This window comes from Lepus europaeus, chromosome 12, assembly GCF_033115175.1.
Source record: "Lepus europaeus isolate LE1 chromosome 12, mLepTim1.pri, whole genome shotgun sequence".
In the NCBI taxonomy this organism is placed as follows: Eukaryota; Metazoa; Chordata; class Mammalia; order Lagomorpha; family Leporidae; genus Lepus; species Lepus europaeus.
Window position 1 is genome coordinate 21,220,937 of NC_084838.1, and position 69,715 is coordinate 21,290,651.

Genomic DNA, 69,715 nt, shown 5'->3' on the forward strand with positions numbered 1-69,715 from the left:
AAGTGAGTGATCCAATATTAAAGAAAGCAAAAGTTTTTCACCAAGTTCCCCTTCCAGCACAATTTTCTGACATCTAATTGACCAGAAATAAGTTACCTGACCATCCCTAATTTCAAGAGACGCTTGAAAAATGTGAATTTAGCTTCCTTCTATTTTTTTAAAGATGTATTTATTTGAAAGGCAGAGTTACAGAGAGAGGGGGAGAGACAGAGGCAGAGAGAGAGATCGTCCATCCACTGGTTCACTCCCCTAAATGACCACAATGGACAGGGCAGGGCCAGGCTGAAGTCAGGAGCCTGGAGCTTCATCTGGGTCTCCCACATGGGTGCAGGGACCCAAGCACTTGTGCAATCTTCCGCTGCTTTTCCAGGCACAGTAGCAGGGAGCTAGATCGGAAGTAGAACAGCTGGGACTCAAACAGGCACCCATATGGGATGCTGGCATGGCAGGTGGCAGATTAATCTGCTAGGCCACAGTGCCAGGCCTTAATACTGCTATCTTAAATGGGATTTCCAGATTGGGTTCACTCTGTCCTGCTCTCCTGCCATGTGAGGAACTGTGCTTCCCCCTGCAGAGGATGCAGGATCTTGGAAAGGAAGACCAGACTTTTACCAGGCACCCAGACCTGCTGGTGCTTGCTCTTGGAGTTCCTTAACAGATCTCTGCTCCTGTGAATTGCCCAGTCTCAGGCCTTCTGTTACAGTAGCACAAAATGGATTAAGACAGTGACAAGTAGGTTGGCTTGTTGGGAATGGACATGGAAAGATTAAGATGGGGATACTGTAGAGAAGGATTCTGGGCAAGAAGCATATAGCTAGATTTAAGGGCAGTGCACAGACTGCAAGTCTTGTGTTTTAGAAAGAATCCCCTGAGAGTAAGGCACTAAACCACTAGGTTGTCCAAGATGTCTCACCTGGGAAATGCCACTCAGACCCTGTCTTTTGTTACCACAGTGCTTGTGCAATGGACTCATGAGTTAAGAAACCTTGATCGCAGGAATAGAAGTGTTACGTAGACCCAATGGCATGGTCCCCTTCCTAAGGCTGATCTAGCTAATGTTACTATCAGATACTATCAGGTATCTGATCTGTTACTATCAGATACCTAAAGCTACTGCAGCAGAGACCAACCCCGTTCCCCTGTATGCTAACGGCTTGAAGGGGCTCAGAGAGCCACTTAGTGTGAAGTTGACTGGACGGACGCTTTCCATCCTAGAAGAAACTGATTTGTCCTTACCAGAATTGGCAACTACCTTGGATATACGTTGTCTCTACTGTCCATGGTTATTCTAGCTGTATCACTAATTGGGAGCTTCCTCAACGTTTTATTTTCAGATGTGAGAACCTGCAAAACATCAGCTCAGATCAATGTACCCATTGTATGGTGAGGGATGTATGATCGCGAGATCCGCTGCTCCTACCATACGCTGTATCACCCAGAAACTGCCGTTCTAATAGAATCTTTTTTTTTTTAAAGATTTATTTATTTATTTAAAAGAGTTACACAGAGAGAGGAGAGGCAGAGAGTGAGAGAGAGGCCCTCCATTGGATCGTTCACTCCCCAGTGGGCCAGAGCTGCGCCAGTCCGAAGCTAGGAGCCAGGAGCTTCTTCCAGGTCTCCCACGTGGGTGCAGGGGCCCAAGGACTTGGGCCATTTTGTACTGCCTCCTCAGGCCACAACAGAGAGCTGGATCGGAAGTGAAGCAGCCGGGACTAGAATCGGCGCCCATATGGGGGGCCGGCACTGCAGGCCAGGGTGTCAATCCATTGCGCCACAGTGCCGGCCCCCTAATAGAATCTTGAGATTGCTTCTGTATTAGTCAGCTTTTTGTTAATTTTTAACTCAAATACCTGAAAGGAGCTACTTATGAATGAAGAAGGTTTATTTTGGCTCATGGTTTTGGGGGGGTTCACAGTCCAATATTGGGCCTGTTAGCTTGACTTTTGATGCGAAGGAGCATCACATGGTGAGGAAGTATCACAGGAAGCCCAGTGACAAGGAGCACAGTCCCTCCTTATAAAGCCGCCATGATTCAGTCATGCAGCCCCACCCCTCAACCCTATCCCATCCAACCATTGCCCAAAGACCTACTTCTGCCACCATAGTTGGTCCAAGCCTCCACCCTGTAACTATCACCAGTCCTCGACTTCGGGACTTAAACACCTGCATGAACTGGGAAGCCAAATGCTGCTCAAACCTTGACAGCTTAAGGCCGGCGCCGTGGCTCAACAGGCTAATCCTCCGCCTTGCAGCGCCGGCACACCGGGTTCTAGTCCCGGTCGGGGCACTGATCCTGTCCCGGTTGCACCTCTTCCAGGCCAGCTCTCTGCTATGGCCTGGGAAGGCAGTGGAGGATGGCCCAAGTGCTTGGGCCCTGCACCCCATGGGAGACCAGGAGAAGCACCTGGCTCCTGCCATCGGAACAGCGCGGTGCGCCGGCCGCAGCGCGCTACCGCGGCGGCCATTAGAGGGTGAACCAACGGCAAAGGAAGACCTTTCTCTCTGTCTCTCTCTCTCTCACTGTCCACTCTGCCTGTCAAAAAAAAAAAAAAAAACCTTGACAGCTTAAGACTCAGCTAAGGCATCCGGTTAGGAACCACACCCTTCAGGGTTACAGTGCTTAGGGAAAACTTCCCTCAAGTTCTGAAGTATAGAACCGTCAGGGTCTTCCAATTCTGACTGATCTTCCAGTTCTGAAATATTATTTCTACTGACGATGGTAGAAAGCCTTAGGATTCCATCTTAAGATGCTTCTAGAACAATAATCGTTGTGTCTATCTTGAATTATTTTCATTAGATGAATCAATATACTGTATTCATCTTTTTTATTTATTTATTTTTTTGACAGGCAGAGTGGACAGTGAGAGAGAGAGACAGAGAGAAAGGTCTTCCTTCTGTTGGTTCACCCCCCCCAAATGGCCACTACAGCCGCCATGCTGCACTGATCCGAAGCCCACAGCCAGGTGCTTCCTCCTGGTCTCCCATGCGGGTGCAGGGCCCAAGCACTTGGGCCATCCTCCACTGCACTCCCGGGCCACAGCAGAGAGCTTGACTGGAAGAGGGGCCACCGGGACAGAATCCAGCACCCCAACCGGGACTAGAACCCGGTGTGCTGGAGCTGCAAGGTGGAGGATTAGCCAAGTGAGACGCGGCACTGGCCCTACATTTCTTTTTTCTTTAAGATTTATTCATTTATTTGAAAGTCAGAGTTACACAGAGAGAGGAGAGGCAGAGAAAGAGAGAAAGAAAGAGAGAGGTCTTCCATCCACTGATTCACTCCCCAGATGGCCACAATGGCCGGAGCTGCGCCGATCCAAAGCCAGGAGCCAGGAGCTCCTTCCGGGTCTCCCACATGGGTGCAGGGGCCGAAGGACTTGGGCCATCCTCCACTGCACTCCCGGGCCACAGCAGAGAGCTGGACTGGAAGAGGAGCAACCAGGACAGAATCTGGCACCCCAACCGGGACTAGAACCCTGGGTACCAGCGCCGCAGGCGGAGGATTAGCCTAGTGAGCTGCGGCACCGGCTTGTATTCATCTTTGATTCTTGAAAAATTACATGCTTGCTTTTCTTGCATTCTCTGGAATCTCTGGAACATTATTCCGGGTGTTTGGTTTTAGTTCTATCTGAACCAAGGATGATTGCCTTGCTAATTTCCTCTCCGTCATTTTCTTCTTCAGAACCAAGAGATGTTGGTGAAGAAGGGCCAGGCTAGGGGGCTTGGTGTGTTAAGTTAAGGTGCATCGATCTTACTGCTTTTTTCAAGAGAGAAATAGTCCGGGTTGAAAAGATTCCTATTGGTAGAAACCATCACCCTGCGGAGAATGGGCTTTAAAACAAGTGCCCACCCACCGCGAGGGGGCTCCCTGCACTGTGGTGCCCATTCTTGGAAGAAGGACTCCCAGAGCCTGGACTTTGCGGGTGCAGGGCACGAGGCGGCCAGGGAACATGAGCGAGCAAGGGTGACTGCTGGGATCCTGCCTCCTCCACTTATTTTCAGTTTACGTTGCTCTTCTTTCCAAAGCCTTATCCGGTAAAATGCTAGATCACAGATTTTAAACTTTTTTCACATTATAAGTCTTTAAAACTCTAACATGTCCTCTACTCACTGCGTTAGTGCATCCCACACATTTCGATAGAGCGTCTTCCTTGGCATTTCGCTGGCCTGAAAATTTTCTCACTTTTTCGTGATTTCTTCTTTGACCTTCATTCTAGCCGCCCACTCCAGTGGGGATCTGTGCCAAGCCTCAGACAAATCTCACCTTCCCCAAACCTACAGCTGTGTGCTTAATCTCAAAGGCACCCCCTCTCTGCAAAAGCAGGAAGAGTGAGTGCTGCGGTGACACCCGTACGCTCCCGTTCTCCAGAGCCCAGTCCAGGGGCCCTGGGTATTCTGCAGTGGCCTCGCGCTCTCCAGCTCTGCTGGAGGCTGGTTTGTCCTTTGCCTCTCCATTTGCTTGGTCATGGTGGACCCATCACTTAGGTTTTATGGTCTCCATTTCCTTCGTGGCACCAGCAGGCGTTTGCCTGGTCTCTCTGTCCTACTGCCAGGGTTTGGTGAGCTCCTGGTGCAGAGAGAGGGATAGAAAAAGGGTAAACCAGTCGCTGGTCTTGCTGAGGTCCTGTGCGACCTGGATTCAGACGGCACCAGAGGGTGACCACGACCTCACTCCCGTGTGCTTTGGCTCCCCCTAGCGACCATCAACCTGCAACGACAACTTCCCACGCCCCTCTTTTGCGCAATGCCAGTCAGCTGGGGGAAGAGGAGTTTTTCCTCCCCGCCAAATCCCAAGCCTCCTCCCATTGAGAACTCCCATGTCAGTACCTCCAAATAAGCCTGTGCGTCTCAGAACCTGAGCCACACCTCCCAAACTACCTCCCCCCAAGTCTCAGAACCCCGAATTTAAGAGCCCCCAATTCAGATCTCCCCCCAAGTCTGCACCCCCAGGAATGCCATCTGTGTCAGCTCCCCAGACATCCCAACGCTGCTGACTTGACTCAAGAGGTCCCTGAATGTAACCCCCGAGTCTCCAAGGGCACCCTGCGTCTCAGCTGTCCCTGATCTCAACCCGCTCCTTAGACGGCCCTCTAGTTTCCGGTACCCCTAGATGTGGCCTTACAGCAGACCCTAGCACACCAGCAACTTCTCCGACCACTGAAAGAAGCCAGCCCCGCGGTTGGCTGCAGCCCACAGACCCCCTCAGTCTCTTCCACCCGTGACCCCACAGCAGATGTCCCCGTCTGACCCCCACTGCCTCCACAGACTCAGTCCGAAGTCCCCGCAGGACTCCCCCGCCCACATCATCATTCTGCAGGGAGCGCTCCGCTCACACCCCCGCCGCTCAGAGCCCAGGCGCCGCGAGCAGGACCAAGGCGGCGACCTCCGACCTCCGGAGCTGCCGCCTTCGCCCTCTGACTTCTCCCGGAAGGATGGCGGGGAGCGATGTGTCCGGGGAGGGGCAGAGCCCAGAGGAGCGCGGGGTTACGGTCCCAGCCCGAGCCATGCTGCCCTCAGCACGCGCCTGGACTTCATCCGGGGGACTCGAAGAGTGGACGCCCAGACACGTCCCCATTGGAACCACCAGGGCGAGAGTGCATTAACGGGTTTCTACGGATGATTTTCTTTTTTTTTTTTTTAAAAACTTTTATTTAGTAAATATAAATTTCCAAAGTACAGTTTATGGATTACAATGGCTTCCCCCTTCCATGACTTCCCTCCCACTCGCACCCCTCCCATCTCCCGCTCCCTCTCCCATTCCATTCACATCAAGATTCATTTTCAATTATCTTTGTATACAGAAGATCGATTTAGTATATATTAAGTAAAGAGTTCATCAGTTTGCACCCACACAGAAGCACAAAGTGTAAAATACTGTTTCAGTACTAGTTATAGCATTACTTCACATTGGACAACACATTAAGGACAGATCCCACATGAGGAGTAAGTACGCAGTGACTCCTGTTGTTGATTTAACAAATTTAACACTCTTGTTTATGGCATCAGTAATCTCCCTAGGCTCTAGTCATGAGTTGCCAAGGCTATGGAAGCCTTTTGAGTTCGCCGACTTCGATCTTATTCAGACAGGGTCATAGTCAAAGTAGAAGTTCTCTCATACGCTGTTTTCCCAGGTCTTTGATGGGTCATGTTGCTATTCTAGAAAAGTTGGTAAAATACTCCATTGAGAGAAAAGATGTGTGAAACTATAGCCAGCGAGCATCCCGTGTCCTGAGATGATTTATTTGGTCCCTAGTGTAATCTAGGTTACTTACGTATCTCTGAAAATCACAGGGGAAGTGGATCTTGTTTTATTCCCATACTACTGTTGACTGTTCTTAGAAATAATAACAATTAAAAAAAAAGAATTAAAAAAAAACACTTCAGCATGGAACAGCCAAAGCAGGATTCTTGACATGCCACATAGCCAGTGCCCTGCCAGCCCTCAATGCTATTTACCACGTGTTCATTTAGCTGCAGTGCCGGGTACTGTTCTGTTAAAGACACAGCGGGACAAGTGGGCAAATCCCTGTCCTGGGGAGTTTATATTCTATTCAGGGACACAGACAATAAACAAGCAGGTGGTATAATAACATTGCAAGGACTCTGTGCTCTGAAGGAAAATAAAACGGGCCACCTGGTGACTGAGGGGAAGCAGCTTTGCTTTTTTTTTTTTTTTTTTTTTTTTTTTTTTTTTTTTTTTTTTAGGCGTCTACTACATGTTTATTCCACTGGGATGGAGAGCAAGCCCTACTTCCTGGGGCGGGGGAGTCCTGCCGGGTTCCGGGCTGCAGGGAAGTCCCTGGAAGGCTTCCTGGAGGAGGAGGCGGCCAAAGCTGAGCCCCCAGGCCGTGGCCAGAATCAGAAGTACACGGAGCCCTCGCTGTCCACTTGCTCATGGTATTTCTGGATCTGCCCCTTGAGGTGCCTCAGTTTACCCTGGAGATAGCGGCAGCGGGCCTGCTTGTCCAGGAAGCCGGGGTCCGTCCGCTTCTTCTCCAGCTCCCTCCACACGCGGGCAGCGGCCTGGGCCTCCCTCTGGCTCCGCGGAGGGGGCACCGAGGCCAGCAGGGCCTCCAGCTGCCGGAGTCTCGCCTGCGCGCACACCAGCTCCTGCTGTGTAAGTGGCAATCAGGAGATGACAAAGGACATGTTCCGAGAACAGGACAGAGGCAGAGGACTGTGGGAGCAGGCCAGGACCTGAGGCTGGCCTTGGAGAGGGCAACGCAGTGTCCTGGGGCCCTGGAGGTGATGGGCAGACCCTAGGGATTCTGAGCGATGGAGAGAAGGGATCTCACTCATTGTCATTTACATTCGCGTGTTCTGGAAGCTGTGTAGAAAATAAGCCCCCTTTGTGCACAGAAATCCCCAAAATGAAAGAACCAATACCCATTGTTCTGGTTTTCAAATTTGTCAAAATTATCAGGTTTTTCCATTTTTTAAAAGATACCGTGTGTACCAGCTATGTACTCTGCTGAGTCTCTCCGGCTAATAATTGCAAATTACATTTATTTATATGGCTGTAGCAAAGATGATCATTTCATTCTCCGGACCCGGACACCTCCCGGTGCACAGAAGAAAGGAAGCCGGGAGAGCTGACCCTGCCAAACTGCCGCTGTGCCCTTGTTGCCTGGCCAGTAGGGGGCAACCCTGCGCCTCGCAGCGCTCGCCGCCTCCGACCCTCTCAGCCAGGCACAGGATCCACGTCTTCCTCTTTTCAGCGTCCGGAGCTGCTGTTGCAAAAACTTCCCTTCCACCCGCGCATGAGCTGGAACCGATCCAAGCGTGCACAGAGATCTCGGCGAGGCTGCTGCTCTGTCCTCGAGTGGGAACAGGCTAAGGCCGTGCCTCAGCTCCGGGATGCTGGAACAGAAGGGGCCTGTGTTTCACTCCCGATTTGATTGGATTTTTCAGCAGCATGTGGCCCTCGCCTCTCTCCTTCAGTTTTTCGTGTACTAGATGAAAACCTTACTAATAAAATGAATGCTTTTCGAACCCAGCACTTGGACGGGCTACACCACCTGCAGCTGAATGTGACAGTCATTGAACACAGAATGGCTTACAACTTGTTTTTCCTTGTACAAAACTGTTTATATATCTGTTTTATAATAAGCAAAATGTATGATAGTAAGTTTAGAAATAATGTATTTGAACAAGCTGGTATGTTTTTAAAGCATATGTTTCAAATAAATCCATTCTGTGTAGTCTGTTTTAAAACTATTTCAATTTCGTTTGCTTTCTTAATGAAATCTAGCTGCCAATAGCAAAGCTATCACCCTAGCAAACTGACTCTCAAACCCGTTTCAAACCACACCCCTCCTCTGCTTCAAAACTCCCCAATCGCTTCCTACCATTGGAAGGACCCAAATCCTATTTTTTTTTTAAGATTTATTTATTTATTTGAAAGTCAGAGTTACACAGAGAGAGGAGAGGCAGAGAGAGGTCTTCCATCCGCTGGTTTACTCCCCAACTGGCCGCAATGGCCAGAGCTGTGCAGTTCCGAAGCCAGGAGCCAGGAGCTTCTTCCAGGTCTCCCACACAGGTGCAGGGCCCAAGGAATTAGGCCATCTTCCACTGTTTTCCCAGGCCATAGCAGAGAGCTGGATTGGAAGTGGAGCAGCCAGGACTCGAACTGGCGCCCATATGGGATGCTGGCACTGCAGATGGCGGCTTTACCCACTAAGCCACAGCACCGGCCCCTAGGACCCAAATCCTTAACAGGAGCTTCATGGACCTGCATGAACTGGCCTTGTCCCTTCCCATGGCTGAACTGCAGCCTCTCCAAATGTGTGCACTGAAGCCCTAACGCCCAGTACCGGAGAACCTGACTGTGTTTGGAGATAGGGTCTTTGAAGATACAGGTAAGGTAATAGTGAGGTCATTAGGGTGAGCTCTCATCCAGCATGACTGGAATCCTAATAAGAAGGGATTAGGCTGGCACAGAGCAAAGGCCACTTGGAGCCACAGGGAGAAAATGTCCCTTTAAGTCCAAGGTAGGAGACCTCAGGAGAAACCAACCCTGCTGATGCCTGGATCTTGGACTTGAAAGATCCGTGAAAACTTTGGAACTGTGCCAATATTCGCTTCTGCTAATTTAATTTAATTTAATTATGAAATTTAATTTCTCCAGCCCATGGCCCTCTGTTAGGACCACCTTAGCAAACCGGTAACTCCCACAGCTCACTCCGTAACCCCTTTGCCCCCGAGTTCCAGCAGCAGGGCGCTTCCTCCAGTTCCTGACCTTTCTCGATTCCTGATAACTACAAGGCTTCCGCCTCTACACTCCTTCCTCTTCCTGAAAAGCTCTTCGCCTGTTTCCTCTTCCTCTGATTGACTTTTATCTTCCCTTTTGCTCTCGGTTCCCTTCCTCATTCATTCAATCAACTAACATTCACTCAACTAGTATTATTATTATTTTTATTTTGACAGGCAGAGTAGACAGTGAGAGAGAAAGACAGAGAGAAAGGTCTTCCTTTGCCGTTGGTTCACCCCCCATTGGCCACTGCAGCCGGTGCACCGCGCTGATCTGAAGCCAGGAGCCAGGTGCTTCCTCCTGGTCTCCCATGCGGGTGCAGGGCCCAAGCACTTGGGCCATCCTCCACTGCACTCCCAGGCCACAGCAGAGAGCTGGCCTGGAAGAGGAGCAACCGGGACAGAATCTGGTGCCCCGATAGGGACTAGAACCCGGTGTGCCAGCGCCGCAGGCGGAGGATTAGCCTAGTGAGCCACGGCGCCGGCCAACTAGTATTTATTTAACCAGCGCCTGGCAAGGTACTACATCCTGAATGTGTGGCAGTACACAAAGCGTGGTCCCTGCCCTTGCTCGGCTTGCCGTCCTCCCCAATTGAGCCGGGATGCTCTGCGGAAGATCCTTGTATTTCAGTGTTCCTGTGACACTTACGCATTGGTAGTGAATTTTCTCCCCCTATTATCAGCTCTCCCTCCTCCTGGAATCTGCTTCGCTTCCTGCGGCTTCCGCAGCATCAGCACAAACCCAGTGGCTTTAAACAATACACGTTTAATCGCTTACTATTTGGGGGACAGACATCTAAAAATCAGTATCACTGAGCCAAAATCCGGGTGTAGGCAAGGCTACCCTCCCTCTGGAAGAATCAATCCATGCCTTGCCCCCAACTTTGGTGGCTGCCGGCGCTCCTTGGATTGCGCCACACTTCAGTCTTCAAGGCCAGCAGGTACTAAACCCTCTGCTCCATCGTCACGTGTTCGTCCCCTCTGTGCGTGTCCAATCTCCCTCTGCCTTCCTCGTCCAAGGACACAGGTGATTGCCTGCAGGACCACCTGGGTTTCCAGGATGATCACGCCCCTTTAAGGTCCTTAACTCAGTCACACCTGCAGAATCCCCTTTGCCCTAGAAGGGAATGTTCACAGATGCCAGGCAACAGGACGTGGGGATCGTGGGGGAGGGGGTGGGGCGCTTCCATCCTCCTCTATACGCTGAACTCCACAAAGGCAAGGATTATATGCGCTTCTTCATTTTTGCTAAGCAATGGGTGATTCAGGAGCACAGATATTTAGCAAATATCGGTTGCATAAATAAGTCATAATAACTGCATTTAGTATTTCATAGCACCTTACAGCACTTGCCAATTTTATTCCCATTTATGTGTTCATTTACTGTCCATCTTCACTACGTGGGGACAAGAATTCTGGTTTGTTTTATTCTAACCATCTCCACCCAAAGCAGACTCTCTGGCCCAGTGAGTGTTCAGTGACTATTTGAACATTCCTAAGTGAATGAATGAAAGGTGTGGTAACAATTGCAAGGACGGTAAGAGCCCTGGTATCAGGCAGGAAACTGGAGCACCGTCACAGGAACCACGCCATCCAGCAGAAAGCTTGAGGCTGGCAGGGCTGGCGCCAGGCATCCCATAAGCACCAGTCCAAGTCCCGGCTGCCCCCCTTCTGATCCAGCTCCCTGCTAACACACCTGGGACAGCAGTGGAAGATGGCCCAAGTGCTTGGGCCCCTGCACCCACATGGGAGACCTGGAGGAAGCTCCTGGCTCCTGGCTTTGGCCTGACCCAGTCCTGGCTGTTACAGCCATTTGGGGAGTGAACTAGTGAATGCTTGCTCGCTCGCTCGCTCTCTCTCTTTCTCTCCCCCTAACTTTCAAATAAATAAATGAATATTGAATTTAAAAAAGAAAGCTTGAGGCTGTTGTGCAGTGCCCCAGACCTGGGCACTCAACAAAGACCGACAGGCACACTCTGCAGAAAATAGATCTGCTGCGGCCGGCGCTGTGGTTCAGTGGGTTAACACTCTGGCCTGAAGCACCAGCATCCATATGGGCACCAGTTCTAATCCCAGCTGCTCCTCTTCCCATCCAGCTCTCTGTTGTGGCCTGGGAAAGCAGTGGAGGATGGCCCAAATCCTTGGGCCCTGCACCCACGTGGGAGACCTGGAAGAAGCTCCCGGCTCTTGGCTCCTGGCTTTGGATTGGCGCAGCTCTGGCCATTGCGGCCAACTGGGGAGTGAACCAGCGGATGGAAGACCTGTCTCTCTGTCCTACCTCTCTCTGTAACTCTGTCCTTCAAATAAATAAAATAAATCTTAAAAAAAGAGAGAAAATAAAATAGATCTGCTTGCTGTGACTGGTAGAGCAAAAAGAAGAGCTAATCTTCAGACGAGAATGAGCCAACAACATGGGGCTGCATTTCAGGAGGAGAATAACCTGGGGATTGCTAAGATCTTTGGAAATAAAATACACTTTCTTTAACCAAAACGGGACTTTTTGGTGCAGGTGTTTGGCATAGCCTTTAACATGCTGCCTGGGACCCTGCATCCCATGTCACAGTGCCTGGGTCAAGTCCCAGCCTTACTTTTGATTCCAGCTTCCTTGCTAAGACGATCTATGGGAGGCAGCAGTGGTGACCCAAGTGAGCAGGTTCCTGCCATCCCACGGCAGACCCAGAGTGAGCTCCAGACTCCCGGCTTCAGCCTGGCCCAGGCCCAGGTGTTGAAGGCATTTGAGGAATAAGCCAGCAGATGGAAGCTCTCTCTTTGTGTGTATCTTTTACTGTCTCCCTGATTCTCTGTCTTTTAAATAATATTTAAAAATAAATTTTAGACTATTTTAAGAGATCCTTTTAGTGTATTTGTGTATCTGTCATCCATTGAAGAAAATACCAGAGAAGCATCCATTCATCGTCAAATGATGAATTTGGGAAGCCCCAGGGAGAATCACTGATTTTGCTCAGAGGCAGTGTTGCTGCCTTGCTGGAGCCCCCTTGTGGGGGACTAGCCTGTGCCCTGAGGAAGCTCTGTCATCCCTGAACCCCAGATCTCAGCAGTACTCACCAGTTCTGCCTGCCCCACTTTCTTTTCTTTCTTTCTTTCTTTTTTTTTTTTTTTTTTTGACAGGCTGAGTGGACAGTAAGAGAGAGACAAAGGTCTTCCTTCTGTTGGTTCACTCCCCAATGGCCGCTGTGGCCAGTGCGCTGCAGCCGGTGCACCACGCTGATCCAAAGCCAGGAGTCAGATGCTTCTTCTGGTCTCCCATGCGGGTGCAGGACCCAAGCACTTGGGCCATCCTCCACTGCCCTCCTGGGCCACAGCAGAGAGCTGAACTGGAAGAGGGGCAACCGGGACAGAACCGGCGCCCCGACCGGGACTAGAACCCGGTGTGCCGGCGCCGCAGGCAGAGGATTAGCCTATTAAGCCACAGTGCCGGCCTGCCCCACTTTCTAAACCTCTCCTAGGACTATTGCTGTCCATGGTTAAGAAGCACTTACCAAGGGCTGGCATTGTGGTATAGCAGGTAAAGCTGCCACCTGCGACACTGGCATCCCATGTGGGCTCTGGTTCAAGTCCCAGCTGCTCCATTTCTGATCCAGCACCCTGCTAATGTGCCTGGGAGAGCAGTGGAGGATGGCCCAAGTGCTTGAGCTCCTGTACCTGCATGGGAGACTCCGAGGAGCCTCTTGGCTCCTGGCTTCAGTTTGGTGCAGCTCTAACCATTGTGGCCATTTGGGATACTGGCAGTGCAGGCAATGGCTTAACCTACCACAGAATCAGCCCCAAAGTAAAAAAAAAAAAAAGTATTTATTTATTTGAAAGTCAGAGTTCGGGGGGGGTAGACAAAGAGAGAGCTTCCATCTACTGGTTCACTTCCCAGATGGCTGCCACAGCTGAGCCTGGGTCAGGCTCAGGAGCCAGGAGATTCTTCCGGGTCTCCCATGTGGGTGCAGGGCCCAATCACCTGGGCCGTCTTCTGCTGCTTTCCCCAGGCCGTTAACAAGGAGCTGGATCGAGAGTGAAGCAGCCAGGACCTGAAATGTCGCCCATATAGGATGCCGCCATGCAGGCAGCAGCTTTACTTGCTATGCCACAATGTCGGCCCCAGGGTTAATATCTTGCAGTTCTATGCTCTTATGGGCCCATGTTGCAGAATTACAGAGTGATTAACACAATTTCCTGTTCATTATGGGGTGTGGGAAGGCTGCGGTGATTGAGTTCCGTGAGTAAGGAAAAGAAATGAGGACGCGCTGGATTTGAAGACGTTATGTCGCTCAGTGCTCGGTGGTGGGCACTTTGGTTCTGACAGTTTGCTGGGCTTGGAGACTGTGCAAATTCCGTAACTCACCCAATTCCACTCCCCAGATGAGCTGGGGGAACAGATTCCCCACACCCTCCAATTCCCAGTTGCACCGCGCTCCTTGTCCACACCATGAGCTTTCTGATTCCAAGCCAGACCCACAGTTAAATCTGGTTCCCCATGGCAGCACTGCCAGCCATCCACTCTTTTTCCTGAGACTGGTTTTAGAATTGAAGGTCACTAAATACATAGTAAAGGGAGGGGATTGCCAAGTTTCAAAAGGGCAGGAACAATCCTTGGCCTCCCACCAGAGACTGAAAGGCCATTGCCTGGAGGGGAGGAGGGGAGCTGGAGTCCCATAGACAAATAACCTGGCCACAGGGTATAAACTCAGGGGAGCTGGGGAGAGAGGCCACTGCCAGGCAAAGACTCCTTCCTGACAGCCGCGGAAGATCCTGTGCCACCCCCCGGCCAAGATGAAGCTGCTGTGGCTGTGTCTGGCGCTGATTCTGATCTGTGCCCAAAAGCGAGGAGATGCGCACAGCCACTCGGAGGTGTCCCAGGTAGAGTGGGCGAGGATGGCGACTCTTGCCTGTGGGGGCTGCTTCAAAGATTCTTCTTTTTCTTCTTCATCTTCTTCTTTTTTTTTTCCCCTTATTTATTTAAGAGACAGACAGGCTGGCTCCGCGGCTCACTTGGCTAATCCTCCACCTGCGGTGCCAGTACCCCGGGTTCTAGTCCCGGTTGAGGCGCCGGATTCTGTCCTGGTTGCTCCTCTTCCAGTCCAGCTCTCTGCTGTGGCCTGGGAGTGCAGTGGAGGATGGCCCAAATGCTTGGGCCCTGCACCCCATGGGAGACCAGGAGGAAGCACCTGGCTCTTGGCTTCAGATCAGCGCAGTGCACCGGCCACAGCAGCCATTGGGGGGTGAACCAATGGAAAAAGGAAGACCTCTCTCTCTCTCTCTCTCTCTCACTGTCCAGCTCTGCTTGTCAAAAAAAAAAAGAGAGAGAGAGAAAGACAGAGGACTCTCACCTGCTGGTTCACTTCCCAAATGCTCACAATGCCTATGCCTGGAGCCCAGAACCCAATTCAGGTTTTCCACATGGGTGACAGGGACCTACCTTCAGGATCCATTTCCTGTGGCCTCCCAGGGTGTACATTAGAAGAAAGCTAGGATTGGGAGCGGGGTGTGGGCATCCCAGCCAGGATCTTAACTGTTGCGCCAAACACCCACTCCTGGTTTGGAGAATTCCAAAGCCAGGTAGATTCTACTGGAGGGCAAGGAGTCCTTAACCTGTTAAACTAAAGGCATGGTTTCAGACCTTGGACTAGGAGTAATTGTGCCATACTAAATGATGACAGTGCCTGGGGACCTCCCTTCTCACTGGATGCAGTTCTAATCCCACCTTTCCATCATCACTATGAGCCCTGGCTCAGGGTTCAAGGACAGAAGTGTCCATGTGGCATCTCCTCTCCTGTTCTCTTACCCAGTCATTTCACTTCTTTGCAGATTGCAGGAGAGTGGTATTCTGTTCTGTTGGCCTCTGACCACAGGGAAAAAATAGAAGAAAACGGTAGCATGAGGGTTTTTGTGGAATACATTCATGTCTGGAAGAACTCTTCTCTATCCTTTAAGTTCCATACACTGTAAGTGTGGCCTTCTTGAATTGGGAAGGGAAAAATGGAAGCCTGGGTATTACTCACGCACAAGCATGTGTATGTACATACATGTGAACATAGGTACACGTATGTGCACGTGTAACCACACATATACTGAGCCTGGGTCCAAAATCAGAGTCCCTCATTGGGCATTGATCCAGGACTCAATGGGCTCCAGGATTTGGAAAAGATTCAGAGGCAGGAGCTGGTGACAGGAATAAATGTATTGAGAGTGGGACAAGCAGCAGGCAGAGGGATGTCGAAGTCATCAATAGCATGCTGGTAGCACCAACACATGGAATCAACGGCCTCCGCTTGAATCATCTCCTGCTAGCCATGTGAGCAAGAATATTCGGGCCTTCCATTTCCATTTCCCCGTGGGGAAAAGGAGATGGTGACGGCTGGCGCCGTGGCTTAACAGGTTAATCCTCCACCTTGCGGCGCCGGCACACCGGGTTCTAGTCCCGGTTGCCCCTCTTCCAGGCAGCTCTCTGCTATGGCCCGGGAAGGCAGTGGAGGATGGCCCAGGTGCTTGGGCCCTGCACCCCATGGGAGACCAGGAGAAGCACCTGGCTCCTAGCTTTGGATCAGCGCGATGTGCAGGCCGCAGCGGCCATTGGAGGGTGAACCGATGGCAAAAAGGAAGACCTTTCTCTCTGTCTCTCTCTCTCACTATCCACTCTGCCTGTCAAAAAAAAAAAAAAAAAAAAAAAAAAAAAAAAAAAAGGAGATGGTGACAATTCTCCCTCTGGGTTTTTGTGAGGACTAAGTCTGGGAATATTTGTAAAGCACTCATTTGAGTCAGCAATCCAGGCAACAGGATATGTTACAGGAATAGCGATAAGTGGAGACTATTAGGATGATCAACTAGTTGTGTAAGTTCTTCAAATGTCAGACCAAGTGAAGTAATATCAATCTGAGCTCTTTGATATTTGTGCCAAAAATGTTCAGAAACAGAATAAGAAAGTCGAGTGAGAATAGAAGGTGAGGGAACCAGCCTCATTAAAACCTCTTGAGGAATCCATTTATTCTGTTTTCCAGTGTAAATGGAAAATGTACTGAAAATTTTTTAACATGTGACCCAACAGAAGACGACCGTGTATATACTGTTGAGTGTAAGTATACCCCCCCAAAATTCCTTCCTAAATCCTACTTTCATCTACAAGGAATTTACTTTATCTCTATATATTCAAGATCTTTATCAAGTTCAGATAAATGCTTATTTAGGTCATATAATGCAGGGCACCTATGAGCCAGCATCCCTGGTGTGTTCAGTATGGAAGAAACTTGCCTATACAAGGCAATGCCCAGCACATAAAACCATCAGATGATAAAGAAGGCGATTTGGTCCTATCTACCACCTACCATGCAAGGGAATTCTCAGGAAAAAACAGCCAATTCCCATCCCCTGTGTCTTTGTGGTGGTCACTGCCATGGCTAAGTTCTCAGGATGCCGCCCTGGGTATGTGATGCCAGCAGGACTTAGAGGGAGGTCAGAGACACATCGCTGAGAAAGCTGCTGAGGGTCTCATGGAAGACAAGGGTGAGCTGATGCTGTGGTTAAATTTGTCTACCATTGGAGGTCTAGCTAACAGGATCCTTTTTCATAGAAGTCACCTCGTGTAGCCTAGGAGATGCACAGAGGAGGCATTAGCCATCCTCCCTCTCTGTCCTTTCCGGAACACGCACTTGAACTTGTTTTTGGGAAAGAACAGGTAAAAGATTTCAATTGCTTCCCATGGACCAAAGAAGTTCTGAACTGTGTTCTTCCCTCCACAGATGATGGACACAATGTCTTTAGAATCCTTGACGTGGTCCCTGATGACTATATTATTTTCCATCTCATAAATCACAACAATGGGGAAAGTTTCCAGCTGATGAAGCTCTACGGTAGAGTTTTTTCATGCTGCCACTCATCTTGGGGTGGGGATTGAGGAAGGAAGAAACCCTGAATTCAGAGTGGTCTTATCATGGATTCCCCCCCCACCCCCAGAAAGACAAGTGCTCGCTTTTGGTAAGCCTGTAGGCTTGGTGTTGGGAAGACCATGGAACCTGGCATTGAGCCAAAAATGTATCCCAACGATGTCAAGTGCAGCATAATGTTAATGTCCCACCCCCGAGCCCCCTGCCTGAGCCCCACTTGGTGCCCTTCGTTTCCCCTTCCATCTGAAGCCCCATCTCCTCATCCACCTCTGGGACTCACACACAAGACACAGCACTACTGTCACTCATCCCACAGGCCGAGAACCGGATGTGAGATCGGAAATCAGGGAAAAGTTTGTGCAGTTGTCTCAAGAACGTGGAATTGTTGAGGAAAACATACTGGACCTAACCAAAGTCGGTAAGTTCAGCTGTCTGGCTGTATCGTTCTGAATTCCCATGGGACCAAAGGAGCCATACAAGGGAAGGTAACACCCACATTCCGTCCCCTTGTTCTCCTGCTATGGACTCACCTGGGTCCTTCCTGGGGAACCCACCGGGGTTGGTGCCTGAACATGCTCTGTTCCACTTCCACAGATCGCTGCCTCTACGCCAGAGACGGCGGAGCTGCCTAAGCCTTCAGGTTGGTGATCTCGGAGCCCAGCGGAAGGGGGTGGGCCAGCGCCTTGCAGAGCATTACGGGTTTGGGCTCAGATTACTGTGAAGATAATTGGAAAGGAAGCTGGCGGTGGCAAGGGGGAGAAGTGTGTAGTTTGACATTTGGAGCTAGGGGATTTGGGCTCAGGACCCCATCTTTTCATGAGCTTTTGAGCTAAATGCCAAGGGTGGGGACCTTCTGGCCCGAGGGCCATCTAAGGCCCAGGAGCTCGTCTGGTCTGGTCCTGCCGAGGCAACCACAGGCACAACTCAAAACTCAATCAATCTACAGCAGGCTGATTTTTAAGCGGACAATTTTGTGTGGTTGGTGAATGATGCTATAAGCATCCAGCCGGTCCTGGACAGAGCGAAGGTTCCCCAGCCCTGGAAGCAGTGGAAGAGAACACAGTGAGATCTGCCTTACAAGCATACTGTAGGGCGGCAGGCTGGTGAGGAGGGCTCAGGAACTGGTACTGGGCCACATGGAACCAAGGCTGCAGGCCCAAAATGCAAAACGTAGGAGGGTGTGAGTATGAAACGCCCATCCGTCTCTGGGTTGGGGATCCGTGTTCCCAAAGCCAGGTTGCCATCCCATTCTCCAGTGTAGAACACAAAAGTCTTCCCTGAGGCTGGGCACACCCTCAGGTCAAATCCCAGCACAGCCCTGTCTGCCCTCCCCACTGGCCTTCAACCTGGGAAACAGACTCTGAGCTTCCTCGTCTGTCTCCTACCCCGGATTTATCGTAGGGCTTCATTCAGATGAAATACGCGGACATCTTAGCCACTTGCATGAAGGAAGCAGTTACCCAAGATAGCCAGGCTTCTGTCAGTATCCCTCAACCCATCAGAAACTCTTCCAAACTCCTAAGGCTGAAGATGGCAGAAACCAGCCCGGGATTCCTTTCTCTCTTATAGATTCAGTTGGGGCTGAGGTTAAAATGGAATCAGCAATAGGAAAAACAAAAAAATTATTTCCTTGGCGCCCTTCCTCCCCCTCTTGTGGAAAATAGGCTAAGCTAGCGTGCAGGGGTAGAGCCAGTCCGTCAGCCCCTCTGGAATAGAATGTTGTTCACCCTTGGTTCAATCCGAGAGTGGCTCAGCAGGCATCTGAGTTCTCTTTCCCCTTTGCTGTTTAGCACCAAGTGCATGCGTCCCCGCCTGGGGCTCCAGCTTCCCTCTCCAGCCCCCAAGGCCTCCTGTGTCAAGTGCTGAGGCCTGATTCCCATCACTAGGCATGCACGCTGCAGCTGCAGGAGCGTCCCTGGTTGCCGTCAATCCACCAGCAATCAAAGATTGTCTCGGGATTTCTGACTCTGCCACACCCAGGGGAAGCCTGCATGCACAAACTCTCCCTCTGCACACTCAATAAATGAGCCGCCTTGCATCGAGTGCTTTGTCTCTGTGTCTGGGAGATGTGGGGCTCACAGACCCGAGGGAGGGACTCCCTTGGCCGTGCATTCGCATCCCCTTCTCACTTCTCCAAATCTCCTCTGAGTCCCAGGGTGTTCGCTTCTCTGCCGCGATTATCCAACCATCACCCCAGGTCCCTGGGAGTGTGGCTTGTCCTTCGACTTGCCCATTTCTTATGGCCTGATAAACCCAGGATTCACACACACCGTAAGAATAGAAGGCCTGCATGGCTGGTGTTGTGCACAGTAGGTTAAGCAGCCACCTGTGATGCCAGCATCCTGTATGAGCGCCGGTTGGAGTCCCGGCTGCTGCTCCACTTCTGATCCAGCTCACCACTAATGCTCTTGGGAAAGCAGCAGAAGATGGCCCAAGTCCTTGGGACCCTGCCATCCCTGTGGGAGATCCGGATGGAGTTCCAGGCTCCTGGCTTTGGCCTGGCCCAGCCTTGGCCATTGTGGGCATTTGAGTAGTGAATCAGCAGATGGAAAAATCTCTCTCTCTCTCTCTGCCCTTCAAATAAATAAATACATCTTTTAAAAATATATATAATGGGGCTGGCATTGTGGCATAGTAGATTAACCCACCACCTGTGATGCCAGCATCCCTTATGGGCACCAGATCAAGTCCTGGCTTCTCCACCTCTGATCCAGCTCCTTGCTAATGGCCTGGGAAAAGCAACAAATGATGGCCAAGTGATGGGGTCCCTGCATCCACATGGGAGACCTGTAAAGCTCTTGGCGGCCGGTGCTGTGGCTTAACAGGCTAATCCTCCACCTTGCGGCGCCGGCACACCAGGTTCTAGTCCCGGTTGGGGCGCCGGATTCTATCCCAGTTGCCGGGACTAGAACCCTGGGTACCAGCGCCGCAGGCGGAGGATTAGCCTAGTGAGCTGCGGCACCGGCTTGTATTCATCTTTGATTCTTGAAAAATTACATGCTTGCTTTTCTTGCATTCTCTGGAATCTCTGGAACATTATTCCGGGTGTTTGGTTTTAGTTCTATCTGAACCAAGGATGATTGCCTTGCTAATTTCCTCTCCGTCATTTTCTTCTTCAGAACCAAGAGATGTTGGTGAAGAAGGGCCAGGCTAGGGGGCTTGGTGTGTTAAGTTAAGGTGCATCGATCTTACTGCTTTTTTCAAGAGAGAAATAGTCCGGGTTGAAAAGATTCCTATTGGTAGAAACCATCACCCTGCGGAGAATGGGCTTTAAAACAAGTGCCCACCCACCGCGAGGGGGCTCCCTGCACTGTGGTGCCCATTCTTGGAAGAAGGACTCCCAGAGCCTGGACTTTGCGGGTGCAGGGCACGAGGCGGCCAGGGAACATGAGCGAGCAAGGGTGACTGCTGGGATCCTGCCTCCTCCACTTATTTTCAGTTTACGTTGCTCTTCTTTCCAAAGCCTTATCCGGTAAAATGCTAGATCACAGATTTTAAACTTTTTTCACATTATAAGTCTTTAAAACTCTAACATGTCCTCTACTCACTGCGTTAGTGCATCCCACACATTTCGATAGAGCGTCTTCCTTGGCATTTCGCTGGCCTGAAAATTTTCTCACTTTTTCGTGATTTCTTCTTTGACCTTCATTCTAGCCGCCCACTCCAGTGGGGATCTGTGCCAAGCCTCAGACAAATCTCACCTTCCCCAAACCTACAGCTGTGTGCTTAATCTCAAAGGCACCCCCTCTCTGCAAAAGCAGGAAGAGTGAGTGCTGCGGTGACACCCGTACGCTCCCGTTCTCCAGAGCCCAGTCCAGGGGCCCTGGGTATTCTGCAGTGGCCTCGCGCTCTCCAGCTCTGCTGGAGGCTGGTTTGTCCTTTGCCTCTCCATTTGCTTGGTCATGGTGGACCCATCACTTAGGTTTTATGGTCTCCATTTCCTTCGTGGCACCAGCAGGCGTTTGCCTGGTCTCTCTGTCCTACTGCCAGGGTTTGGTGAGCTCCTGGTGCAGAGAGAGGGATAGAAAAAGGGTAAACCAGTCGCTGGTCTTGCTGAGGTCCTGTGCGACCTGGATTCAGACGGCACCAGAGGGTGACCACGACCTCACGCCCGTGTGCTTTGGCTCCCCCTAGCGACCATCAACCTGCAACGACAACTTCCCACGCCCCTCTTTTGCGCAATGCCAGTCAGCTGGGGGAAGAGGAGTTTTTCCTCCCCGCCAAATCCCAAGCCTCCTCCCATTGAGAACTCCCATGTCAGTACCTCCAAATAAGCCTGTGCGTCTCAGAACCTGAGCCACACCTCCCAAACTACCTCCCCCCAAGTCTCAGAACCCCGAATTTAAGAGCCCCCAATTCAGATCTCCCCCCAAGTCTGCACCCCCAGGAATGCCATCTGTGTCAGCTCCCCAGACATCCCAACGCTGCTGACTTGACTCAAGAGGTCCCTGAATGTAACCCCCGAGTCTCCAAGGGCACCCTGCGTCTCAGCTGTCCCTGATCTCAACCCGCTCCTCAGACGGCCCTCTAGTTTCCGGTACCCCTAGATGTGGCCTTACAGCAGACCCTAGCACACCAGCAACTTCTCCGACCACTGAAAGAACCCAGCCCTGCGGTTGGCTGCAGCCCACAGACCCCCTCAGTCTCTTCCACCCGTGACCCCACAGCAGATGTCCCCGTCTGACCCCCACTGCCTCCACAGACTCAGTCCGAAGTCCCCGCAGGACTCCCCCGCCCACATCATCATTCTGCAGGGAGCGCTCCGCTCACACCCCCGCCGCTCAGAGCCCAGGCGCCGCGAGCAGGACCAAGGCGGCGACCTCCGACCTCCGGAGCTGCCGCCTTCGCCCTCTGACTTCTCCCGGAAGGATGGCGGGGAGCGATGTGTCCGGGGAGGGGCAGAGCCCAGAGGAGCGCGGGGTTACGGTCCCAGCCCGAGCCATGCTGCCCTCAGCACGCGCCTGGACTTCATCCGGGGGACTCGAAGAGTGGACGCCCAGACACGTCCCCATTGGAACCACCAGGGCGAGAGTGCATTAACGGGTTTCTACGGATGATTTTCTTTTTTTTTTTTTTTAAAAACTTTTATTTAGTAAATATAAATTTCCAAAGTACAGTTTATGGATTACAATGGCTTCCCCCTTCCATGACTTCCCTCCCACTCGCACCCCTCCCATCTCCCGCTCCCTCTCCCATTCCATTCACATCAAGATTCATTTTCAATTATCTTTGTATACAGAAGATCGATTTAGTATATATTAAGTAAAGAGTTCATCAGTTTGCACCCACACAGAAGCACAAAGTGTAAAATACTGTTTCAGTACTAGTTATAGCATTACTTCACATTGGACAACACATTAAGGACAGATCCCACATGAGGAGTAAGTACGCAGTGACTCCTGTTGTTGATTTAACAAATTTAACACTCTTGTTTATGGCATCAGTAATCTCCCTAGGCTCTAGTCATGAGTTGCCAAGGCTATGGAAGCCTTTTGAGTTCGCCGACTTCGATCTTATTCAGACAGGGTCATAGTCAAAGTAGAAGTTCTCTCATACGCTGTTTTCCCAGGTCTTTGATGGGTCATGTTGCTATTCTAGAAAAGTTGGTAAAATACTCCATTGAGAGAAAAGATGTGTGAAACTATAGCCAGCGAGCATCCCGTGTCCTGAGATGATTTATTTGGTCCCTAGTGTAATCTAGGTTACTTACGTATCTCTGAAAATCACAGGGGAAGTGGATCTTGTTTTATTCCCATACTACTGTTGACTGTTCTTAGAAATAATAACAATTAAAAAAAAAGAATTAAAAAAAAACACTTCAGCATGGAACAGCCAAAGCAGGATTCTTGACATGCCACATAGCCAGTGCCCTGCCAGCCCTCAATGCTATTTACCACGTGTTCATTTAGCTGCAGTGCCGGGTACTGTTCTGTTAAAGACACAGCGGGACAAGTGGGCAAATCCCTGTCCTGGGGAGTTTATATTCTATTCAGGGACACAGACAATAAACAAGCAGGTGGTATAATAACATTGCAAGGACTCTGTGCTCTGAAGGAAAATAAAACGGGCCACCTGGTGACTGAGGGGAAGCAGCTTTGCTTTTTTTTTTTTTTTTTTTTTTTTTTTTTTTTTTTTTTTTTTAGGCGTCTACTACATGTTTATTCCACTGGGATGGAGAGCAAGCCCTACTTCCTGGGGCGGGGGAGTCCTGCCGGGTTCCGGGCTGCAGGGAAGTCCCTGGAAGGCTTCCTGGAGGAGGAGGCGGCCAAAGCTGAGCCCCCAGGCCGTGGCCAGAATCAGAAGTACACGGAGCCCTCGCTGTCCACTTGCTCATGGTATTTCTGGATCTGCCCCTTGAGGTGCCTCAGTTTACCCTGGAGATAGCGGCAGCGGGCCTGCTTGTCCAGGAAGCCGGGGTCCGTCCGCTTCTTCTCCAGCTCCCTCCACACGCGGGCAGCGGCCTGGGCCTCCCTCTGGCTCCGCGGAGGGGGCACCGAGGCCAGCAGGGCCTCCAGCTGCCGGAGTCTCGCCTGCGCGCACACCAGCTCCTGCTGTGTAAGTGGCAATCAGGAGATGACAAAGGACATGTTCCGAGAACAGGACAGAGGCAGAGGACTGTGGGAGCAGGCCAGGACCTGAGGCTGGCCTTGGAGAGGGCAACGCAGTGTCCTGGGGCCCTGGAGGTGATGGGCAGACCCTAGGGATTCTGAGCGATGGAGAGAAGGGATCTCACTCATTGTCATTTACATTCGCGTGTTCTGGAAGCTGTGTAGAAAATAAGCCCCCTTTGTGCACAGAAATCCCCAAAATGAAAGAACCAATACCCATTGTTCTGGTTTTCAAATTTGTCAAAATTATCAGGTTTTTCCATTTTTTAAAAGATACCGTGTGTACCAGCTATGTACTCTGCTGAGTCTCTCCGGCTAATAATTGCAAATTACATTTATTTATATGGCTGTAGCAAAGATGATCATTTCATTCTCCGGACCCGGACACCTCCCGGTGCACAGAAGAAAGGAAGCCGGGAGAGCTGACCCTGCCAAACTGCCGCTGTGCCCTTGTTGCCTGGCCAGTAGGGGGCAACCCTGCGCCTCGCAGCGCTCGCCGCCTCCGACCCTCTCAGCCAGGCACAGGATCCACGTCTTCCTCTTTTCAGCGTCCGGAGCTGCTGTTGCAAAAACTTCCCTTCCACCCGCGCATGAGCTGGAACCGATCCAAGCGTGCACAGAGATCTCGGCGAGGCTGCTGCTCTGTCCTCGAGTGGGAACAGGCTAAGGCCGTGCCTCAGCTCCGGGATGCTGGAACAGAAGGGGCCTGTGTTTCACTCCCGATTTGATTGGATTTTTCAGCAGCATGTGGCCCTCGCCTCTCTCCTTCAGTTTTTCGTGTACTAGATGAAAACCTTACTAATAAAATGAATGCTTTTCGAACCCAGCACTTGGACGGGCTACACCACCTGCAGCTGAATGTGACAGTCATTGAACACAGAATGGCTTACAACTTGTTTTTCCTTGTACAAAACTGTTTATATATCTGTTTTATAATAAGCAAAATGTATGATAGTAAGTTTAGAAATAATGTATTTGAACAAGCTGGTATGTTTTTAAAGCATATGTTTCAAATAAATCCATTCTGTGTAGTCTGTTTTAAAACTATTTCAATTTCGTTTGCTTTCTTAATGAAATCTAGCTGCCAATAGCAAAGCTATCACCCTAGCAAACTGACTCTCAAACCCGTTTCAAACCACACCCCTCCTCTGCTTCAAAACTCCCCAATCGCTTCCTACCATTGGAAGGACCCAAATCCTATTTTTTTTTTAAGATTTATTTATTTATTTGAAAGTCAGAGTTACACAGAGAGAGGAGAGGCAGAGAGAGGTCTTCCATCCGCTGGTTTACTCCCCAACTGGCCGCAATGGCCAGAGCTGTGCAGTTCCGAAGCCAGGAGCCAGGAGCTTCTTCCAGGTCTCCCACACAGGTGCAGGGCCCAAGGAATTAGGCCATCTTCCACTGTTTTCCCAGGCCATAGCAGAGAGCTGGATTGGAAGTGGAGCAGCCAGGACTCGAACTGGCGCCCATATGGGATGCTGGCACTGCAGATGGCGGCTTTACCCACTAAGCCACAGCACCGGCCCCTAGGACCCAAATCCTTAACAGGAGCTTCATGGACCTGCATGAACTGGCCTTGTCCCTTCCCATGGCTGAACTGCAGCCTCTCCAAATGTGTGCACTGAAGCCCTAACGCCCAGTACCGGAGAACCTGACTGTGTTTGGAGATAGGGTCTTTGAAGATACAGGTAAGGTAATAGTGAGGTCATTAGGGTGAGCTCTCATCCAGCATGACTGGAATCCTAATAAGAAGGGATTAGGCTGGCACAGAGCAAAGGCCACTTGGAGCCACAGGGAGAAAATGTCCCTTTAAGTCCAAGGTAGGAGACCTCAGGAGAAACCAACCCTGCTGATGCCTGGATCTTGGACTTGAAAGATCCGTGAAAACTTTGGAACTGTGCCAATATTCGCTTCTGCTAATTTAATTTAATTTAATTATGAAATTTAATTTCTCCAGCCCATGGCCCTCTGTTAGGACCACCTTAGCAAACCGGTAACTCCCACAGCTCACTCCGTAACCCCTTTGCCCCCGAGTTCCAGCAGCAGGGCGCTTCCTCCAGTTCCTGACCTTTCTCGATTCCTGATAACTACAAGGCCTTCGCATCTACACTCCTTCCTCTTCCTGAAAAGCTCTTCGCCTCTTTCCTCTTCCTCTTATTGACTTTTATCTTCCCTTTTGCTCTCGGTTCCCTTCCTCATTCATTCAATCAACTAACATTCACTCAACTAGTATTATTATTATTTTTATTTTGACAGGCAGAGTAGACAGTGAAAGAGAAAGACAGAGAGAAAGGTCTTCCTTTGCCGTTGGTTCACCCCCCATTGGCCACTGCAGCCGGTGCACCGCGCTGATCTGAAGCCAGGAGCCAGGTGCTTCCTCCTGGTCTCCCATGCGGGTGCAGGGCCCAAGCACTTGGGCCATCCTCCACTGCACTCCCAGGCCACAGCAGAGAGCTGGCCTGGAAGAGGAGCAACCGGGACAGAATCTGGTGCCCCGATAGGGACTAGAACCCGGTGTGCCAGCGCCGCAGGCGGAGGATTAGCCTAGTGAGCCACGGCGCCGGCCAACTAGTATTTATTTAACCAGCGCCTGGCAAGGTACTACATCCTGAATGTGTGGCAGTACACAAAGCGTGGTCCCTGCCCTTGCTCGGCTTGCCGTCCTCCCCAATTGAGCCGGGATGCTCTGAGGAAGATCCTTGTATTTCAGTGTTCCTGTGACACTTACGCATTGGTAGTGAATTTTCTCCCCCTATTATCAGCTCTCCCTCCTCCTGGAATCTGCTTCGCTTCCTGCGGCTTCCGCAGCATCAGCACAAACCCAGTGGCTTTAAACAATACACGTTTAATCGCTTACTATTTGAGGGACAGACATCTAAAAATCAGTATCACTGAGCCAAAATCCGGGTGTAGGCAAGGCTACCCTCCCTCTGGAAGAATCAATCCATGCCTTGCCCCCAACTTTGGTGGCTGCCGGCGCTCCTTGGATTGCGCCACACTTCAGGCTTCAAGGCCAGCAGGTACTAAACCCTCTGCTCCATCATCATGTGTTCGTCCCCTCTGTGCGTGTCCAATCTCCCTCTGCCTTCCTCGTCCAAGGACACAGGTGATTGCCTGCAGGACCACCTGGGTTTCCAGGATGATCACGCCCCTTTAAGGTCCTTAACTCATTCACACCTGCAGAATCCCCTTTGCCCTAGAAGGGAATGTTCACAGATGCCAGGCAACAGGACGTGGGGATCGTGGGGGAGGGGGTGGGGCGCTTCCATCCTCCTCTATACGCTGAACTCCACAAAGGCAAGGATTATATGCGCTTCTTCATTTTTGCTAAGCAATGGGTGATTCAGGAGCACAGATATTTAGCAAATATCGGTTGCATAAATAAGTCATAATAACTGCATTTAGTATTTCATAGCACCTTACAGCACTTGCCAATTTTATTCCCATTTATGTGTTCATTTACTGTCCATCTTCACTACGTGGGGACAAGAATTCTGGTTTGTTTTATTCTAACCATCTCCACCCAAAGCAGACTCTCTGGCCCAGTGAGTGTTCAGTGACTATTTGAACATTCCTAAGTGAATGAATGAAAGGTGTGGTAACAATTGCAAGGACGGTAAGAGCCCTGGTATCAGGCAGGAAACTGGAGCACCGTCACAGGGAACCACGCCATCCAGCAGAAAGCTTGAGGCTGGCAGGGCTGGCGCCAGGCATCCCATAAGCACCAGTCCAAGTCCCGGCTGCCCCCCTTCTGATCCAGCTCCCTGCTAACACACCTGGGACAGCAGTGGAAGATGGCCCAAGTGCTTGGGCCCCTGCACCCACATGGGAGACCTGGAGGAAGCTCCTGGCTCCTGGCTTTGGCCTGACCCAGTCCTGGCTGTTACAGCCATTTGGGGAGTGAACTAGTGAATGCTCGCTCGCTCGCTCGCTCGCTCTCTCTCTTTCTCTCCCCCTAACTTTCAAATAAATAAATGAATATTGAATTTAAAAAAGAAAGCTTGAGGCTGTTGTGCAGTGCCCCAGACCTGGGCACTCAACAAAGACCGACAGGCACACTCTGCAGAAAATAGATCTGCTGCGGCCGGCGCTGTGGTTCAGTGGGTTAACACTCTGGCCTGAAGCACCAGCATCCATATGGGCACCAGTTCTAATCCCAGCTGCTCCTCTTCCCATCCAGCTCTCTGTTGTGGCCTGGGAAAGCACCAGTCCAAGTCCCGGCTGCCCCACTTCTGATCCAGCTCCCTGCTAACACACCTGGGACAGCAGTGGAAGATGGCCCAAATCCTTGGGCCCTGCACCCACGTGGGAGACCTGGAAGAAGCTCCTGGCTCTTGGCTCCTGGCTTTGGATTGGCGCAGCTCTGGCCATTGCGGCCAACTGGGGAGTGAACCAGCGGATGGAAGACCTGTCTCTCTGTCTCTACCTCTCTCTGTAACTCTGTCCTTCAAATAAATAAAATAAATCTTAAAAAAAGAGAGAAAATAAAATAGATCTGCTTGCTGTGACTGGTAGAGCAAAAAGAAGAGCTAATCTTCAGACGAGAATGAGCCAACAACATGGGGCTGCATTTCAGGAGGAGAATAACCTGGGGATTGCTAAGATCTTTGGAAATAAAATACACTTTCTTTAACCAAAACGGGACTTTTTGGTGCAGGTGTTTGGCGTAGCCGTTAACATGCTGCCTGGGACCCTGCATCCCACATCACAGTGCCTGGGTCAAGTCCCAGCCTTACTTTTGATTCCAGCTTCCTTGCTAAGACGATCTATGGGAGGCAGCAGTGGTGACCCAAGTGAGCAGGTTCCTGCCATCCCACGGCAGACCCAGAGTGAGCTCCAGACTCCCGGCTTCAGCCTGGCCCAGGCCCAGGTGTTGAAGGCATTTGAGGAATAAGCCAGCAGATGGAAGCTCTCTCTTTGTGTGTATCTTTTACTGTCTCCCTGATTCTCTGTCTTTTAAATAATATTTAAAAATAAATTTTAGACTATTTTAAGAGATCCTTTTAGTGTATTTGTGTATCTGTCATCCATTGAAGAAAATACCAGAGAAGCATCCATTCATCGTCAAATGATGAATTTGGGAAGCCCCAGGGAGAATCACTGATTTGGCTCAGAGGCAGTGTTGCTGCCTTGCTGGAGCCCCCTTGTGGGGGACTAGCCTGTGCCCTGAGGAAGCTCTGTCATCCCTGAACCCCAGATCTCAGCAGTACTCACCAGTTCTGCCTGCCCCACTTTCTTTTCTTTCTTTCTTTCTTTTTTTTTTTGACAGGCTGAGTGGACAGTAAGAGAGAGACAAAGGTCTTCCTTCTGTTGGTTCACTCCCCAGTGGCCGCTGTGGCCAGTGCGCTGCAGCCGGTGCACCACGCTGATCCAAAGCCAGGAGTCAGATGCTTCTCCTGGTCTCCCATGCGGGTGCAGGACCCAAGCACTTGGGCCATTCTCCACTGCCCTCCTGGGCCACAGCAGAGAGCTGGACAGGAAGAGGGGCAACCGGGACAGAACCGGCGCCCCGACCGGGACTAGAACCCGGTGTGCCGGCGCCGCAGGCAGAGGATTAGCCTATTAAGCCACAGTGCCGGCCTGCCCCACTTTCTAAACCTCTCCTAGGACTATTGCTGTCCATGGTTAAGAAGCACTTACCAAGGGCTGGCATTGTGGTATAGCAGGTAAAGCTGCCACCTGCGACACTGGCATCCCATGTGGGCTCTGGTTCAAGTCCCAGCTGCTCCATTTCTGATCCAGCACCCTGCTAATGTGTCTGGGAGAGCAGTGGAGGATGGCCCAAGTGCTTGAGCTCCTGTACCTGCATGGGAGACTCCGAGGAGCCTCTTGGCTCCTGGCTTCAGTTTGGTGCAGCTCTAACCATTGTGGCCATCTGGGATACTAGCAGTGCAGGCAATGGCTTAACCTACCACAGAATCAGCCCCAAAGTAAAAAAAAAAAAAAAGGTATTTATTTATTTGAAAGTCAGAGTTCGGGGCGGGGGGGGGGGGTAGACAAAGAGAGAGCTTCCATCTACTGGTTCACTCCCCAGATGGCTGCCACAGCTGAGCCTGGGTCAGGCTCAGGAGCCAGGAGTTTCTTCCGGGTCTCCCATGTGGGTGCAGGACCCAATCACCTGGACCGTCTTCTGCTGCTTTCCCCAGGCCGTTAACAAGGAGCTGGATCAGGAGTGAAGCAGCCGGGACCTGAAGTGTCGCCCATATAGGATGCCGCCATGCAGGCAGCAGCTTTACTTGCTATGCCACAATGTCGGCCCCAGGGTTAATATCTTGCAGTTCTATGCTCTTATGGGCCCATGTTGCAGAATTACAGAGTGATTAACACAATTTCCTGTTCATTATGGGGTCAGGGAAGGCTGCGGTGATTGAGTTCCGTGAGTAAGGAAAAGAAATGAGGACGCGCTGGATTTGAAGACGTTATGTCGCTCAGTGCTCGGTGGTGGGCACTTTGGTTCTGACAGTTTGCTGGGCTTGGAGACTGTGCAAATTCCGTAACTCACCCAATTCCACTCCCCAGATGAGCTGGGGGAACAGATTCCCCACACCCTCCAATTCCCAGTTGCACCGCGCTCCTTGTCCACACCATGAGCTTTCTGATTCCAAGCCAGACCCACAGTTAAATCTGGTTCCCCATGGCAGCACTGCCAGCCATCCACTCTTTTTCCTGAGACTGGTTTTAGAATTGAAGGTCACTAAATACATATTAAAGGGAGGGGATTGCCAAGTTTCAAAAGGGCAGGAACAATCCTTGGCCTCCCACCAGAGACTGAAAGGCCATTGCCTGGAGGGGAGGAGGGGAGCTGGAGTCCCATAGACAAATAACCTGGCCACAGGGTATAAACTCAGGGGAGCTGGGGAGAGAGGCCACTGCCAGGCAAAGACTCCTTCCTGACAGCCGCGGAAGATCCTGTGCCACCCCCCGGCCAAGATGAAGCTGCTGTGGCTGTGTCTGGCGCTGATTCTGATCTGTGCCCAAAAGCGAGGAGATGCGCACAGCCACTCGGAGGTGTCCCAGGTAGAGTGGGCGAGGATGGCGACTCTTGCCTGTGGGGGCTGCTTCAAAGATTCTTCTTTTTCTTCTTCATCTTCTTTTTTTTTTTCCCCTTATTTACTTAAGAGACAGACAGGCCGGCTCCGCGGCTCACTTGGCTAATCCTCCACCTGCGGTGCCAGTACCCCAGGTTCTAGTCCCGGTTGAGGCGCCGGATTCTGTCCTGGTTGCCCCTCTTCCAGTCCAGCTCTCTGCTGTGGCCTGGGAGTGCAGTGGAGGATGGCCCAAATGCTTGGGCCCTGCACCCCATGGGAGACCAGGAGGAAGCACCTGGCTCTTGGCTTCAGATCAGCGCAGTGCACCGGCCACAGCAGCCATTGGAGGGTGAACCAATGGAAAAAGGAAGACCTCTCTCTCTCTCTCTCTCTCACTGTCCAGCTCTGCTTGTCAAAAAAAAAAAAAAAAAAAGAGAGAGAGAGAGAGAGAAAGACAGAGGACTCTCACCTGCTGGTTCACTTCCCAAATGCTCACAATGCCTGATGCCTGGAGCCCAGAACCCAATTCAGGTTTTCCACATGGGTGACAGGGACCTACCTTCAGGATCCATTTCCTGTGGCCTCCCAGGGCGTACATTAGAAGAAAGCTAGGATTGGGAGCGGGGTGTGGGCGTCCCAGCCAGGATCTTAACTGTTGCGCCAAACACCCACTCCTGGTTTGGAGAATTCCAAAGCCAGGTAGATTCTACTGGAGGGCAAGGAGTCCTTAACCTGTTAAACTAAAGGCATGGTTTCAGACCTTGGACTAGGAGTAATTGTGCCATACTAAATGATGTCAGTGCCTGGGGACCTCCCTTCTCACTGGATGCAGTTCTAATCCCACCTTTCCATCATCACTATGAGCCCTGGCTCAGGGTTCAAGGACAGACGTGTCCATGTGGCATCTCCTCTCCTGTTCTCTTACCCAGTCATTTCACTTCTTTGCAGATTGCAGGAGAGTGGTATTCTGTTCTGTTGGCCTCTGACCACAGGGAAAAAATAGAAGAAAACGGTAGCATGAGGGTTTTTGTGGAATACATTCATGTCTGGAAGAACTCTTCTCTATCCTTTAAGTTCCATACACTGTAAGTGTGGCCTTCTTGAATTGGGAAGGGAAAAATGGAAGCCTGGGTATTACTCACGCACAAGCATGTGTATGTACATACATGTGAACATAGGTACACGTATGTGCACGTGTAACCACACATATACTGAGCCTGGGTCCAAAATCAGAGTCCCTCATTGGGCATTGATCCAGGACTCAATGGGCTCCAGGCTTTGGAAAAGATTCAGAGGCAGGAGCTGGTGACAGGAATAAATGTATTGAGAGTGGGACAAGCAGCAGGCAGAGGGATGTCGAAGTCATCAATAGCATGCTGGTAGCACCAACACATGGAATCAACGGCCTCTGCTTGAATCATCTCCTGCTAGCCATGTGAGCAAGAATATTCGGGCCTTCCATTTCCATTTCCCCGTGGGGAAAAGGAGATGGTGACGGCTGGCGCCGTGGCTTAACAGGTTAATCCTCCACCTTGCGGCGCCAGCACACCAGGTTCTAGTCCCGGTTGCCCCTCTTCCAGGCAGCTCTCTGCTATGGCCCGGGAAGGCAGTGGAGGATGGCCCAGGTGCTTGGGCCCTGCACCCCATGGGAGACCAGGAGAAGCACCTGGCTCCTAGCTTTGGATCAGCGCGATGTGCAGGCCGCAGCGGCCATTGGAGGGTGAACCAATGGCAAAAAGGAAGACCTTTCTCTCTGTCTCTCTCTCTCACTATCCACTCTGCATGTCAAAAAAAAAAAAAAAAAAAAAAGGAGATGGTGACAATTCTCCCTCTGGGTTTTTATGAGGACCAAGTCTGGGAATATTTGTAAAGCACTCATTTGAGTCAGCAATCCAGGCAACAGGATATGTTACAGGAATAGCGATAAGTGGAGACTATTAGGATGATCAACTAGTTGTGTAAGTTCTTCAAATGTCAGACCAAGTGAAGTAATATCAATCTGAGCTCTTTGATATTTGTGCCAAAAATGTTCAGAAACAGAATAAGAAAGTCGAGTGAGAACAGAAGGTGAGGGAACCAGCCTCATTAAAACCTCTTGAGGAATCCATTTATTCTGTTTTCCAGTGTAAATGGAAAATGTACTGAAAATTTTTTAACATGTGACCCAACAGAAGACGACCGTACATATACTGTTGAGTGTAAGTATACCCCCCCAAAATTCCTTCCTAAATCCTACTTTCATCTACAAGGAATTTACTTTATCTCTATATCTTCAAGATCTTTATCAAGTTCAGATAAATGCTTATTTAGGTCATATAATGCAGGGCACCTATGAGCCAGCATCCCTGGTGTGTTCAGTATGGAAGAAACTTGCCTATACAAGGCAATGCCCAGCACATAAAACCATCAGATGATAAAGAAGGCGATTTGGTCCTATCTACCACCTACCATGCAAGGGAATTCTCAGGAAAAAGCAGCCAATTCCCATCCCCTGTGTCTTTGTGGTGGTCACTGCCATGGCTAAGTTCTCAGGATGCCGCCCTGGGTATGTGATGCCAGCAGGACTTAGAGGGAGGTCAGAGACACATCGCTGAGAAAGCTGCTGAGGGTCTCATGGAAGACAAGGGTGAGCTGATGCTGTGGTTAAATTTGTCTACCATTGGAGGTCTAGCTAACAGGATCCTTTTTCATAGAAGTCACCTCGTGTAGCCTAGGAGATGCACAGAGGAGGCATTAGCCATCCTCCCTCTCTGTCCTTTCCGGAACACGCACTTGAACTTGTTTTTGGGAAAGAACAGGTAAAAGATTTCAATTGCTTCCCACGGACCAAAGAAGTTCTGAACTGTGTTCTTCCCTCCACAGATGATGGACACAATGTCTTTAGAATCCTTGACGTGGTCCCTGATGACTATATTATTTTCCATCTCATAAATCACAACAATGGGGAAAGTTTCCAGCTGATGAAGCTCTACGGTAGAGTTTTTTCATGCTGCCACTCATCTTGGGGTGGGGATTGAGGAAGGAAGAAACCCTGAATTCAGAGTGGTCTTATCATGGATCCCCCCCCCCCCCCCCCCAGAAAGACAAGTGCTCGCTTTTGGTAAGCCTGTAGGCTTGGTGTTGGGAAGACCATGGAACCTGGCATTGAGCCAAAAATGTATCCCAACGATGTCAAGTGCAGCATAATGTTAATGTCCCACCCCCGAGCCCCCTGCCTGAGCCCCACTTGGTGCCCTTCGTTTCCCCTTCCATCTGAAGCCCCATCTCCCCATCCACCTCTGGGACTCACACACAAGACACAGCACTACTGTCACTCATCCCACAGGCCGAGAACCGGATGTGAGATCGGAAATCAGGGAAAAGTTTGTGCAGTTGTCTCAAGAACGTGGAATTGTTGAGGAAAACATACTGGACCTAACCAAAGTCGGTAAGTTCAGCTGTCTGGCTGTATCGTTCTGAATTCCCATGGGACCAAAGGAGCCATACAAGGGAAGGTAACACCCACATTCCGTCCCCTTGTTCTCCTGCTATGGACTCACCTGGGTCCTTCCTGGGGAACCCACCGGGGTTGGTGCCTGAACATGCTCTGTTCCACCTCCACAGATCGCTGCCTCTACGCCAGAGACGGCGGAGCTGCCTAAGCCTTCAGGTTGGTGAATCTCGGAGCCCAGCGGAAGGGGGTGGGCCAGCGCCTTGCAGAGCATTATGGGTTTGGGCTCAGATTACTGTGAAGATAATTGGAAAGGAAGCTGGCAGTGGCAAGGGGGAGAAGTGTGTAGTTTGACATTTGGAGCTAGGGGATTTGGGCTCAGGACCCCATCTTTTCATGAGCTTTTGAGCTAAATGCCAAGGGTGGGGACCTTCTGGCCCGAGGGCCATCTAAGGCCCAGGAGCTCGTCTGGTCTGGTCCTGCCGAGGCAACCACAGGCACAACTCAAAACTCAATCAATCTACAGCAGGCTGATTTTTAAGCGGACAATTTTGTGTGGTTGGTGAATGATGCTATAAGCATCCAGCCGGTCCTGGACGGAGCGAAGGTTCCCCAGCCCTGGAAGCAGTGGAAGAGAACACAGTGAGATCTGCCTTACAAGCATACTGTAGGGCGGCAGGCTGGTGAGGAGGGCTCAGGAACTGGTACTGGGCCACATGGAACCAAGGCTGCAGGCCCAAAATGCAAAACGTAGGAGGGTGTGAGTATGAAACGCCCATCCGTCTCTGGGTTGGGGATCCAGGTTCCCAAAGCCAGGTTGCCATCCCATTCTCCAGTGTAGAACACAAAAGTCTTCCCTGAGGCTGGGCACACCCTCGGATCAAATCCCAGCACAGCCCTGTCTGCCCTCCCCACTGGCCTTCAACCTGGGAAACAGACTCTGAGCTTCCTCGTCTGTCTCCTACCCCGGATTTATCGTAGGGCTTCATTCAGATGAAATACGCGGACATCTTAGCCACTTGCATGAAGGAAGCAGTTACCCAAGATAGCCAGGCTTCTGTCAGTATCCCTCAACCCATCAGAAACTCTTCCAAACTCCTAAGGCTGAAGATGGCAGAAACCAGCCCGGGATTCCTTTCTCTCTTATAGATTCAGTTGGGGCTGAGGTTAAAATGGAATCAGCAATAGGAAAAACAAAAAAATTATTTCCTTGGCGCCCTTTCTCCCCCTCTTGTGGAAAATAGGCTAAGCTAGCGTGCAGGGGTAGAGCCAGTCCGTCAGCACCTCTGGAATAGAATGTTGTTCACCCTTGGTTCAATCCGAGAGTGGCTCAGCAGGCATCTGAGTTCTCTTTCCCCTTTGCTGTTTAGCACCAAGTGCATGCGTCCCCGCCTGGGGCTCCAGCTTCCCTCTCCAGCCCCCAAGGCCTCCTGTGTCAAGTGCTGAGGCCTGATTCCCATCACTAGGCATGCGCGCTGCAGCTGCAGGAGCGTCCCTGGTTGCCGTCAATCCACCAGCAATCAAAGATTGTCTCGGGATTTCTGACTCTGCCACACCCAGGGGAAGCCTGCATGCACAAACTCTCCCTCTGCACACTCAATAAATGAGCCGCCTTGCATCGAGTGCTTTGTCTCTGTGTCTGGGAGATGTGGGGCTCACAGACCCGAGGGAGGGACTCCCTTGGCCGTGCATTCGCATCCCCTTCTCACTTCTCCAAATCTCCTCTGAGTCCCAGGGTGTTCGCTTCTCTGCCGCGATTATCCAACCATCACCCCAGGTCCCTGGGAGTGTGGCTTGTCCTTCGTCTTGCCCATTTCTTATGGCCTGATAAACCCAGGATTCACACACACCGTAAGAATAGAAGGCCTGCATGGCTGGTGTTATGCACAGTAGGTTAAGCAGCCACCTGTGATGCCAGCATCCTGTATGAGCGCCGGTTGGAGTCCCGGTTGCTGCTCCACTTCTGATCCAGCTCACCACTAATGCTCTTGGGAGAGCAGCTGAAGATGGCCCAAGTCCTTGGGACCCTGCCATCCCTGTGGGAGATCCGGATGGAGTTCCAGGCTCCTGGCTTTGGCCTGGCCCAGCCTTGGCCATTGTGGGCATTTGAGTAGTGAATCAGCAGATGGAAAAATCTCTCTCTCTCTCTCTCTCTCTCTCTGACCTTCAAATAAATAAATACATCTTTTAAAAATATATATAATGGGGCTGGCATTGTGGCATAGTAGATTAACCCACCACCTGTGATGCCAGCATCCCTTATGGGCACCAGATCAAGTCCTGGCTTCTCCACCTCTGATCCAGCTCCTTGCTAATGGCCTGGGAAAAGCAACAAATGATGGCCAAGTGATGGGATCCCTGCATCCACATGGGAGACCTGTAAGAAGCTCTTGGCGGCCGGTGCTGTGGCTTAACAGGCTAATCCTCCACCTTGCGGCGCCGGCACACCAGGTTCTAGTCCCGGTTGGGGCGCCGGATTCTATCCCAGTTGCCCCTCTTTCAGGCCAGCTCTCTGCTATGGCCCGGGAGTGCAGTGGAGGATGGCCCAAGTGCTTGGGCCCTGCACCCCATGGGAGACCAGGAGAAGCACCTGGCTCCTGGCTTCGGATCAGCGAGATGCGCTGGCCGCAGCGGCCATTGGAGGGTGAACCAATGGCAAAAAGGAAGACCTTTCTCTCTGTCTCTCTCTCTCACTATCCACTTTACCTGTCAAAAAAAAAAAAAAAAAAAAAAAAAAGAAGAAGCTCTTGGCTTCTAATTTCAGTCTGGCCCATTGCGACCATTTGGGGAGTAAACCAGTGGGTGAAAGACGTATCTATCTCTCTTTCTCTGTCTCTCCCTCCCTCTATCCCTCTGTAACTCTGCCTTTCAAACAGATAAAACAATTAAAAAAAAAAAAGACTGTGAGACTAACTTCAATCATTTCTCCACCCTGGAATTCCCATTTTCAGTGGAGGCAATGAGAGGGGTGAGGAGGTGCTGCCGATGCTGATGCCAACTCACAGCGGTTAAGGACGTGTGTCCATATCCCAGCTCCCCACATCGTCCATCTCAGGACATGGGCTCTGTGTCCTTTCACACACCTGAAAGACCTTGCCTCAACTGTGAGCATGCTGAGTGGGGCACCACCAAATGGGAGCAATTCCTGTCTTCAGCCACCTGTACTTGGTGCTGTTAGGAGACACCGAGGGGGCTGAATGTTATCAACCTCTTCTCTTGGCTGGGGACAAGGAATAAAAGGCTTTGGTAAGAGGGGAATGAAAGATGTTTCCCTGTTTATGATCCTTTCCCAACACCAGTAGATAAAAACAGTGTATCAGTTACAGGAAGGTGTTGGGCCAGAGCAAGATGTAGGTGGGGACTGCTGTGCACAAAGGCTGTCCCAGGGGTGGAGGTTTGGTGCAGTGGTCTCGCTTGGGACACCCGCATCCCATCTCAGAGTGCCTGGTTCGAGTCTCAGCAACTGCACGTCGAGTCCTGCTTCCTGCTCAGACACATCCTGGGAGGTAAGCAGGTGATGGCTCAAGTTCTTGTGTCCTTGCCATCAGTGAATGAAAGCTTTCTAAGTCTTTGAAGCGCCCTAAGTACAGATCTTCCTCTATATCAGAAGACTGAATTCAGTTCGAGGTTGTTATTCCCAGATCCAGTACTTGATCTGGTTTGCTGAAATGTGGGCGGAACTATGGAAGAGCCCAACCAATCACGCTGGGAGGATGCCCTGAAGTACATGGACCAGCGTGTCCTCAAGGACACTTAGAAAATTGTCACACACAAGGGCACAGGCTGGACTGTGCCATGCATCAGGAAGCGACAGCCTAGCAGGAGGCACACGAGACTCTCAGCCAGATCAGGATGGCAACCTGAACTCACAGTAAAACCCATCCCTGCAGCTGCAGACAAGGGCAGGGAATAGTAAGAACACTCAGAGGCAGGATGGAAATGTCTGTAGATCAGAACCGAGCAGTGCCTTTCTACAGAGAAGGCAAATGGTTAAAAAAAAAGAAAGAAAAAAAGGAAGGAAGGAAGGAAGGAAGGAAGGAAGGAAGGAAGGAAGGAAGGAAGGGAGAGAGAGAGAGAGAGAGAGAGAGAGAGAGAAAGAGAGAGAGAAAGAGAGAGAGAAAGAAAGAAAGAAAGAAAGAAAGAAAGAAAGAAAGAAAGAAAGAAAGAAAGAAAGAAAGAAAGAAAGAAAGAAAGAAAAGGAAGAAAGACCAGATGGGAGCCTTGAAGACAAATGGACCAGAGCAGCACCACCCCCTGGGATCTGAGGACAGATCTGAGCCTCCCGTGCATGTTTCGGGGCAACCATCACAAGGGCCAAGCAGGAGCACAGGCCGAAGATGTACAGAGTAGAGGCTGAATAAATTTGAGGACAGCTCTTCTCCCCCTCCTAGAGTCACAGAAACAAGCTGGCAGCAAAGCAGTCACCAATAACTGTTTGAGAAAGAACAAAAGCAGTCCCTGAGACCCTGGAGCCAGCCTGACCCACATCTGGGCTCTGAGTTATCACAAGCTGGCCTGATGCTCATGGCTAGGCTAGGCTGTTCCATTGGACATAAATAGTCTCATAAAGCATCAGCATTAGACGGGGTCATGCTGAGATCCTAATTACAAGATTATTGTGCAGTCAACAAATATGTCTGTCTCTTGGCTAAAGTGAGTGACAGCTACTTCCGTTCCAATTGCAGATTTACCTTCGTGTTTTTCTCCACCCTCTATAGATAAGATTGATCGAGACATCCAACCATAGTTTCCCCTGCTCGCTGGCAGCACCCAATCTAAAGTCTCATTAGAATCACCCCAAACCCTTGGGCCGGCACTGTGGCATAGCATGTAAAGCCACTGCCTGAAGTGCCGGCATCCCATGTGAGTGCAGGCTCGAGACCTGGCTGCTCCAATTCCGATCCAGTTTTCTGCTATGACCTGGGAAACAGGTGGAAGATGGCCCAAGTGCTTGGGACCATGCACCCATGTGGGAGACCTGGAAGAAGCTCCTGGCTCCTGGCTTCTGATCAACCCAGCTCTGGCCGTTGCGACCATCTGGGGAGTGAACCAGTGAATGGAAGACCTCTCTCTGCTTCTGCCTCTCTGTAACTCTGCTTTCCAAATAAATAAATAAATCTTTAAAAAAAGAATCCCCCAAACCCTACAGTGGGTTCTTCACTGTCTCACTGAGCTGCTCTCGGGTCCCCGTGGTCAGTGCTCTTCCTAGCTGCAATGGTAAACTCAGCTTCGTTATTGGCAGCTGTGCTGGTAGTGGTCTTTGGCTGGAGGGTATTAACATTGTTGGACAAGAACCAGGGTCCACGCTATGCAGGTGCAGCCTGGAATTCTGGGAAACACCAAGCTAGGCCTGGTTTGATGTTGTATACCTGTGCGGGGCTGGAACAAGAAATTGGAAGGGTAGAAGTACCGTTTGCTTCAGTCTGATGGAAGAGCAGTGGGGAAAGATAAATGTCTCCCTTCTTCCAGTAAATTGCTCCCATATTATTAAGTTCTGTCAATTGCTTCAACTTCTAAGTCTCCACCATAGCTCATATTCTTCGAGCTACACCTGGCTAATAAAACTCATGATAAAGTCGGACACTGCACTGTCTGGGGAAGACCTACTTGAACAGAGGGCCTCTTAAATATGGAATAATTCATGTCTCACAAAAAGCAAAGCCTGGACATGTTTACTGGCGAGTTCCCTTAACAATGTGAAGACTTCGGACCTCAAGCCAAGTTGGGCTGACTATTCCTCCTCGTTCACCACCTCTGCCCTGTTCGTGTGAGCGTTCCTTGCTCCTTTAGTTTGCTTTGGACATTTCCATTGCCATGGAGACTCCTGGACTTACAAACCCCCTATTTTTTCCTAAGTATGTAACAACGGGTGTCATAGCCATCAGCAATAATTGCTTTTCTTTAGGAAATATACACTCTCTGTGACTGTGATGCCGCTAGGAAATCAGTGGATGCTGAACTCCACAAAGGCAAGGATTATATGCGCTTCTTCATTTTTGCTAAGCAATGGGTGATTCAGGAGCACAGATATTTAGCAAATATCGGTTGCATAAATAAGTCATAATAACTGCATTTAGTATTTCATAGCACCTTACAGCACTTGCCAATTTTATTCCCATTTATGTGTTCATTTACTGTCCATCTTCACTACGTGGGGACAAGAATTCTGGTTTGTTTTATTCTAACCATCTCCACCCAAAGCAGACTCTCTGGCCCAGTGAGTGTTCAGTGACTATTTGAACATTCCTAAGTGAATGAATGAAAGGTGTGGTAACAATTGCAAGGACGGTAAGAGCCCTGGTATCAGGCAGGAAACTGGAGCACCGTCACAGGGAACCACGCCATCCAGCAGAAAGCTTGAGGCTGGCAGGGCTGGCGCCAGGCATCCCATAAGCACCAGTCCAAGTCCCGGCTGCCCCCCTTCTGATCCAGCTCCCTGCTAACACACCTGGGACAGCAGTGGAAGATGGCCCAAGTGCTTGGGCCCCTGCACCCACATGGGAGACCTGGAGGAAGCTCCTGGCTCCTGGCTTTGGCCTGACCCAGTCCTGGCTGTTACAGCCATTTGGGGAGTGAACTAGTGAATGCTCGCTCACTCGCTCTCTCTCTTTCTCTCCCCCTAACTTTCAAATAAATAAATAAATATTGAATTTAAAAAAGAAAGCTTGAGGCTGTTGTGCAGTGCCCCAGACCTGGGCACTCAACAAAGACCGACAGGCACACTCTGCAGAAAATAGATCTGCTGCGGCCGGCACTGTGGTTCAGTGGGTTAACACTCTGGCCTGAAGCACCAGCATCCATATGGGCACCAGTTCTAATCCCAGCTGCTCCTCTTCCCATCCAGCTCTCTGTTGTGGCCTGGGAAAGCAGTGGAGGATGGCCCAAATCCTTGGGCCCTGCACCCACGTGGGAGACCTGGAAGAAGCTCCTGGCTCTTGGCTCCTGGCTTTGGATTGGCGCAGCTCTGGCCATTGCGGCCAACTGGGGAGTGAACCAGCGGATGGAAGACCTGTCTCTCTGTCTCTACCTCTCTCTGTAACTCTGTCCTTCAAATAAATAAAATAAATCTTAAAAAAAGAGAGAAAATAAAATAGATCTGCTTGCTGTGACTGGTAGAGCAAAAAGAAGAGCTAATCTTCAGACGAGAATGAGCCAACAACATGGGGCTGCATTTCAGGAGGAGAATAACCTGGGGATTGCTAAGATCTTTGGAAATAAAATACACTTTCTTTAACCAAAACGGGACTTTTTGGTGCAGGCGTTTGGCGTAGCCGTTAACATGCTGCCTGGGACCCTGCATCCCACGTCACAGTGCCTGGGTCAAGTCCCAGCCTTACTTTTGATTCCAGCTTCCTTGCTAAGACGATCTATGGGAGGCAGCAGTGGTGACCCAAGTGAGCAGGTTCCTGCCATCCCACGGCAGACCCAGAGTGAGCTCCAGACTCCCAGCTTCAGCCTGGCCCAGGCCCAGGTGTTGAAGGCATTTGAGGAATAAGCCAGCAGATGGAAGCTCTCTCTTTGTGTGTATCTTTTACTGTCTCCCTGATTCTCTGTCTTTTAAATAATATTTAAAAATAAATTTTAGACTATTTTAAGAGATCCTTTTAGTGTATTTGTGTATCTGTCATCCATTGAAGACAATACCAGAGAAGCATCCATTTGTCGTCAAATGATGAATTTGGGAAGCCCCAGGGAGAATCACTGATTTGGCTCAGAGGCAGTGTTGCTGCCTTGCTGGAGCCCCCTTGTGGGGGACTAGCCTGTGCCCTGAGGAAGCTCTGTCATCCCTGAACCCCAGATCTCAGCAGTACTCACCAGTTCTGCCTGCCCCACTTTCTTTTCTTTCTTTCTTTCTTTTTTTTTTTTTTTTTTTTTTGACAGGCTGAGTGGACAGTAAGAGAGAGACAAAGGTCTTCCTTCTGTTGGTTCACTCCCCAGTGGCCGCTGTGGCCAGTGCGCTGCAGCCGGTGCACCACGCTGATCCAAAGCCAGGAGTCAGATGCTTCTTCTGGTCTCCCATGCGGGTGCAGGACCCAAGCACTTGGGCCATTCTCCACTGCACTCCCGGGCCATAGCAGAGAGCTGGAATGGAAGAGGGGCAACCGGGACAGAACCGGCGCCCCGACCGGGACTAGAACCCGGTGTGCTGGCGCCGCAGGCAGAGGATTAGCCTATTAAGCCACAGTGCCGGCCTGCCCCACTTTCTAAACCTCTCCTAGGACTATTGCTGTCCATGGTTAAGAAGCACTTACCAAGGGCTGGCATTGTGGTATAGCAGGTAAAGCTGCCACCTGCGACACTGGCATCCCATGTGGGCTCTGGTTCAAGTCCCAGCTGCTCCATTTCTGATCCAGCACCCTGCTAATGTGTCTGGGAGAGCAGTGGAGGATGGCCCAAGTGCTTGAGCTCCTGTACCTGCATGGGAGACTTCGAGGAGCCTCTTGGCTCCTGGCTTCAGATTGGTGCAGCTCTAACCATTGTGGCCATTTGGGGAGTGAACCAGCAAATGAAAGACCTTTCTGACTCTCCCTCTCTCTGTAACTCTACCTCTCAAATAAATAAGTAAAATTCTTAATAAAAAAATTTTACAATGTACCAGTTTAAAAAAAAAAAATGCCTTGCAGTCCCTCTAGCCAGGACCTGTGGCAGAAGAGAAAGAGCACCTTCCAGTTGTTAGTCTGGCTTGTAAAGCAGGGGGTGGCGCCTCTCCAGGCATGAAGACACCTGGGAAATACATGGCACTTCCACAAGCTCCACGTGGAGCACCACAGCCATGTTCTCATCAAGTCCCCTAGGTCCTGGATGAAGTAGATGCATCCAGGAAGAGGGCATTTTCCTTGACAAGGGGGGAGGGTAGAATTGCATGGCTGGGAATGGCTTGCAGGTACTTCCAGCTCAACAATTCTAAACTAACTTCCTGCCAATTTATCCCGCATCAATTTCTCTGTGCAATCAAGAAGATAACTATACACATTATAGATTTATTGCCCTGTAGGACATTAACCATGTTGTATCTAACTTATCAGTTTTATTCCAGAATGTTTTTCTCTTACCAATTTCCATCTGTTTCTTATGCCTTCCTTTGGATTCTTTGATTCTTTCAATAATGAATTAAATCTTTGCACATTCTCACCATACATATAGTTGTATAAGAGTTATGTTTTCACTCTCAGAATTATATTTTGATAAACTCACCGTGCTACAGGGACTGTTGAATGAAAAACTTCACATAAGTTTGATTCAGCAGAGTTTAAATGGGCAAAGGACAATTTATGAACTGGGCGGTCCTCTGAGCAGGAGTTTCATCGAGCTCCGTCCCACAAGGTAGATGGGCAGCATCTATGTATGGAAAGCAGAAGCGAAGTATGAGGATAATTTCCTTATTATCATTTGCCTTATTTGAACGTGGTCTGATCAGTTGGCTGCCAGTGATGGATCAAAGCCCATCTACTATGATTGGCTGAGACTCAGCTGTTGCCAAAGTGTACCCCTAACTCAAGCTTCTAGTTCATCTACACCTTGCGTTAAGTTGCCCTTCATCAGGGACTCACAGTATAGCAGCAGCCTCAGGCCAACCTTAGTTTAATAGAATAGGTCATTCAAAGGATGACTTAGCTTTCTAAGTGCTGGGAGACTCAATGAGGAATTCTTGAGCTGAGCACTTGTATTCTCAGTACTTAACACAGTACACGTACAATTGCTCCTTGCTTAGTGAGTAAGTTGATCAAAATGAAAGAATTTAATTAGTTTTCATGAGCTGAATACTTACTGTGTGCCAGACACCGTGGCAAACTCTCCACAAATCCCCACACTGCTGGTATGAGGTCAGTCTTCTGGCACATGTGTCAACTTGTGTGTCTTCCCATTCTTCCTGGCACTGAATACGCCTTGGTACTATGTAATGTGATCTGGATGTTCCCACTGGTTCCCTCAGTGAGTGATTTGATTTGTTCGATCAGGTGAAAGTGTAGTTGAGGACAAGGTCACCAAGTTCATTTCCAATCAATGAGTAAGCTTTGGTCCAGTTACCTGGTTATAAATGGGTTTCATAACCCTCTCACCCACACAACAGACATTAACTTGGACTGTTTGTCAACCACCTGGCTGACTGGCCCTTCCCTATATTTGGTGTAGAGTAAGGTTAGTTTTTGGAGCCCAGGTACTTAGCTTGAAGCCATGAACAGAAAGGAATAACTCTTGCTTTTTGCTATGGAGTTATCTTCTAATTCCTTACTAGAAAAGCAATAATCGCTGCTATGGTCTGAACAGGATTTGGCTTCCCAACTCCTGCAGATAGATGTCTAAGTCCTAAAGTCATGGATTGATGGTGCTAACAGGAAGGAGTCTTGATCCAATTATGATGGATGGGGCCTTTGGGAAGTGCTTGGATTAGGCTAGGTTGCTGGCCAGAGCCCAGTGGTCTGATTACAATGGCTTTGTTGGGAGAGACGCATGTCCACGGGGGGGGGGGGGGGGGGGGGTGAGTGTGTGGTCTGTCTCTCTGCTCTCTGATTGCCATGTGGCCCTTCCTCTGCAGATACTCTGCCACCCACCACTTTCACTGGGTGCCAGCCAGTACAGTGAAGGCTGCTCAGCCTTGGACCATGAACTTCCAAAACCAGGAGTGCAAATCGACCTTTGCCTTGAGAGAGTAGCTGCTCTCAGCTTTTTCCGCTGTCCTGATGGAAAGCTGGCTAACACAATCCCCAATCCGCTGTGTGACCATCCATCCATCGAGCAAAACAGAGCTGTCGCTCACCCTTTGCTTGGTCAGCTCTTGCAGCTTCACGCATAGTGCTGCACTTTAAGAAATCTTCATGGGCCGGCGCCGTGGCTCAACAGGCTAATCCTCCGCCTTGCGGCGCCGGCACACCGGGTTCTAGTCCCGGTCGGGGCACCGATCCTGTCCCGGTTGCCCCTCTTCCAGGCCAGCTCTCTGCTGTGGCCAGGGAGTGCAGTGGAGGATGGCCCAAGTGTTTGGGCTCTGCACCCCATGGGAGACCAGGATAAGCACCTGGCTCCTGCCATCAGAACAGCGCGGTGCGCCGGCCGCAGCGCGCTACCGCGGCGGCCATTGGAGGGTGAACCAACGGCAAAAGGAAGACCTTTCTCTCTGTCTCTCTCTCACTGTCCACTCTGCCTGTCAAAAATTAAAAAAAAAAAAAAAAAAAAAAAGAAATCTTCATGCAAATTCTTTAGCAGTAACTACCATGAGGCCACTTTTGTGAATCTACTGCATTACTTAAGTCTATTTTTTTTCTTCAACCACCTGCCCCTGATGCTAGAAATATCAAGCCCTGAGCTATGTAATTGGGTCAACAAGTAGGCCTCTGGAGTCAGACAATCCTGGGTTCAAAAATGAGTCCTCCCACTTACTGGCTGTGTGATCTTGGTAAGATTATTTAACCTTTCTGAATCTCAGTTCATAACCCCGTAAAACAGGATAACGGTACCACTATGAGGAACTTTTATGAGGATTAAATGAAGCAATATTTGTGAAGCACTAATCAAATACTCACTGCATTATTAATTTCCAGCATCAAAATGTTATTTTTATCAATCTGGCTCCAGGATAGATGAAGTGTGTACTGATGAAAAATATGCTCTCATTATGTCTCGGTAAATAGACTTTGGCACAATTCTATGCTTGGCTCTCCTTGAATAAACAGGACCGTAAACAAGGCTGTCTGTCTTTGATGAACAGGTTGTTCCTAAGTTATTGATGGCTAAAGACTTCAAGTAGAAAACTAGTGGATGCGATTTGCTGATTAATACAGCAGCTTAGATCCAGATATCAATGTGATATTCTTGATATTTTGGTGGATTTGGGGGCCGTGGGCAGCTCTGCCTTGAAATGACTTTCTCTTTTGTAATTTGTAAGTTGACAAGTAACAATTGTGTATATTGAGATGTACGACATGATGTTTTGCTGTATGTGAACATCGTGGAATTCAGTCCGGGAATGACTCTTGACAAGAGTCAGCCATACTCACTGGGTCCCACAAAACAGGTCTGACAGCCGGCTGTCTAGGGTGGTGACAGATGACAGGTGGACCCAGACTTTGCCTGTTACTATTGTACCTACTGAGCCTCACTCACCACAGGGCTGGTTCTCCCCACAGGAAAGGGAACCACGTCCCTGGACCCATGGGCTGGCAGATCGAGTCAACTCACCTCCTGCTTCCTGCCAGAGGACAGACTTTCCTCCTGGAAGACCCCCATTGCCCTTCCCCGGGCCAGGAGAGGACCAGAGGCCATTAGAGCGTGCTTCTGTCTGCTGTCACCCTGTGAATTTGCATTCCTTAGGAAAAACTTCTTCCAGCTCCATACCCGGAACTAGGTGGTCAAAGTACATGTTCTTCTTTCTCCTTTGAGTCCTCTTCTTTGCTACTATAAACTCCTCTGTTTTACTATACAATTCTTTTTTTTTTTTTTTTACTTTCTAGTTTATTTCCCCCAACCCTGGCCAGGAATTTACTGAGGGCACAGTCACCATATTATTTATTTCTGCAGCCTAGAAAATGCCTACTATAAGCCAAGTGTAGAATAAGCATATCACAACTATACTTGAACTAAGCCAAATCATTGTTTTTTAAGTCTATGTAGTAGACCTAAAGCAAATTGCTGTACCACAGACTAAATTACTCTACAGTCAAATGTTGTGGATACCTGTGTAGCTTGCCTTATACATCAGGTGTATTCCCTGTAAATAATTGGCTAAGTGAACTTTCATAAATTGAGTGTTGGGTCCAAGATGTTAACATCAGAGACTTTTTTTTTTTCCTTCCCTATCTCCCATCTCCCATCTCTCCAACTCTTCCAATTCCTCCCCAGTACAAAAGTCAATAGCTGGGGCCAGTGCTGTGGCACAGTAGGCTAAGCCTCACCAGTTCGAGTCCCAGCTGCTCCACTTCCGATCTGGTTGTTTATCGCCTGGAAAAGCAGTGGGAGATGGCCTAAATGCTTGGGCCCCTGCACCTGCATGGGAGACCCAGAGGAAGCTTTTGGCTTTGGATCAGCCCAGCTCCAGCCATTGCCACCATACTTGGGGAGTGAACTAGTGGATGAAGGACCTTTCTCTTGTTTCTCTCTATCTCTCTCTCTCTCTCTAAAAATGGACACGAATATTCAGAATGGAGAGCAGTCAAGTCAGTTCATAGAAGATAGGAACATCCAAACACAGGCTTCTGATCATAGACTTCAGGCCTATGCTGTCTCTCTACTCCTCTGGCCTACTAATATAAATGAAGAGATCACTATTCAAATGCAATACTCCTATTTATGAAAGGGTTTTCTAAAAGGTTCCTTCTAAGAATCCCTGCTGCTTTTAAGATAGAAAACTTCCCCATAGGAAACAAAAGCAGAAGTAAAGGTTATACAATATGCCGCCTGATGAATGTGGAGTTGGGGCTGGCAGTGGGATGGGACAAGTGGCAGCTGACTCTCCGCTCAGCCTCACCACCTAGGAAGAGTGGGCTTCACTGGGTGGTTCGCAGGCTGCCCTCTGTTCTTGAGAGAGGCAGTGGAGGAAATATGCAGTGTGTACAGCCTCAGGCACCATTTGCCAAGCGTGGTTCTTCCATCTCAGGGCCAGCCAAACCCACATCTGCCTATGAGGCTGAAGTTACATGGGCTTCGAACCACCAGTGACCGGATGTCAATTGAGCCTGACCTGGGGATGACCACACAGGAGCTGGAGTGACTACGTAAGCAGGCCACAGACACAATGCCACAGCTCCTAGGCTCATTGCCTTATACTCAGCTCCTCCCACAACATCAGCCTCTTTCTGTCTTGGGGTGGGAGATGCCACGAGGCGCGAGTGACCTCAACTTTGAACATTCCAGCAGGCAGCACAAGATCCTGTCTCTCCATTTTCTTTTCCCCTGGAGCGTCCTTCGCACATAGTTGCCACACCGCTGTATCCTCCTTCATCTCCAGACACACCCCAAGTCCTACCTTCTCCAGGAAGCGTCTGTGGCCCCAGCAGTTCCATGCATGCTAGATGCCACGCTGAGAGTTTTACGCTCACCATTTCATTGAATCCCTACTACATCCTACTAGGCAGGAATAATTATTTCCTGCAAGCAGAAATGGAAATGAAGTCTCCCTGGGGGTTAAAATATGTTCTCATGGCTTCAAAACTTGCGGAGATAGGATTGGAGCAGGCCTTCACGACTCCCAAGTCTATGCTCTTAAGCACTTTCTGCACGATGCCCCTCCCCAAAGAACACCCTTTACTACGGAAGGTTCTTTGAAGGAAATGATACAATCTTTTTCTTTTTTTAAGAAATGTTTTATTTATTTGAAAGACAGAGTTCCACAGATAGAGGGAGAGGCAGAGAGGCAGAGAGATCTTCCTTCTGCTGTTTCACACCTCAAATGGCCACCACAACTGGAGCTGGGCCAGTCTGAAGCCAGGAGCCAGGAGCTTCTTCTAGGTCTCCCGTGTGGATGCTGGGGCCCAAGCACTTGGGCCATCCTCCACTGCTTTCCCAGGTGCATTATCAGGGAGCTGGACTGGAAGTGGAGCAGCCAGGACTCAAACTGGTGCCCATATGGGATGCTGGCAGTGCAGGCAGTGGCTTAACCTACCACAGAATCAGCCCCAAAGTAAAAAAAAAAAAAAAGTATTTATTTATTTGAAAGTCAGAGTTTGGGGGGGGGGTAGACAAAGAGAGAGCTTCCATCTACTGGTTCACTCCCCAGATGGCTGCCACAGCTGAGCCTGGGTCAGGCTCAGGAGCCAGGAGTTTCTTCCGGGTCTCCCATGTGGGTGCAGGGCCCAATCACCTGGACCGTCTTCTGCTGCTTTCCCCAGGCCGTTAACAAGGAGCTGGATCGAGAGTGAAGCAGCCGGGACCTGAAGTGTCGCCCATATAGGATGCCGCCATGCAGGCAGCAGCTTTACTTGCTATGCCACAATGTCGGCCCCAGGGTTAATATCTTGCAGTTCTATGCTCTTATGGGCCCATGTTGCAGAATTACACAGAGTGATTGATACAATTTCCCGTTCATTATGGGGTCAGGGAAGGCTGCGGTGATTGAGTTCCGTGAGTAAGGAAAAGAAATGAGGACGCGCTGAACAGCAGGCACCTGGATTTGAAGACGTTATGTCGCTCAGTGCTCGGTGGTGGGCACTTTGGTTCTGACAGTTTGCTGGGCTTGGAGACTGTGCAAATTCCGTAACTCACCCAATTCCACTCCCCAGATGAGCTGGGGGAACAGATTCCCCACACCCTCCAATTCCCAGTTGCACCGCGCTCCTTGTCCACACCATGAGCTATCTGATTCCAAGCCAGACCCACAGTTAAATCTGGTTCCCCATGGCAGCACTGCCAGCCATCCACTCTTTTTCCTGAGACTGGTTTTAGAATTGAAGGTCACTAAATACATATTAAAGGGAGGGGATTGCCAAGTTTCAAAAGGGCAGGAACAATCCTTGGCCTCCCACCAGAGACTGAAAGGCCATTTCCTGGAGGGGAGGAGGGGAGCTGGAGTCCCATAGACAAATAACCTGGCCACAGGGTATAAACTCAGGGGAGCTGGGGAGAGAGGCCACTGCCAGGCAAAGACTCCTTCCTGACAGCCGCGGAAGATCCTGTGCCACCCCCCGGCCAAGATGAAGCTGCTGTGGCTGTGTCTGGCGCTGATTCTGATCTGTGCCCAAAAGCGAGGAGATGCGCACAGCCACTCGGAGGTGTCCCAGGTAGAGTGGGCGAGGATGGCGACTCTTGCCTATGGGGGCTGCTTCAAAGATTCTTCTTTTTCTTCTTCATCTTCTTTTTTTTTTTTTTTTTTTTCCTTATTTAAGAGACAGACAGGCCGGCTCCGCGGCTCACTTGGCTAATCATCCACCTGCGGTGCCAGTACCCCGGGTTCTAGTCCCGGTTGGGGCGCCGGATTCTGTCCTGGTTGCTCCTCTTCCAGTCCAGCTCTCTGCTGTGGCCTGGGAGTGCAGTGGAGGATGGCCCAAGTGCTTGGGCCCTGCACCCCATGGGAGACCAGGAGAAGCACCTGGCTCTTGGCTTCAGATCAGCGCAGTGCACCGGCCACAGCAGCCATTGGGGGGTGAACCAATGGAAAAAGGAAGACCTCTCTCTCTCTCTCTCTCTCTCTCTCACTGTCCAGCTCTGCTTGTCAAAAAAAAAAAAGAGAGAGAGAGAGAGAGAGAGAGAGAGAGAGAGAGAGAGAGAGACAGAGGACTCTCACCTGCTGGTTCACTTCCCAAATGCTCACAATGCCTGATGCCTGGAGCCCAGAACCCAATTCAGGTTTTCCACATGGGTGACAGGGACCTACCTTCAGGATCCATTTCCTGTGGCCTCCCAGGGTGTACATTAGAAGAAAGCTAGGACTGGGAGCGGGGTGTGGGCGTCCCAGCCAGGATCTTAACTGTTGCGCCAAACACCCACTCCTGGTTTGGAGAATTCCAAAGCCAGGTAGATTCTACTGGAGGGCAAGGAGTCCTTAACCTGTTAAACTAAAGGCATGGTTTCAGACCTTGGACTAGGAGTAATTGTGCCATACTAAATGATGTCAGTGCCTGGGGACCTCCCTTCTCACTGGATGCAGTTCTAATCCCACCTTTCCATCATCACTATGAGCCCTGGCTCAGGGTTCAAGGACAGAAGTGTCCATGTGGTATCTCCTCTCCTGTTCTCTTACCCAGTCATTTCACTTCTTTGCAGATTGCAGGAGAGTGGTATTCTGTTCTGTTGGCCTCTGACCACAGGGAAAAAATAGAAGAAAACGGTAGCATGAGGATTTTTGTGGAATACATTCATGTCTCGAAGAACTCTTCTCTATCCTTTAAGTTCCATACACCGTAAGTGTGGCCTTCTTGAGTTGGGAAGGGAAAAATGGAAGCCTGGGTATTACTCACGCACAAGCATGTGTATGTACATACATGTGAACATAGGTACACGTATGTGCACGTGTAACCACACATATACTGAGCCTGGGTCCAAAATCAGAGTCCTTCATTGGGCATTGATCCAGGACTCAATGGGCTCCAGGCTTTTGAAAAGATTCAGAGGCAGGAGCTGGTGACAGGAATAAATGTATTGAGAGTGGGACAAGCAGCAGGCAGAGGGATGTCGAAGTCATCAATAGCATGCTGGTAGCACCAACACATGGAATCAACGGCCTCCGCTTGAATCATCTCCTGCTAGCCATGTGAGCAAGAATATTCGGGCCTTCCATTTCCATTTCCCCGTGGGGAAAAGGAGATGGTGACGGCCGGCGCCGTGGCTTAACAGGCTAATCCTCCGCCTTGCGGCGCCAGCACACCAGGTTCTAGTCCCGGTTGCCCCTCTTCCAGGCAGCTCTCTGCTATGGCCCGGGAAGGCAGTGGAGGATGGCCCAAGTGCTTGGGCCCTGCACCCGCATGGGAGACCAGGAGAAGCACCTGGCTCCTAGCTTTGGATCAGCGCGATGTGCAGGCCGCAGCGGCCATTGGAGGGTGAACCAATGGCAAAAAGGAAGACCTTTCTCTCTGTCTCTCTCTCTCACTATCCACTCTGCCTGTTTAAAAAAACAAAAAAAAAAAAAAAAAGGAGATGGTGTCAATTCTCCCTCTGGGTTTTTATGAGGACCAAGTCTGGGAATATTTGTAAAGCACTCATTTGAGTCAGCAATCCAGGCAACAGGATATGTTACAGGAATAGCGATAAGTGGAGACTATTAGGATGATCAACTAGTTGTGTAAGCTCTTCAAATGTCAGACCAAGTGAAGTAATATCAATCTGAGCTCTTTGATATTTGTGCCAAAAATGTTCAGAAACAGAATAAGAAAGTCGAGTGAGAATAGGAGGTGAGGGAACCAGCCTCATTAAAACCTCTTGAGGAATCCATTTATTCTGTTTTCCAGTGTAAATGGAAAATGTACTGAAATTTTTTTAACATGTGACCCAACAGAAGACGACCGTGTATATACTGTTGAGTGTAAGTATACCCCCCCAAAATTCCTTCCTAAATCCTACTTTCATCTACAAGGAATTTACTTTGTCTCTATATCTTCAAGATCTTTATCAAGTTCAGATAAATGCTTATTTAGGTCGTATAATGCAGGGCACCTATGAGCCAGCATCCCTGGTGTGTTCAGTATGGAAGAAACTTGCCCTTACAAGGCAATGCCCAGCACATAAAACCATCAGATGATAAAGAAGGCGATTTGGTCCTATCTACCACCTACCATGCAAGGGAATTCTCAGGAAAAAGCAGCCAATTCCCATTCCCTGTGTCTTTGTGGTGGTCACTGCCATGGCTAAGTTCTCAGGATGCCCCCCTGGGTATGTGATGCCAGCAGGACTTAGAGGGAGGTCAGAGACACATCGCTGAGAAAGCTGCTGAGGGTCTCACGGAAGACAAGGGTGAGCTGATGCTGTGGTTAAATTTGTCTACCATTGGAGGTCTAGCTAACAGGATCCTTTTTCATAGAAGTCACCTCGTGTAGCCTAGGAGATGCACAGAGGAGGCATTAGCCATCCTCCCTCTCTGTCCTTTCCGGAACACGCACTTGAACTTGTTTTTGGGAAAGAACAGGTAAAAGAGTTCAATTGCTTCCCACAGACCAAAGAAGTTCTGAACTGTGTTCTTCCCTCCACAGATGATGGACACAATGTCTTTAGCATCCTTGATGTGGTCCCTGATGACTATATTATTTTCCATCTCATAAATCACAACAATGGGGAAAGTTTCCAGCTGATGGAGCTCTACGGTAGAGTTTTTTCATGCTGCCACTCATCTTGGGGTGGGGATTGAGGAAGGAAGAAACCCTGAATTCAGAGTGGTCTCATCATGGATGCCCCCCCCCCAGAAAGACAAGTGCTCGCTTTTGGTAAGCCTGTAGGCTTGGTGTTGGGAAGACCATGGAACCTGGCATTGAGCCAAAAATGTATCCCAACGATGTCAAATGCAGCATAATGTTAATGTCCCACCCCCGAGCCCCCTGCCTGAGCCCTACTTGGTGCCCTTCGTTTCCCCTCCCGTCTGAAGCCCCATCTCCCCATCCACCTCTGGGACTCACACACAAGACACAGCACTACTGTCACTCATCCCACAGGCCGAGAACCGGATGTGAGATCGGAAATCAGGGAAAAGTTTGTGCAGTTGTCTCAAGAACGTGGAATTGTTGAGGAAAACATACTGGACCTAACCAAAGTCGGTAAGTTCAGCTGTCTGGCTGTATCGTTCTGAATTCCCATGGGACCAAAGGAGCCATACAAGGGAAGGTAACACCCACATTCCGTCCCCTTGTTCTCCTGCTATGGACTCACCTGGGTCCTTCCTGGGGAACCCACCGGGGTTGGTGCCTGAACATGCTCTGTTCCACCTCCACAGATCGCTGCCTCTACGCCAGAGACGGCGGAGCTGCCTAAGCCTTCAGGTTGGTGATCTCGGAGCCCAGCGGAAGGGGGTGGGCCAGCGCCTTGCAGAGCATTACGGGTTTGGGCTCAGATTACTGTGAAGATAATTGGAAAGGAAGCTGGCAGTGGCAAGGGGGAGAAGTGTGTAGTTTGACATTTGGAGCTAGGGGATTTGGGCTCAGGACCCCATCTTTTCATGAGCTTTTGAGCTAAATGCCAAGGGTGGGGACCTTCTGGCCCGAGGGCCATCTAAGGCCCAGGAGCTCGTCTGGTCTGGTCCTGCCGAGGCAACCACAGGCACAACTCAAAACTCAATCAATCTACAGCAGGCTGATTTTTAAGCGGACAATTTTGTGTGGTTGGTGAATGATGCTATAAGCATCCAGCCGGTCCTGGACGGAGCGAAGGTTCCCCAGCCCTGGAAGCAGTGGAAGAGAACACAGTGAGATCTGCCTTACAAGCATACCGTAGGGCGGCAGGCTGGTGAGGAGGGCTCAGGAACTGGTACTGGGCCACATGGAACCAAGGCTGCAGGCCCAAAATGCAAAACGTAGGAGGGTGTGAGTATGAAACGCCCATCTGTCTCTGGGTTGGGGATCCATGTTCCCAAAGCCAGGTTGCCATCCCATTCTCCAGTGTAGAACACAAAAGTCTTCCCTGAGGCTGGGCACACCCTCGGGTCAAATCCCAGCACAGCCCTGTCTGCCCTCCCCACTGGCCTTCAACCTGGGAAACAGACTCTGAGCTTCCTCGTCTGTCTCCTACCCCGGATTTATCGTAGGGCTTCATTCAGATGAAATACGCGGACATCTTAGCCACTTGCATGAAGGAAGCAGTTACCCAAGACAGCCAGGCTTCTGTCAGTATCCCTCAACCCATCAGAAACTCTTCCAAACTCCTAAGGCTGAAGATGGCAGAAACCAGCCCGGGATTCCTTTCTCTCTTATAGATTCAGTTGGTGCTGAGGTTAAAATGGAATCAGCAATAGGAAAAACAAAAAAATTATTTCCTTGGCGCCCTTTCTCCCCCTCTTGTGGAAAATAGGCTAAGCTAGCGTGCAGGGGTAGAGCCAGTCCGTCAGCACCTCTGGAATAGAATGTTGTTCACCCTTGGTTCAATCCGAGAGTGGCTCAGCAGGCATCTGAGTTCTCTTTCCCCTTTGCTGTTTAGCACCAAGTGCATGCGTCCCCGCCTGGGGCTCCAGCTTCTTCCCTCTCCAGCCCCCAAGGCCTCCTGTGTCAAGTGCTGAGGCCTGATTCCCATCACTAGGCATGCGCGCTGCAGCTGCAGGAGCGTCCCTGGTTGCCGTCAATCCACCAGCAATCAAAGATTGTCTCGGGATTTCTGACTCTGCCACACCCAGGGGAAGCCTGCATGCACAAACTCTCCCTCTGCACACTCAATAAATGAGCCGCCTTGCATCGAGTGCTTTGTCTCTGTGTCTGGGAGATGTGGGGCTCACAGACCCGAGGGAGGGACTCCCTTGGCCGTGCATTCGCATCCCCTTCTCACTTCTCCAAATCTCCTCTGAGTCCCAGGGTGTTCGCTTCTCTGCTGCGATTATCCAACCATCACCCCAGGTCCCTGGGAGTGTGGCTTGTCCTTCGACTTGCCCATTTCTTATGGCCTGATAAACCCAGGATTCACACACACCGTAAGAATAGAAGGCCTGCATGGCTGGTGTTATGCACAGTAGGTTAAGCAGCCACCTGTGATGCCAGCATCCTGTATGAGCGCCGGTTGGAGTCCCAGCTGCTGCTCCACTTCTGATCCAGCTCACCACTAATGCTCTTGGGAAAGCAGCAGAAGATGGCCCAAGTCCTTGGGACCCTGCCATCCCTGTGGGAGATTCGGATGGAGTTTCAGGCTCCTCCTGGCTTTGGCCTGGCCCAGCCTTGGCCATTGTGGGCATTTGAGTAGTGAATCAGCAGGTGGGAAAAATCACTCTCTCTCTCTCTCTCTCTTTCTCTCTGCCTTTCAAATAAATAAATACATCTTTTTTAAAAAAAGAATATAATGGGGCCGGCATTGTGGCATAGAAGATTAACCCACCACCTGTGATGCCAGCATCCCTTACAGGCACCAGTTCAAGTCCTGGCTGCTCCACCTCTGATCCAGCTCCTTGCTAATGGCCTGGGAAAAGCAACAAATGATGGCCAAGTGATGGGGTCCCTGCATCGACATGGGAGACCTGTAAGAAGCTCTTGGCTTCTAATTTCAGTCTGGCCCATTGCGACAATTTTGGGAGTGAACCAGTGGGTGAAAGACCCCTCCCTCTGTATCTCTATCTCTCTTTCTCTGTCTCTCCCTCCCTCTATCCATCTGTAACTCTGCCTTTCAAACAGATAATAAAAAAAAAAAAAAAAAAAAAAGACTGTGAGACTAACTTCAATCATTTCTCCACCCTGGAATTCCCATTTTCAGTAGAGGCAATGAGAGGGGTGAGGAGGTGCTGCCGATGCTGATGCCAACTCACAGTGGTTAAGGACGTGTGTCCATATCCCAGCTCCCCACATCGTCCATCTCAGGACATGGGCTCTGTGTCCTTTCACACACCTGAAAGACCTTGCCTCAACTGTGAGCATGCTGAGTGGGGCACCACCAAATGGGAGCAATTCCTGTCTTCAGCCACCTGTACTTGGTGCTGTTAGGAGACACCGAGGGGGCTGAATGTTATCAACCTCTTCTCTTGGCTGGGGGCAAGGAATAAAAGGCTTTGGTAAGAGGGGAATGAAAGATGTTTCCCTGTTTATGATCCTTTCCCAACACCAGTAGATAAAAACAGTGTACCAGTTACAGGGAGGTGTTGGGCCAGAGCAAGATGTAGGTGGGGACTGCTGTGCACAAAGGCTGTCCCAGGGGTGGGGGTTTGGTGCAGTGGTCTCGCTTGGGACACCCGCATCCCATCTCAGAGTGCCTGGTTCGAGTCTCAGCAACTGCACGTCGAGTCCTGCTTCCTGCTCAGACACATCCTGGGAGGTAAGCAGGTGATGGCTCAAGTTCTTGTGTCCTTGCCATCAGTGAATGAAAGCTTTCTAAGTCTTTGAAGCGCCCTAAGTACAGATCTTCCTCTATATCAGAAGACTGAATTCAGTTCGAGGTTGTTATTCCCAGATCCAGTACTTGATCTGGTTTGCTGAAATGTGGGCGGAACTATGGAAGAGGCCAACCAATCACACTGGGAGGATGCCCTGAAGTACATGGACCAGTGTGTCCTCAAGGACACTTAGAAAATTGTCACACACAAGGGCACAGGCTGGACTGCGCCATGCATCAGGAAGCGACAGCCTAGCAGGAGGCACACGAGACTCTCAGCCAGATCAGGATGGCAACCTGAACTCACAGTAAAACCCATCCCTGCAGCTGCAGACAAGGGCAGGGAATAGTAAGAACACTCAGAGGCAGGAAGGAGATGTCTGTAGATCAGAACCGAGCAGTGCCTTTCTACAGAGAAGGCAAATGGTTAAAAAAAAAAAAAAAGAAAAAAAGGAAGGAAGGAAGGAAGGAAGGAAGGAAGGAAGGAAGAAAGGAAGAAAGGAAGAAAGGAAGAAAGGAAGAAAGGAAGAAAGAAAGAAAGGAAGAAAGGAAGAAAGGAAGAAAGAAAGAAAGAAAGAAAGAAAGAAAGAAAGAAAGAAAGAAAGAAAGAAAGAAAGAAAGAAAGAAAGAAAGAAAGAAAGACCAGATGGGAGCCTTGAAGACAAACGGACCAGAGCAGCACCACCCCCTGGGATCTGAGGACAGATCTGAGCCTCCCGTGCATGTTTTGGGGCAACCATCACAAGGGCCAAGCAGGAGCACAGGCCGAAGATGTACAGAGTAGAGGCTGAATAAGTTTGAGGACAGCTCTTCTCCCCCTCCTAGAGTCACAGAAACAAGCTGGCAGCAAAGCAGTCACCAATAACTGTTTGAGAAAGAACAAAAGCAGTCCCTGAGACCCTGGAGCCAGCCTGACCCACATCTGGGCTCTGAGTTATCACAAGCTGGCCTGATGCTCATGGCTAGGCTAGGCTGTTCCATTGGACATAAGTAGTCTCATAAAGCATCAGCATTAGACGGGGTCATGCTGAGATCCTAATTACAAGATTATTGTGCAATCAACAAATATGTCTGCCTCTTGGCTAAAGTGAGTGACAGCTACTTCCGTTCCAATTGCAGATTTACCTTCGTGTTTTTCTCCACCCTCTATAGATAAGATTGATCGAGACATCCAATCATAGTTTCCCCTGCTCGCTGGCAGCACCCAATCTAAAGTCTCATTAGAATCACCCCAAACCCTTGGGCCGGCACTGTGGCATAGCATGTAAAGCCACTGCCTGAAGTGCCAGCATCCCATGTGAGTGCAGGCTCGAGACCTGGCTGCTCCAATTCCGATCCAGTTTTCTGCTATGACCTGGGAAACAGGTGGAAGATGGCCCAAGTGCTTGGGACCATGCACCCATGTGGGAGACCTGGAAGAAGCTCCTGGCTCCTGGCTTCTGATCAACCCAACTCTGGCCGTTGCGACCATTTGGGGAGTGAACCAGTGAATGGAAGACCTCTCTCTGCTTCTGCCTCTCTGTAACTCTGCTTTCCAAATAAATAAATAAATCTTTAAAAAAAGAATCCCTCAAACCCTACAGTGGGTTCTTTCTTCACTGTCTCACTGAGCTGCTCTCGGGTCCCCGTGGTCAGTGCTCTTCCTAGCTGCAATGGTAAACTCAGCTTCGTTATTGGCAGCTGTGCTGGTAGTGGTCTTTGGCTGGAGGGTATTAACATTGTTGGACAAGAACCGGGGTCCACGCTATGCAGGTGCAGCCTGGAATTCTGGGAAACACCAAGCTAGGCCTGGTTTGATGTTGTATACCTGTGCGGGGCTGGAACAAGAAATTGGAAGGGTAGAAGTACCGTTTGCTTCAGTCTGATGGAAGAGCAGTGGGGAAAGATAAATGTCTTCCTTCTTCCAGTAAATTGCTCCCATATTATTAAGTTCTGTCAATTGCTTCAACTTCTAAGTCTCCACCACAGCTCATATTCTTCGAGCTACACCTGGCTAATAAAACTCATGATAAAGTCGGACACTGCACTGTCTGGGGAAGACCTATTTGAACAGAGGGCCTCTTAAATATGGAATAATTCATGTCTCACAAAAAGCAAAGCCTGGGCATGTTTACTGGCGAGTTCCCTTAACAATGTGAAGACTTCGGACCTCAAGCCAAGTTGGGCTGACTATTCCTCCTCGTTCGCCACCTCTGCCCTGTTCGTGTGAGCGTTCCTTGCTCCTTTAGTTTGCTTTGGACATTTCCATTGCCATGGAGACTCCTGGACTTACAAACCCCCTATTTTTTCCTAAGTATGTAACAACAGGTGTCATAGCCATCAGCAATAATTGCTTTTCTTTAGGAAATATACACTCTCTGTGACTGTGATGCCTCTAGGAAATCAGTGAATGCTTATTTATTTATTTATTTATTTATTTTGTTTAGGTAGTGACTAGTAAGTGTCTCTGGCCATCTCCAGTTACACCTGTTTGAAATAAATCAGTAGTACTAACATATTGATGTAACAACAGTTTTTTTTTTTAATCAACAACATAAATGTGGATTTTCTTCAAAAGGTTATTAGGGAATGTACTAGTGGTTTTAGTATTGTTAGATTAGTATTAATGCTAGTACTTTTAGATCTCAGAAGCCTATTATTGAACAAAAGAATGTTGTTCAATGACACGTACAGTGTGTGACAGCACATATATATATATATGTTAAGTAACACACAGAAGAATGCAGTACATGTTTTATGAGTACCTACACACATGACAATGCAGTGCTTCTCATAGCATGCAGCGTGTCTGGAGATCTTGTTAAACTGGGCTCAGAGTCAGTAGGCATGGGGCGGGGCCTGAAATTCTGCTTTCTATCAAGCCCCCATGTGGTGCCAACGGGGCTACTCTGCGGTCCACACCTAAAGAGCAAGGCATTAAATTATTAAAGTGGACTCAGGGGACATCTCCTAGTTCGCGCTCCAGTTAGCACCTGAGAAGTGAGAGAAGGAAATGAGACAAGGAGTGGTACTCAGAGGGGACTCTGTCTACATCTGTGATTTGTATTCCTGGCAGTTGTTTAAAACAGAATTTGCATTGATGAAAAGACCGGGAAAACAGGACAAAATCTTAGGAGTTGGTGCTTCTAGGTGGTAGAGATATGGGTGTTATTTTCTGCTTCCTAGTTTCCATTTATTTACTTGACAGGTAGAGTTACAGACAATGAGAGAGAGAGACAGAGAGAAAGGTCTTCCTTCCATTGGTTCACCCCCCAAATGGCTGCTATGGCCGGCACGCTGCGCCGATCCGAAGCCAGGAGCCAGGTGCTTCCTCCTGGTATCCATGCGGGTACAGGGCCCAAGCACTCAGGCCATCCTCCAGTGCCTTCCCAGGCCACAGCAGAGAGCTGGACTGGAAGAGGAGCAACCGGAACTAGAACCCGGTGCCCATATGGGATGCCAGCACCACAGGTAGAGGATTAACCTAGCCGGCCCTCAAAACCCAGTCTTGGCGTCCCATGAAAGTGGGAGGGATCCAGGTCCTTGGGGCATCACCGCTGCCTCCTGGGGTGTACATTAGCAGGAAGTGGGACTCCAAAGCAGAGCTGGGACTCGAGGCCAGACACTCTGATATGGGACACAGGTGTCCCAGCTGGTGTCTAACCTCTGTGTCAAATGCCCGCCTTTGTCCAGCCCTGGAGAGAAGCTGATTTCTTTTCTATGCTTCAGGCTTTACCCCTAACTCTGTTTACTGTGACTGTGCTGTGTTTCCCCCAAATAAACAAATCCATCACAGCAAGCCTCTTAGAGTGCTTTGAATAAAATAGACATTAAACTAATATGACTGTGTGATTAAGAAGTTACTTTTTTTAAGGATTTATTTATTTGAAAGGCAGAGTTACAGAAAGAGAGGGAGAGACAGAAAGAGAGAGAGAGAGAGTCTTCCATCTGCTGGTTCACTCCCCAAATGGCCACAAATGGCTGGGGCTGGGGAAGGCTGAAACCAGGGGCCAGGAGCTTCTGGGTCTCCCATGTGGATGCAGGGGGCCCAAGTACTTGGGCCATCTTGCATTGCTTTCCCAGGTGCATTAGCAGGGAGCTGGATAGGAAGTGGAGCAGCCAGGACTTGAACCGGTGCCCATATGGGATGCAGGCATTGCAGGCAGCGGCTTTACCTGTTACGCCACAGTACCCGCCCCAAGAAATTACTTTTGAACAGTTTTGTTGTTGTTCTCCTTTAAATATCATGGGCAACTTAAGACTGGATAGAAGACAATTAGATAAATGTCAATAAACAGCAAACCAGGACACTCTGAGGCGCTATCCTGGCTTAGAGGACTTGTCACTTGAGGTTCTTACCCAGGACAAAACTTCAATTCAAATTCTGTGTTCCTGGAGACAGGTCCATCCAGAGCCCAACTGTTGTGCTTACAAATTAGCATTTCAGAAACGCTGCTCCACTGGTTTCTAAAAACCTTTGTGATGGATCTGGTTTGGGTTTGGAGATCATAGACAACTACAGGATCACCCGAAGGAGAGGGAAGCGGAGGGCGAGGGCCGGGCTGGTAACCAGAGCCAGCAGCGCCCACGGTCATTCCCTAGCTGCCAGCTTCCACAGCTGACCCTCCAGCCTCAAGTGCCCTTGTTTCTGTGAGACCTGAGCTGGTCACGCCCCCAGCTGTCCTCCTGCCTCCAGGCCCTTGGCCTTGCTGTTCCCTGTGGCTGAAATGCCTGTGGCCAGAGATCTGCGAGTCCTCTCACACAGCCCCTCTGTGCCCACCCTTTCCGTGTATCTCTTGCTGATACCCAGCCTCTCTCCAAGGTAAGAGCAGCGAGGCCAAGGGCATCAGAGGTCTCTAACCAGGTCCAAGTGGCAGAGCAGAATCTCAGGGCTCAGAAAAACTGGGACTGGGTGTACTGGGAGCTCAGGGGGAGCCATCACGCAGGCTTTCTCGCTCCCTTTCCCCCAAGCAGCTCCTCAATTTAGAGACTCCCGCAGCAGGCGGACCTGAGACCCCGGTGCAGGCAAACCAAGGGATGACAATGACACCCAAGTGCTGAGCCACTTCCCCATGCTGACAGCTATGCCAGCTACTTCACATTCGGCTGGGGGCAGGAAAAGATGGGCAGAAAACTGCCCCCACCCCCACCCCGCCGGCTTGCTGCGTCCCACACCCCTCCCCTGTGGCTTTTCATCTCAGCTCTATAGCAAGTGTCGGAGTTGGAGTTGGGGTCTTCCGTACTCTGGCTGCTTGCTTGCCTGCTATGCTCCCCTGGAATTTATGACCTCTTGCTCCCCACCAGCTCCCCTGGGATTTATGGCCCGATGCTCCCCGCCAGTGCCTCCCCGTGCCATCTCCTTCCCGCCACATAACGTATGTAGTCTTTATGTTTAAATGAACCAATGAACATGTTAGGTCCCCATACCTTGCCATATAGAGAATAGGAAGGTAACCTACGTAGGAGATGACCTGCACCCTTGTAAGGGTGAAGCTATAAAAACGTCTCTTACGCAAACGAGAGGGCCTTTTGCCTGTGCCTGCTGAAGGGCTGTGTGAGGGTAGGGGGTCCCAGCCTGCTGGTAACAAATAAACCTCTGCTTTTGCATCCGCGACTGTGCCTTGTGCACTGACTGGGAAATTCGGACACAACACAAGGAGCCCTGCAATGACTCATATGTTTCCTTTGTAAATATTTTTTTAATTTACTTTTTGTTATTTATTTGAGAGGTAGAGATGTTACAGAAACCTGGGGTGGGAAAACTCCCTCCATTCAAACAGGCATCAGAGACAGTGCAGGATCAAGCAGTTTATTAGGCCAGTGGGCTCAGCTGGAATCATTCCCGAGAACTGAGCGACAATCCCAAGTTTCTTACAATATTTATAGGTTTATCAGTATCAGACCTTAGCTGGTACAGCACTGGTGGGTTTACATTGCAGCCTACGTGACGTAGGACCACACTGCCAATGGTCGGTGCGTCCGGTATGTTTGTAAAAGAGATACCAGGGGCAGATTTATTAGGCCAAATTTATGACTAGAGTTTACACAAGCAGAACTTAGGACTGCTTCCCTCTGTAGACAAGATCACGGGGGCAGCTGCTTCCCTAGTTAATTGCAAGCAGCCACTTTTCAAGGTCTGTGCTGGGAGGAGGGGTCTGCTTTTCCTAATCTCTGGTTGAGGCTGTATTTCCTCTACAGAGAGACAGATAGAGACTGTCCACCTGCTGGCTCACGCCCCCCCAAATACCCACAAGAGCCTGGGTATGCCAGGACACAGCCAGGAGTCCAGAACTCACTCCAGGTCTCCCACAAGGGTAACAAGGACCCAAGTATTTGAGTCATCACGTACTGGGGTGCTCATTAGCAGGAAGCTGGCCTTGGGAGCGGAGCCAGGACTCGGAGCCAGGCACCCTGATACCAGCAGTGTGTTCTAACCACTACGCCTAGTGCCTGCCCAGGATCCATGTATGTCTTCCCCATCTACAAAATGACAATAATGAGAATACCTAACCCATGGACTGTTGCGAAGACTGAATCAGTTGATATCGCAGCATACTTAGAACTCGGCCTGGCACACAGCAATCACTGAAGTATTTTCTATTATTCTTGCCATGTACTTCCGGAATCCATTTGCTAATAACCTAACTGTGATTTTTACATCTGTCTTCATAATTTAGATTCACCATAGCATGCCCTTCTCGGGTAATTCTTGTTGTATTTTTATTTTAAGGGCAATGCTAACCTCATACATACATAAAGGAGCTCTCTACCTGCAAATACTGGGATGTTCCATACTTCGGAGACTTCAACTCGAATTACAGAGAATTTATCCACACACCACCCCCCCACCAGAGACTTCTCCCAGTGCACTGGGAGAATCTCTTGCATTGTGACCTGTGTGTCGTCCACCGAAGACCCTCTGAGGCCGGCGGAAGCTGGACCTGACCCCGTGACTCGCACTCGGGGCAGGAGGATTTCCGAAAGCTCCCAAGGGATTCACAGCGGGGCAGCCTGGGGGAGCAGCACCGCCTCGTGGCTCCATGCTGGACGCTAGGCCAGGCTTAGGGCCGTGACCTTACTTTTAGCCACTGGGGGAGGCGTCTCCCCGAGTCCTGTGGCTCGACTTCTCACCTTCCCTGCCCTCTTCCTTCCCCTTGTCCTCTCTTCCCTCCCCCGACCCCATTCTTTTCCTCAATTCCCCCTTCTTTTCTTCCCTTCCTGGGAGCTTGCCAGTGTGAGTGGGCGGCAGGTGGGATGGGGGGACGGGGAGTACCGGAGTCCAGCTCCAGCAGGTTCAGGGATTCCTGAAGGTATGTGGCGCAGGAAGAAATGAGAGACACCCTCACAGCAAGGCTGACGGCATGGCTCTGATGAGAGAGCACCCGACTTTATTTTTATATCCTAAGTTACATCCGCTGTTCATTTTACACATTCTCTACTGTTCTCATAAATTCTGCAAATGCCCATTCATTAATGATCCTTACAGAGTTAATGATTCTTCCTTACAATAACAAAGCCTATTTTCCATCCACTTTAAACCATTGACCTTGTACTATGTGTAACCCCTCCCTAACCCCGACTTCCATAGCTGTGTAACAATTTCTTTGATTTTAAAGATTTACTTGATATTTAAGATACAATAGAACAGAGACTCAAAATGACGCTGAATTATATAATAATCATTACAAAAAAACATAGTGGTTATTTTGCAAAGAATCGGAACATCTACTTCTTGTTTTATAACAATTGATTACAAAGATTGGAACATTTACCTTTTAGTTTAACTCTACTAGTAACCATAACACCCTGCTCAAACAAACCCATTCATCACACATGTCCTTTCCATAACCCTTCACTATTATTTAGTTTTAGTAACTCATTTAAGACTCGCTCACTGATTTCAGTAACTCCTTTATGTTCTTTCCACCAGGCCACACCTACTAAGGCATTTACCACTGTTTGTGTTTTTCTCAGACACTTAAATTATTGACACTTATTTACAAGTTATTCATCCATGTCAAGACACACTCTCAAGTGGATTATAGCAGGAGACTGAAGACCTTTCCCAAAGACCCTCTTATCCCTAACCTACATCAGGTCTAACTGCACACCGTATACCTGACAGCTCAGAATTCCCTCTAGGCTTTCAGTATAGATAACTGAGCACCAGAAAGGGTTGAATTGCTCTAGGCGGCTTTAATCCATCAAACAGCTCCACGATCCATGAGGTCATGTTGAGCAGAGGTTGTTCTTTTAGAATTCCAAGAACATAGTGATCATCAGCGAGACCCCCAGGAAACTTTGGCTTTCTGGTATAGAATATAATTATCAATACATCTAAAACCACAGAGAGGCCGGCAGGTTGTCACTCTCACGCCCCCTGGAGACAGACCTCCTGCTGTGACCTCCTCAGATAGCCAAAGTTGCCTTGGCCTCCTCATCTCCCCCTTTATTATTTTTTTAATTTTAAAGCCGATAATTCCAGGTGAGTCTCCTTGATGCCTCCTCCTAGCAATCTGAAGATGACTGGTAATATAAAAAGAAGAGATAAAACTATTAGCAAGCTTATTCCCACATTTATTAACAAAGAAAATAAAGATTGGGAATGTACGTAAGGAGAAATGAGAGAAGTAAATTGCCTCACAGTTTCAGCAGCGGTCCCTGAGGAACCACAGTTAAACTAATATCTTTTATTTGTGTCTTAAGTTCTTGAATATCGAGGCCAATATCAGTATTGTTCCAAACTCCTATAAGTGTTTTTGAACCTTTTTTCATGGATGAGTTTCATTATCGTATTTATAAGGTGTCACACAAATCCATTTATAATTAGCATGACAGTGAGCTGTAAGCCTAATTTTGAAATTTCACATCTCGTTACCAATGAACAGAAAAGCCTCCTCTAGAACACTGATGCAAGCCTCTAACTTTCCATCTATCTGTTCCTGCAGAATCAATGCTATTGACAACTTATGTGAAAGATCGTTTACATGTTGGGCAGTTTTAATTTATTGGGTTAAGGCTCTAGCAGAAGTAGCTACAGAAGCTAAAGCAACAATCAATGTTATTATGCTTACAATCAAGGCAGCTTAGGTCTCCAGAGAGAAGTGGATATAGACTGAAGAGCATTTAAACCCGGATCATCGTACATTCAAATGAACAGGAAGTGTAACATAGGTGGGTTGATGAGTGATAAGGATGGTAGCAGCTCCTAGAGTCGAATCTATGCAACTGGTTATAATACAACCCTCACAGGAAACAAAGAAGCTATGTCCTTTATCAGGGGTAATAGTTAGTCTACCTGTTTGCGAGGTATGAATTAGAGCAGGAAGGGGCTCCACACATGCAGTCAGAGAAGCAGTTTCCTGACCCACTTGGGGGTGCCTTAGCATAATTGTACTCATAGCTGCTAATAGCCTAAACATACTAGACATGGGCTTGTGCAATCCATAAATCTGTTTTAGTATATAGGACAGGGACAGTGCATCCCGCGGAATACCAGATACAGGCTGTGAGGGAAGCCATACTGACTAGACCAGTTAAATCTAGAGCTGTGCTTTCAATACGTCCTATAATCATTCCCAGGGCTGGAGATACAGAAAAATCAAAAATGGGTATAGTGGAATTCTTTGGATGATAAGCACAACCTTGAGGATAGAAAACACATTGCTCCCAGGGGAGAAATCCTACCTTTTTATCAGTTAAGTCCCAAACATGTTCTTCCCCGGACAATAGTCTCTGGCACTTATTAGCTAAATTTAAAGGAGGGACATGAGAACTTAATTTCTCTACAAAGTTAGGCTTTCCAACAACAAGAAAGGGAAGAGACCATAAATTGCGTTTATGTGGGTTAGAATGTGGGAAGTCAGCCAACAGAGTGCGACGGCTAATTTCTTTTTTTCTTTTTTTTTTTTTTTACAGGCAGAGTGGATAGTGAGAGAGAGAGAGACAGAGAGAAAGGTCTTCCTTTGCCGTTGGTTCACCCTCCAATGGCCGCTGCGGCCGGCGCACTGCAGCCGGCGCACCACGCTGATCCGATGGCAGGAGCCAGGTGCTTCTCCTGGTCTCCCATGGGGTGCAGGGCCCAAGGACTTGGGCCATCCTCCACTGCACTCCCTGGCCACAGCAGACAGCTGGCCTGGAAGAGGGGCAACCGGGACAGAATCCGGCACCCCGACCGGGACTAGAACCCCGTGTGCCGGCGCCGCTAGGCGGAGGATTAGCCTATTGAGCCACGGCGCCGGCCCAACGACGGCTAATTTCAAAGCCGCCTGAAGGAATTTCACTTTTGGTACTAAAACACAACAGGGTACCATCAGCGTGACCAGTGTATGAAGGGGGGGGCTTTGTTTTCTTAGGAAACGGCCATTATCTAGGCCAGTGCTGTGGCGCAGTAGGTTAATCCTCCGCCTGCAGCGCCAACATCCCATATAGGCGCCAGTTCTAGTCCTGGCTGCTCCTCTTCCAATCCAGCTCTCTGCTGTGGCCTGGGAAAGCAGTAGAAAATGGCCCCTGCACCCACATGGGAAGCCGGGAGGAAGCTCCTGGCTCCTGGCTTCGGATCGGCACAGCTCCAGCCATTGTGGCCATCTGGGGAGTGAACCAACGGACGGAAGACCTTTCTCTCTGTCTCTCCCTCTCACTGCCTGTAACTCTACCTCTCAAATAAATAAATTTAAAAAAAAAAAGCTTTAAAAAAAAGGCCATTCTCTTCCCCAGCCCCCAGCAATTTAATATTATTTGTAAAAATCTTTACATCAGTAGAGCCCCATATAGTAGGATGAAACAAAGGAGGATCAGGCACGGAAGTACCATATATTCCTTCCCCATTTACTGTTGTTACCTGTAGAGAGATGCTAACAAGCATTGCAATAAAGAGATTCTCTGGGGTAAGTGGCGATCCCTGCTCTCGTATAAGAGCGTGAGCAGAACGAGATAAAGCCTTTAGTTGCCCCCACGTAGGGGGTGCTGCTTGTCTAGTAGAACGTGCTCTTCATCGGGGTGGTGGAGCAAGCCACCAGCTGTTAAGTGGGTGGACAGGTTGATTGATGGACGGCTCAGGCGCATACGGAGGAGGCGGTGTTAAAGACTGAGCAGGATCATCCTCCGTCCTCTGTCGTGGTCATGTTAGGGGTGGTGGAGGACGGCGGTGGTATTTGGGCCATAAGGTCGAATAAAATGTGCAGGGATCCACCCAGGTGCATCTGTGTTCTGGGGGAAACACAAGCATAGCCTCTCCCATCTGTCAATGAAACATCTGGACCTCTCCATTTCCCGGTTAATAGACCCTTCCGCACAACTAGGGGCATAGTATGAATTGTTTCTGGTTCCCGATGGCGAAGCATGGGTGAAATATCTTTGGCATCATTATTAAGATGATTAATAACAAAGTAGGATTAAGTAGCTGATGAGGTGAACTATATTTAAATTCTCCTTGTTGTAGCTTACGGATTTGAGATTTTAATGTTTGATGAGCTCTCCCAACTGTAGCTTGCCCTTGAGGATTAAAAGAAATGCCTGTAGAATGAGTGATGTGAAAAGTTGCACAAAAGTTTTTAAAGGAAGCGGAAGTATAAGCCGGGGTATTGTCTGTTTTTAAGGATTTAGGCATACCTAGATAAGCAAAACAGTAAAATAAATGTTGTATAATATCCTTACATGCCTCTCCCGTCCTAGCTGAGGCTCTAATAACCTGAGAGTATGCAGCAACACGAAGGTGCACATACAGAGTCTACCAAAGAGGGCACATGAGTGACATCCATCTGCCAAAGATCACTGGGCCTTAGTCCTTGGGGATTCACTCCTACAGGTCAAGTTGGTATATGTGCTGGACAGGTTGGGCAACTGCGCACAATAGCTCTCGCCATTTCCCGGGGAATTTGAAATGGTTTTCTCAAGGCAGATAGATGCATTTTGATGATCAAAGCTATGACTAGCCCCCACTTCCTGAAGAGCTGAAAACACAACATTTTTGGTCAGTGAATCAGCCAATGCATTTCTTGGCTAAGGGCTCCTGGCAAGCCAGATGGCCTCTAAGAAACCCTGTGAAAAGGGGAAGCGTGCGTTGACTAGTAACCGTTTGCAAGGCAGCTAAAAGGAGCACATAGCAAGTTTACTAGAAGGGATGCGGGCAGTTTCAATGTGAGGAAATAATTTGACCACGTAGGATGAATCAGTATACAAATTAAAAGAACAATCGTGAAGCAGATTAAAGGCAATTAGAATTGCTTGTATTTCAGCTGGTTGAGCCGAAGTTCTAGCAGTTGGTTCTATATGAGTCTGATCATCAATACCAACAACAACTTTGCCATTAGAAGACCCATCTGTGAAACCATAGCAGCCGGAGGAGGCAAGGGTCCTATCGTGGTTAATTTAGAAAAAAATTACCGGATGTAAGGTTAGAAAATGTAATAGAGGGTGTGGAGGGAGATGATATTTTACTATACCAGTACAACATTGGATTGCTATTTGCCAATCATCACTATTTTCCAACAAATTTTGTAGTTGTTCCTTAGAATAAGGAATAATAAGTGTACGCATTTCTCTCCCCAACAATTCTCTACTTCTATATCTTCCTTTTATTATTAAAGAAGCCACTAATGATGGATATGGACAAACAACCTTTTTAGTTGTTACAGGTAAATGAATCCATTCTAAAGGCCCTTCTTGCAATAGCATGCCAGTGGGCGTAGAAGAAATAGCAATAATAATAAAACTCCACTCTAAAGTGTAATCTATCCATACTAATTGCTCTTTATTAATAGCAATTTCTATTTTAATAAGGGCCTGTCTTGCTTCAGATGTAAACGTCCTTTCTGAAGTTGGGCTAAGGTCTCCCCTCAAGGTATCAAAAAGAGGCTTTAATTCATGTGTAGTAATTTTAAGAAAAGGTCAAATCCAGTTAATATCACCCAGTAATTTTTGGAAATCATTAAGAGTATTAAGGGAGTCTGTTCTTAATTGCAAGTGTTGATGAGATACGGTTTGAGTAATATTCCTCCTAGGTAATTAAATGGAGGATGAGTTTGAATTTTTTATGGGGCTACTACCAGACCATAATTTTGCAATGAAACCGTCAAGTCATTTAATACTTGTAATAACAGATGTAAGTCTGGGTGAGCTAGTAGGAGATCATCC

The 69,715-nt window shown here is 49.5% G+C and overlaps 3 protein-coding genes across 5 annotated transcripts; all 3 read left to right on the top strand.

Moving 5' to 3' along the window:
• Nucleotides 1-13,913: 13,913 nt before the first annotated feature.
• On the top strand, nt 13,914-19,174 carry LOC133771191 (allergen Fel d 4-like). Its single transcript, XM_062206929.1, has 7 exons — nt 13,914-14,112; nt 15,061-15,197; nt 16,251-16,324; nt 16,989-17,099; nt 17,449-17,550; nt 17,727-17,772; nt 18,923-19,174. The coding sequence occupies exons 1-6, from the start codon at nt 14,026-14,028 to the stop codon at nt 17,762-17,764; spliced, it is 549 nt and encodes a 182-aa protein (XP_062062913.1). The 5' UTR covers nt 13,914-14,025; the 3' UTR covers nt 17,765-17,772; nt 18,923-19,174.
• Nucleotides 19,175-30,558: 11,384 nt separating this feature from the next.
• LOC133771192 (major urinary protein 4-like) lies at nt 30,559-35,820 on the top strand. 2 transcript variants are annotated; one of them, XM_062206930.1, is made up of 7 exons: nt 30,559-30,757; nt 31,717-31,853; nt 32,893-32,966; nt 33,631-33,741; nt 34,094-34,195; nt 34,372-34,417; nt 35,569-35,820. In XM_062206930.1, the coding sequence occupies exons 1-6, from the start codon at nt 30,671-30,673 to the stop codon at nt 34,407-34,409; spliced, it is 549 nt and encodes a 182-aa protein (XP_062062914.1). In that variant the 5' UTR covers nt 30,559-30,670; the 3' UTR covers nt 34,410-34,417; nt 35,569-35,820. The 2 variants fall into 2 exon arrangements, with proteins under 2 accessions (XP_062062914.1, XP_062062915.1); XM_062206931.1 differs by having other exon boundaries at nt 35,665-35,820.
• A 13,892-nt stretch (nt 35,821-49,712) lies between these two features.
• LOC133771193 (allergen Fel d 4-like) lies at nt 49,713-54,991 on the top strand. Of its 2 annotated transcripts, none has more exons than XM_062206932.1 (7): nt 49,713-49,905; nt 50,888-51,024; nt 52,069-52,142; nt 52,807-52,917; nt 53,263-53,364; nt 53,541-53,586; nt 54,737-54,991. In XM_062206932.1, exons 1-6 carry the CDS (start codon nt 49,819-49,821, stop codon nt 53,576-53,578), a joined length of 549 nt encoding a protein of 182 aa, XP_062062916.1. In that variant the 5' UTR covers nt 49,713-49,818; the 3' UTR covers nt 53,579-53,586; nt 54,737-54,991. The 2 variants fall into 2 exon arrangements, with proteins under 2 accessions (XP_062062916.1, XP_062062917.1); XM_062206933.1 differs by having other exon boundaries at nt 54,836-54,991.
• Nucleotides 54,992-69,715: the final 14,724 nt, after the last annotated feature.

Bases quoted from the DNA above. Each gene is read 5' to 3' on its own strand.
- LOC133771192 (XM_062206930.1), top strand. From the start codon at position 30,671: ATGAAGCTGCTGTGGCTGTGTCTGGCGCTGATTCTGATCTGTGCCCAA. The intron at 31,854-32,892 runs GTAAGTGTGGCC...TCTGTTTTCCAG, and splicing joins TCCTTTAAGTTCCATACACT to TGTAAATGGAAAATGTACTG. The intron at 34,196-34,371 runs GTAAGTTCAGCT...CCACCTCCACAG, and splicing joins ACTGGACCTAACCAAAGTCG to ATCGCTGCCTCTACGCCAGA.
- LOC133771193 (XM_062206932.1), top strand. From the start codon at position 49,819: ATGAAGCTGCTGTGGCTGTGTCTGGCGCTGATTCTGATCTGTGCCCAA. The intron at 52,143-52,806 runs GTAAGTATACCC...TTCCCTCCACAG, and splicing joins CCGTGTATATACTGTTGAGT to ATGATGGACACAATGTCTTT. The intron at 53,365-53,540 runs GTAAGTTCAGCT...CCACCTCCACAG, and splicing joins ACTGGACCTAACCAAAGTCG to ATCGCTGCCTCTACGCCAGA.
- LOC133771191 (XM_062206929.1), top strand. From the start codon at position 14,026: ATGAAGCTGCTGTGGCTGTGTCTGGCGCTGATTCTGATCTGTGCCCAA. The intron at 15,198-16,250 runs GTAAGTGTGGCC...TCTGTTTTCCAG, and splicing joins TCCTTTAAGTTCCATACACT to TGTAAATGGAAAATGTACTG. The intron at 17,551-17,726 runs GTAAGTTCAGCT...CCACTTCCACAG, and splicing joins ACTGGACCTAACCAAAGTCG to ATCGCTGCCTCTACGCCAGA.